Source organism: Oryza sativa, chromosome 7, assembly GCF_034140825.1.
Source record: "Oryza sativa Japonica Group chromosome 7, ASM3414082v1".
NCBI lineage: Eukaryota > Viridiplantae > Streptophyta > Magnoliopsida > Poales > Poaceae > Oryza > Oryza sativa.
Window position 1 is genome coordinate 7,439,610 of NC_089041.1, and position 71,629 is coordinate 7,511,238.

At 41.7% G+C, this 71,629-nt stretch overlaps 4 protein-coding genes, 2 long non-coding RNA genes and 2 pseudogenes across 7 annotated transcripts; 5 read left to right on the top strand and 3 right to left on the bottom strand.

The window, feature by feature from the left end:
- Positions 1 to 6,376: 6,376 nt before the first annotated feature.
- LOC112939644 (putative cysteine-rich receptor-like protein kinase 20) lies at positions 6,377 to 10,082 on the top strand. Its single transcript, XM_026027010.2, has 7 exons — positions 6,377 to 7,238; positions 8,065 to 8,166; positions 8,296 to 8,474; positions 8,732 to 8,945; positions 9,040 to 9,277; positions 9,482 to 9,635; positions 9,804 to 10,082. Exons 1-7 carry the CDS (start codon positions 6,377 to 6,379, stop codon positions 10,080 to 10,082), a joined length of 2,028 nt encoding a protein of 675 aa, XP_025882795.2.
- A 7,314-nt stretch (positions 10,083 to 17,396) lies between these two features.
- LOC136357474 (uncharacterized) lies at positions 17,397 to 17,968 on the top strand. Its single transcript, XR_010742782.1, has 2 exons — positions 17,397 to 17,511; positions 17,575 to 17,968. It is a non-coding gene; the product is annotated as an uncharacterized lncRNA (long non-coding RNA).
- Positions 17,969 to 31,557: 13,589 nt separating this feature from the next.
- LOC107281583 (protein ALP1-like) lies at positions 31,558 to 32,868 on the bottom strand (annotated as a pseudogene).
- Positions 32,869 to 34,475: 1,607 nt separating this feature from the next.
- On the top strand, positions 34,476 to 37,703 carry LOC4342782 (zinc transporter 8-like). Its single transcript, NM_001422069.1, has 3 exons — positions 34,476 to 35,230; positions 35,907 to 36,056; positions 37,130 to 37,703. Exons 1-3 carry the CDS (start codon positions 34,514 to 34,516, stop codon positions 37,433 to 37,435), a joined length of 1,173 nt encoding a protein of 390 aa, NP_001408998.1. The 5' UTR covers positions 34,476 to 34,513; the 3' UTR covers positions 37,436 to 37,703.
- A 7,832-nt stretch (positions 37,704 to 45,535) lies between these two features.
- On the bottom strand, positions 45,536 to 49,691 carry LOC4342783 (cadmium/zinc-transporting ATPase HMA3-like). Its single transcript, XM_015791882.3, has 7 exons — positions 49,255 to 49,691; positions 48,797 to 49,152; positions 48,453 to 48,708; positions 48,102 to 48,239; positions 47,675 to 48,005; positions 47,286 to 47,491; positions 45,536 to 47,173 (listed from the first exon to the last, which is right to left on the bottom strand). The coding sequence occupies exons 1-7, from the start codon at positions 49,541 to 49,543 to the stop codon at positions 45,735 to 45,737; spliced, it is 3,015 nt and encodes a 1,004-aa protein (XP_015647368.1). The 5' UTR covers positions 49,544 to 49,691; the 3' UTR covers positions 45,536 to 45,734.
- Positions 48,586 to 49,898, top strand: LOC136357239 (uncharacterized). Its single transcript, XR_010742436.1, has 2 exons — positions 48,586 to 48,724; positions 48,807 to 49,898. It is a non-coding gene; the product is annotated as an uncharacterized lncRNA (long non-coding RNA).
- Positions 49,899 to 54,564: 4,666 nt separating this feature from the next.
- Positions 54,565 to 58,049, bottom strand: LOC4342784 (PHD finger protein ALFIN-LIKE 2-like). 2 transcript variants are annotated; one of them, NM_001403036.1, is made up of 5 exons: positions 57,876 to 58,049; positions 57,725 to 57,757; positions 57,405 to 57,627; positions 55,265 to 55,388; positions 54,565 to 55,164 (listed from the first exon to the last, which is right to left on the bottom strand). In NM_001403036.1, the coding sequence occupies exons 1-5, from the start codon at positions 57,976 to 57,978 to the stop codon at positions 54,913 to 54,915; spliced, it is 735 nt and encodes a 244-aa protein (NP_001389965.1). In that variant the 5' UTR covers positions 57,979 to 58,049; the 3' UTR covers positions 54,565 to 54,912. The 2 variants fall into 2 exon arrangements, with proteins under 2 accessions (NP_001389965.1, NP_001389966.1); NM_001403037.1 differs by having other exon boundaries at positions 54,763 to 55,164; positions 55,265 to 55,914; positions 57,876 to 58,045.
- Positions 58,050 to 71,413: 13,364 nt separating this feature from the next.
- The window catches only part of LOC136357301 (uncharacterized), a 653-nt pseudogene continuing 437 nt past the window's right edge, over positions 71,414 to 71,629 (top strand).

The following is a 71,629-nucleotide window of genomic DNA, read 5'->3' on the forward strand; positions in this document are numbered from 1 at the left end:
TATAAGGCTGAGGTAGAAAACCAACTGGAAAGGAAAATCAAACGGTTGAGGTCTGGTAGGGGTGGAGAGTATTTTTCCAATGAATTTACTTCTTTCTGTGAAGAGTTTGGAATTATTCATGAAAGGACACCTCCCTATTCACCCCAGTTAAACGGGGTAGCCGAAAGAAAGAACTGCACTCTAACTGAGATGGTGAATGCCATGTTAGACACTACAGGACTTTCCAAGGAATGGTGGGGTGAGGCAATATTGACTGCGTGTCATGTCCTGAATAGAATTCCTACTAAGCATAAGGAAGTAACACCATTCGAGGAATGGGAAAGAAAGAAATTAAATCTCTCTCACCTGCGCACATGGGGCTGTTTGGCCAAGGTAAATATACCTATAGCCAAAAAGCATAAATTTGGACCAAAGACCGTAGATTGTGTGTTCCTTGGTTATGCTATCCACAGTGTGGGACATAGGTTCTTAATAGTAAATTCTGGAGTACCCGACATGCGTGTTGGTACAATTACTGAGTTCAGAGATGCCACATTTTTTGAGAATGAATTTCCTGTGAAAAATGCACATAGCACTTCTAGTCAAGAACCTATTTTATCCCCTGAGCACTTTATGCCGATAGAACACATTGATCAAACGCTTGAGGAAAATCCTGAGGAGGATAACATTGTGGCAACTCGAAAGAGTAAGAGACAAAGGACTGCAAAGTCTTTTGGAGATGACTATATTGTATATCTTGTGGATGATACTCCAAGAACCATTGAAGAGGCATATTCATCTCCTGATGTGACTATTGGAAAGGAAAGAAGCGGTACGCGGTGAGATGGACTCAATTATGTCTAATGGTACTTGGGAAGTTGTCGAGCGTCCATATGGGTACAAGCCTGTAGGATGCAAATGGGTTTTCAAGAAAAAGCTTAGGCCTGATGGTACAATTGAAAAGTACAAGGTAAGGCTTGTGGCCAAGGGTTATACCCAAAAGAAGGCGAGGATTTTTTTTCGACACTTATTCACCTGTTGCTCGCTTGACCACGATTCGAGTCCTACTCGCTCTGTCAGCCTCTCATGGTCTACTCGTCCATCAGATGGATGTTAAGACAGCTTTCCTCAATGGAGAGTTGGAGGAGGAGATCTATATGGATCAACCAGATGGGTATGTACTAGAAGGTCAGGAGGGAATGGTGTGCAAGCTGTTGAAGTCCTTATATGGTCTCAAACAAGCGCCTAAGCAATGGCATGAGAAGTTTGACAATACACTTACATCTGTTGGCTTTGTTGTGAAAGAAGCTGACAAATGTGTGTACTATCGCTATGGTGGGGGAGAGGGAGTGATCTTGTGTTTATATGTCGATGACATATTGATCTTTGGGAACAGCCTCAATGTGATTGAGGAGGTCAAGGACTTTCTGTCCAAAAGCTTTAAAATGAAGGATTTGGGAGTGGCTGATGTTATTCTTAACATTAAACTACTGAGAGGAGATGAGGGTGAGATTACACTTGTGCAATCTCACTATGTGGACAAAGTCTTGAGTCGCTTTGGTTATAGTGACTGCAAGGCAGCTCCTACTCCTTATGATCCTAGTGTGCTATTAAGGAAAAACCGAAGAATAGCAAGGGATCAATTGAGATACTCCCAGATCATTGGTTCATTGATGTACTTAGCTAGTGCAACGAGGCCTGACATCTCATTTGCTGTGAGCAAGTTGAGCCAGTTTGTTTCAAATCCGGGAGATGATCATTGGCATGCTCTTGAAAGAGTAATACACTATCTAAAAGGGACAATGAGCTATGGAATTCACTATGCCGGGTACCCAAAAGTGCTGGAGGGCTATAGTGATTCAAACTGGATATCTGATGCTGATAAGATAAAGGCCACAAGAGGGTATGTGTTCACACTTGGAGGTGGCGCTGTTTCCTGGAAGTCTTGCAAGCAGACCATCTTAACGAGGTCAACAATGGAAGCAGAGCTCACAGCTTTAGATACTGCCACAGTTGAGGCCGAACGGCTTCGTGAGCTCCTGATGGACTTGCTGGTGGTTGAAAAACCAGTACCGGCAATCCTGATGAACTGTGATAATCAAACAGTGATTATTAAAGTGAACAGTTCGAAGGACAACATGAAGTCATCCAGGCATGTTAAAAGAAGACTGAAGTCTGTCAGTAAGCAGAAAAACTCCGGAGTGATAGCATTGGACTATGTCCAGACGGCTAAAAATCTGGCAGATCAGTTTACCAAGGGGCTACCACGTAATGTGATAGACTGTGCATCGAGGGAGATGGGCTTGAGACCCACTTAGAGTTGCACAATGGTGGAAACCTGTCCATTGTGATCGCAGATCCCGTGAATTTGGATGGTGAAACAAACTATTGTGTAACTGAGAGAAGAGACCCTAAAATGGGCTTATCTTCATGATGCACTTCTCTTCTAATCTGTATGGTAGTATGGTATACACCTTAATGTGATCCGAGTGGCTTTTCATAAAGCAGAGATGTTGGCCTACATAACATCTTAGAAGGAACACACCTATATGAGTCCGACTGCTAGTCACAGTCTATGAGATCTGGGTGATATCTAGATACTCATGAAAAGGCCAGGAGTATGACTTATACGCTCCAAATAGAGGGGATGCAAACGGCAGCCTAGTACCAGTTAAGGGTTTGAGTGAAACCTGAATCGCATAAGACTGACAATTCAAGTCATAGTCCATTGTTTAGTTGTGATCTGGTGTAGCTCTTTTCCTAGGTGGAAGTTCAACTTAACAGTCTCCACCGAAACACTGGTATAACAAACAGGATCAGAACCGAGAGCATTTCCTGTGAGCCATGAAATTTGGTGGGGATTGTTAGATTAATGGGCTAGGCCCAATTAAATCCTAATAAATTCCATTGGCCCACATTAAGTGCTATGGGTAATAACACCACCTTGGAAATCTAAGTGAAGAGGTCTCAACTTAAATACAGAGCTAGTGGAGAGTCTCTGTAGACCGGTTGAGATGGTGCGCGGACAACCAGGCGGGGCGAGGCGAGGCGAGGCAGACAACAGCAGCTGCTGCGCTCTCTCGTTTTGTAACGGACGGTAATAAACATGGAGAATTGATTTCGTATCAATGAACGCGTCGGTTACGGAATTAAACGTCGTGAATTGATTCTGTCGGTTATGGAATTAAACGCCGTGAATTGATTCCGTATTAACGAGCGCGTCGGTTATGAAATTAAACACCGCGGTTGATGACTCTGAACGTTACTCTCGCGCTCGCATATATATACTCCGCAGCGACCAGAAGGACGGACGAAGTTCTTCACGACTATTGCACTTCGAGTTCCTCCTCCTCTGTTCCTGAGCTGCAGAATCATTCCCCGGTTCTGTTCACCTGCGCGCATAGGTGTACGGGACAAGCAGGTGCCTCCGGAACTCCGTCCGCTTGAGAACTTGCACGGGTAGGCGGGCGATCAAGTTTTTGGTAGCGCTTCAAGCGCGACTGCTCTTGTTCTTCGCGGCTACTGCTGCTGCATCGGCGCCTTCACCAAGATGTCAACGGAGATTGGAGACAAGAAGATGAACGACATCAACGGAGGCAATACTGCCTCAAAATCCAGCGGTGGGACGTTCTCGAGGTATACTTTCATTCTCCCGATTCTATTAGATGTTTCTTTGTTAATACTCTTCGCAATGGTAGCATTGCGTTACTATGTAAATGTTAATGCTTATTTCATATTAAGCATACTCAAGTTGTATACATTTATCACTGTCACTATATCTACTCATATTGCAAATGTCATGTTTATTGTCTTAATATTTTGGAGTAAAATATGCCGAATTATGACCAAATTTCCAACATTGGTCTCATTCCAACTACAGTCTAAAAATTAATTGATTCGAATGGTAGAGCTTTCGGCCTTCATCGACCTGTGAAAAAAAATTCAGATGAAGTTAGAAAAAAAGGTCATATGAAAGTTCCTTATATTCCAATCATCTCATGATAAGGTTAGTCAGTCTTGGTAGTCCATCTTTAAAAAGGATCCTCTGACTTAACATATACTCCCTCCGTCCATATAAAAAAGAGAAACCCTGAATTTCCGTGTTCAACATTTGACCGTCCGTCTTATTTGAAAAAAATATAAAAAAAATTAAAAAGACAAGTCACGTATAAAGTATTAATCATGTTTTATCATCTAACAATAATGAAAATACTAATTATAAAAAATTCATATAAGACGGACAGTCAAACATTGGACACGGAAATCCAGGGTTTGTTTTTTTTTTTAAGGGCGGAGGGAGTACGCGGTTGAGCCACTGTCACGTAGGCTGTAGCAAAGCGAGATTCATGTGTGTCAGTGAGTTAGCTGTACATGCAGTTAGGAGGATGAACTTTCTCCGTCTTTATACCTGTGAAGAAGAGCAGAGGAAGGAATCGAAATCAATACGATCTCACGGTCTCTCACTGTTGGCTACTTGTACAGTTCCAACTCCACTAACTCAACTGGTTAGAATATTTGACAGAATAACGCGTGGCTAAGTCGTCGATCGGATCTGGAAAACCAATGTCCGTAGGCCGGTAGTTCTACAACTAAAATTTTCAGTTCGGTCAGGTGACATCACTGTTAGCATAACAACGAAAATTCAATAGCATAACACAATGAAATTCAATAGCATATAACACAATGAAATCAAGTAGCATGTGCCTGAGCGCATGTTTGTCATTTGGAAGCCCTTAAGCCCTAGTGCAGCATTTACTGTACCACCTCCGTATCATAGTATATAACTACCTCTTCTATTGAATAGTTACATTGTGCGTCTTAATAGTAATGTTGAATTAAAAGCATAAGTTGGCAAAATTACTTCTGAAAACGATCGAGCAGGCCGCGCGAAATCGTTTAACGATTTTCGTACAACTTGGGAGAAATGGAAAATTCTGAGCAGGAAATGCGGATGCATATTTTTAAACAGATGGAAAGGTGCCAGTAGAAGTATTATGAATTTCGTCCCTCTGGGAAACTAGTTTAATATTCTTCGCATTTAATTTTGTTATAGGATATCATGACTTCGTGGAATCTAATATTTTATAACAGATTTGCTAGAAAACTACCACAAGTTTTTTTCTCCCAAAACTTTCAGATTTGTGACCATTGGATCGCCAAGAAATTTGTGCATGAAGGAAAAAAATGCTAAAAGTTTTTCCACAGATGTCATACGTAAGATCCTAGTGTGAACTAACCAAACCATAATTGAATGTAAGTTTTATATAAGTTATATCACAGTTACATTACAGTTACAATACCGTCATAATGCAATGTAGTTATAATGTAATTATACTTCAATTATGCTATATTTACATCTAAAAATTTTTGACTCAAAAAACCTACAGCAGTTTTTAGAGATACTCCCCTGTAATAATGAATGTAGTGTCCAACTGCAAATAACGATATTTTAAAAGTGTATTACCTCAAAGATTGATTTTTACCGGCTAAAATCGCGAAGTCGTAATGTCCTAAAACAAAGTTTGCCCAACATTAGCAAAAGAAAAATGGGAGAGGTATTAGCATAAAGTATTTAAGTACTACCATAACAACGAAATTCAATGGCATAACACAGTGAAATCAAGGCCTAAAGGGAAGAGATTAATTCGTAACAAAATATAACCAAAAGACATAATATTTACTCCTTTAAATGTTCCTTGGGGTGGTGGTGGACGTGGTGAGGCACTCACTGATATTTGGGCCCCACAAAACTAGCTCAGTAAACAAAAGTGTTCTATGGAATTTCACCGCATCTTCCTCCCTCTGTCTTTCGATTTGTACTGGTCCACTTAAATTACTGAGTCATTTTCGTTCTACTGAAACTGTCTCGTTTAGGGGGTGTAAAATTTTAGCGTGTCACATCAGGTATTATATAAGTTGTCGTATGAGGTGTTCGGCCACTAATAACAAAACTAATTACAAAATCCGTCAGTAAACTGCGAGACGAATTTATTAAGCCTATCTAATTCGTCATTAGCAAATGTTTACTGTAACACCATATTGTCAAATTATGGAGCAATTAGGTTATGCAATTAGTTACTTTTTTAGCCTATATTTAATACTTCTTGCAGGTGTTCCAACGCTCGATGTGACAGGGCCTTGGTACTATGCAAAAACATTGTCGTGACGAACGAGGCACCTACCAAACAGTATTTTCTCCGTTTCACAATGTAAGTCATTCTAGCATTTTCCATATATATATTAACATCAATATGTATGTGGGAAATGCTAGAATGATTTACATTGTGAAACGGAGGGAGTACTATTTAATAGCATTCATCCAGGCAATGCTCCATGCATCACAATTCACAAATTGAATGAGTTGATCACACCCATACTAGCACGCAACAACATGATGATGCCGCTCGTTGCCCTCCTCCTGATCTCTTCCCCAAAGCTGTTGGCAGCCCAACAGCAGCTACCCTTCTGCAGCAGCAGCAGCAGCAACGCGAACACCCTCGCCTACATGGCAGAGGGCACCTACAAGACCAACCTGCTCAACCTCGCCAAAGACCTGATCGCCAATGTCACCAAGACGGGGTCGCACTCGGCCGCCGGCGCCACGGCTGGGACGACAGGTCCCGACATCGTCTACGGCGCCGTACTCTGCCGGGGAGACTCCACCAACTGCAGCAGCCGCTTACAGAGAGTGCTCGACACAGCCAGCATCAGTAATAATGGATCTACCAGTAGTGAGAGTGACTCCCAGTCCCAGTCGCACAAGAGTACTGTAACCTTGTACGACCATGAGTTCCAGGCGCTGCTAAGCTTCTCTGACACGGACTTCATCTCCAGCTTCAGCAACGCGCCGGCGTGCATAGTGAGCAATTACCTGAACCCTGCTGTCCCTCAGAGGGATGCTGATCGCACGCGGTTCAGCGAGCTTTTCTCTGAGCTCATGGAGAGGATCTCCGACGCCATGGTGAGTAGTCGGGCCAGCTACTTGACGGGCAAGGGGAAGGGGTGGTTCGACGGCCAGGAGAGTCAGCCAGTAGTATACGGGCTGGCGCAGTGCATGGACGGCATGCCGCCGGAGCGTTGCCGGAGTTGCCTGGGCGGCATCACCGACCAAGGGAAGGAGATGGTCAGCAATGGCCTGACGGAAGGCATGGTGCTCGGGGTGCGCTGCAGTCTGTGGTACCACTACCAGACGGACGGAGAATTCTTCGCCGGCGAGCCAGGGGTGTTAGCGTTCCTAAACATGCCTTCTTCTAGAGACGGTACTATACATGCCTGCTGGTACTTAATTACCTTCACCTTCAATAATTTGTGTTTTGTTGATTTGGTTCAATTAACCCGTCTTTCGTCGTCAGTTTTCACCGTCTAAGAATTACTGCTCAACAGAGACATTGCTTTCATCTAATTCACTAGTTTCCATTAAACTAGCCGTGTTTAGATTCAAAATTTTTTCAACAAACTTTCAACTTTTCCGTCACATCAAATGTTTGGACACATGTATGGAGCATTAAATGTGGACGAAAAAAAACAATTGTACAGTTTGCATATAAATCACGAGACGAATCTTTTGAGCCTAATTACGTCATGATTTGACAATGTGATGCTACAGTAAACATTTGCTAACGACAGATTAATTAGACTTAATAAATTCGTTTCACAGTTTAAATGCGGAATCTGTAATTTGTTTTATTATTAGTCTACGTTTAATACTTCAAATGTGTGTCCGTATACTTAAAAAAAAATTTTGGCACACGAACTAAACACAGCCTAACTTTCATACCTTCAAAGTGTCATGTCATGTGGCCTCTTATTCAAAAAATAAAATAAAATAAAAAGTGTCACGTGGCCTTAGCTTATCCTTATCAGTCAAAATTCGAATTTTCAACCTTATATTTGAAACCAATTTTGGGTTTCTTCATCGAAGTTTATTTTTCAGCCTATGCTTTAAATCGCTAAGAACACATATATAAAAGTTTTATTCACAAATTATTTTTCGTTTACAAATATGCCGTTTGGCTAATTTCATGAATAAGCCAAACGATAGGGCCTAGTTTCCACTAGTTATAACTCATATCAATGGATGTGCAGAAAGCAAGTTCGGGCTCTGGGCTACAATTGGATCGTTCTTCCTCATGGTATCATTTTCATGTTTCTTTGTGTATATTTGGATCAAACAGGAGAGAAAAAGAGGTAAATATATAACTAAATATTAGACTCACAACGTTCCTCGTTTGTGTAAGGATATATGCATCTGATTCGATTATATAGCTACCAGCTACTGTGACAAGAATAGACTGTTTCACTGTTTTCTTTTTTCAGAAGCAAGATTTAAACTACGACTGATATCGATGGCAATACAAAATGTGATAAATCTTTGGAGGATTGAAGAAGGCAACTCAGGATTTTCATTGTATAATTTCTCTCAGATAAAAGAAGCTACACAAGACTTCTCAAGGGAAAACAAAATTGGGCAAGGTGGTTTTGGATCTGTTTATAAGGTAATTGACTAATTGTATACTTGCATTGGTATTCAACATTTTTAATATTTATATTGTATATTTTTCAAATGAACTTTGATTTTTTTAATCAGACTATTTCTGCTGTAATTCCTTTATCTTTTTTTTTCAAAAATATTTATGTTACATGCCAATGTGGCACTCAACATCGTAATTGTATAAATGTCAGTTTTTTAAAATTAAAAAACAAAAACTGTGTCCTCCACTTAATATATGACTCTAATGTTCTTTCTTTTCAGGGCCTATTACCTGGTGGTCTTGAAGTAGCAGTTAAAAGACTTTCAGCATGTTCTGTACAAGGTTTATTAGAGTTCAAAAACGAAATTCAGCTGATAGCAAGACTTCAACACAAAAACCTTGTTAAGTTGCTTGGCTGTTGTATCGAGGGAGAACAGGAAAAGATGCTCGTCTATGAATACTTGCAAAACAAAAGCCTGGACGTCTTCATATTTGGCATGTCTCCAATAAGACTAGATATTTCTACATACTACAGTTTGAAGTTACAAGTATTTTGGCAATTTTCAATAACCTCATTCATATTTTGCAGATTTTGTGAAAGGAGCACAATTAACCTGGTCAAAGCGTCTACATATAATTGATGGGATAGCTCAAGGGATTCTATATCTTCACAATTATTCACGATTATGTGTTGTTCATAGGGATTTAAAAGCAAGTAACATTCTCTTGGATAGCGATATGACTCCAAAAATTTCCGATTTCGGGATGGCCAGAATATTCTATTCAAATACAATTGAATCAAATACCACGAGAATAGTAGGCACGCTGTAAGTACAAATGAATATACACAGTTATATATGTTCTCCATTTTGCGTCTAATTATTAGTTCCTACAATTCCGTACATTGAGAAAATTAGAAATTTTCTCCTGGAGAAGCATGCATATAAGTTAATTATGAAATTTGTGTATAAAAATTCCTATACTTCATGTGCCTTGGTAATATATAACAATTCTACTTCTGTAATATTCAGTGGCTACATATCTCCTGAGTATATTTTTGATGGGGTTTGCTCGATCAAGTCGGACGTCTTCAGTTTTGGCGTCTTGGTCTTGGAAATCATAAGTGGAAAGAGGACTTCTGGATTCTATCCTTACGATGGCAAACTATACAATCTCATTTCATACGTGAGTAAAATGTACTACAGATTATCCTTTTTGAAATGGACAGTGGAACCGGGTTGGTCCGGATATACTCCAAATTGAGAATCATTTGCTTTCATAATATCATCATTCTTTTTTTTTATTGTTGTTTTTATTGACAGAAATACACATTCATATATTGTTTTCTAATAGGCTTGGCTACTTTGGAGATCTGGACAGGGGCATGAGCTGATCTGTTGCTGTATAGAAAACAATCATGAATCGATACAAAGGTGCATTCAGGTGGCACTTTTATGTGTTCAGGAGAGGGCAGATGACAGGCCTTGTATCGACCAGGTGGTCACTATGCTAAACAGCGAGGGAATGACCTTGCCCGGACCAAATCAGCCAGCCTACTTCTATGTCCGCTCTAGTGGCAGCTCAGATGTTTTATCATGTGACAGCAATATAAGCATCACATTAGAAAGATAGATTAATTGTCATCATCTCCATTCAATACAGAATGATATCCAAAACTATGCTGTATACACTATCTTTTTGTCTTCCTTCCGGAGTTTAATCGAATTGTGTTCAGAACTTAATTATTTTTTTTCTATTTAATAATGTAAATTAGTGTGACAAAACATTGTGCTCCTATATCTGATGATGTTCTCTTGTGATTATCATATTACAATAAATAGGATAAACCTGGATTGTAGAGTATTTGGCGCATCTGCATTTTTCGAAGGGTCTCATTGATTGGCTTATTCTTATGCTTATAAGTCAAAATTTAAATTTTAGAACTTGGTTTTGATTCTGATTTTTTTTTATTATAGTTTATTTTATAACATTTGCTTTTGAGTCGCTAGACACGTATAACAAATTTTACACACAAATATTTTTTATTTATTAATAAACGATTTGAATTTAACATATGAATAAGCGAAACAATAGGGCTGAAAATCTAAATAGGAAATCTAAATGCGAGCCGTCAGCCACCGAGTAGCATCGATTCCTAATTTCTTCAACATTTAACCAAAAACTTTCCAATCAGGTTCCAAAGCTTTCTGATGGGGGAAACAAGAGGAGCTTTCAAGTTTCGAGCAACAAATGGAGAAATTTGTTGGGAAACCCAATACTGGAATCCCTAAACTTTCATCACGGAAAACTAAAAGTTTTAGAATAATCTCACCTCAGATCCGAAGATGTTTTCAACTCCTCATTGCACGCCCGTACTCGAGAGCAGCGGCGGCCTCGCCGACGGCGGCGTTGGACGCGACGGGTAGCGTGGCGCGGCTACGATTCGCCGCACACGGGAGGAGAGAGAGGAAAGAGGATTCGCGCTCGCACCGCCCTTCGGAGTCGGGAGTTGGGCCGCGCCGCCGTGTGCTGTGGTGGGCCGTTTTGCTGGCTCGCGGAGTAACTGGCCCAGTTTTACTGTTGACCACCGTAGCAATATTTTAGGGATAGATGTAGGACTTCACCCAGCCCAATCCGGCACACGTTTCGCTCGAATTTTTTTTATTTACAATTTTTTTTATTAAAAGTTTTACAAAAATAATTTTCCATTTTGAAAATTGACGGAAGTAGTCGCCTACCGCCCTCTGGGAGGGCGATTTTTAAAAATCGCCCTCTCCGAGGGCGGCGAAAATGACGTGGCAGACGGCCGTTCGCTCTCGGGCGACGGCCGTCAACGAAATTTGCAGGCGGCCCCCTTGCCGCCCTCCGCTAGGGCGATTTTATACTGTGCGGGGGGCCGCCTGCAAATGGGCGGCGGGGGGGGGCATGGAATTTTGCAGGCGGCCCCCTTGCCGCCCTCCGCTAGGGCGATTTTGTACTGTGGGGGGGGCCGCCTGCAAATGGGCGGCGAGGGGGCATGGAATTTTGCAGGCGGCCCCCTTGCCGCCCTGGGGGAGGGCGATTTTTGCCTCCCCCTCTATAAAGCCCAGTCCCTCCTCTGTGAAATTTCATTATATTCACTAAAAATCCAAAAAAAACGAAAGAGAGAGAGGGGAGGGCAGCAGAAGGGGAGCGGCGAAGCCCTGCTGGTTCGCTCAATTCATCACAAGTATGCTCCCATACATCTTTTGCATTTGTACTAATATGTTATGTTTGAGTATATATGTTGCGTTTTAGTTTTAGTTCCATATATTTTAGCACATCTGTAGCACACAGCACATATGTGTAGATCCAGAGCATAGAATATAATAGTATGAATTGAGACATAGACAGTAGTGTTAATTGTAAGATGTAGTTTAGTTTGATCTGGAGAATGTAACGTAATTTTAGAAATTTAGAGAACAATATTGTAGAGAATGTAACTTAGGGCGTAGTACAGAAATGCGAGGTTAACGCAGTTATTGTTTTCATCAGGCACAATGTCAAGTAAGGTCACATTTCAGATAGTTCACGGTGAAGGAAATATTAGATTTGGTCCAGATGGTGTTGATCTGTCAGATTTTGTAATGACATCTAAGGGCATCGATAGGCCTGCGGAGAGAACATTTCAGTCAATTTATAGTTGGTTGTTGAGAGGATTTAGAATAGACCAAGAAGTATACACAATGTCAGTGTCAGTTGTAGTGAGTCGTGCAACAGAAGGTTATTTTTGGGAACTAATGCCGATGGACAGCACTGATGCTTGGAGACGGTATGTGGAAATGGCTTTTGAACGGTCATGGCCCCTCGTTATATTTGTGTCGGTAGAAGAGAAAGATATAAATGTTTCAATGCAAACCGAAGATGTAGAGGGTCCTATCAATGCAGGGGATGTTGTTGGACCATCGATGCAAAATGAGGAAAATCAACCAAGGGAGGAGCAGGCTATGGGCATGGCGGATGAGGGGGAGAGAGTCGGTATAATTGTTGATGAAATGGAGAGGGAAGATTCGGATAATGAGGAAGTGGACGACGACGCATCATCCGATGAGGAAGGTGATGTAATGGCCACTGATTGGGCAAATGAGGACTTCTCTGGACTTGTTATATCAGAGGGTGATCATGTACCCTGGGAGTATAAGGAGAACGAGGTAATTGAGGGTGCAAGGTATGCTCATAAGGATGAGATGAAGGAGGCGGTGAAGCATTGGGCAGTTTCCTTGCAGAGAGAGTTTAGGGTGGTCAAGTCAACAAATTATGTGTATGAAGTGAGGTGCATGAAGGAAGATTGTCCGTGGCGTGTCCATGCATATAAGGGTAAATGGAATGATTATTGGAAAGTTAGCATTGTGACCGAGCACAAGTGCTACTTACAAGGGGTGGAGAAGTATCACCGAAACATCACTTCAGCTTTTGTGGCAAGTGAGATGTACAGCAGTGTTGTTGGTAACATTGGCTTTGAACCAAAATCAATTATTAGGCACATCGAGAACAAATTCAAGTACACCATAAGCTATGCAAAGGCCTGGAGAGCCAAACAAAAGATCATTGAGATGAGGTATGGCACATTTGAAGCTTCTTATGATAATTTGCCTCGTTTGTTAGCCACCATTGCCCAGAGGAATAATAATACGTACTATGACCTACATACATTTACATCGGTTGATGATCGAACAAAGAGTGTGCTGCAAAGAGCCTTTTTCTCATTGGGTGCTTGCATCAATGCTTTTGTGCATTGTCGACCTGTTCTATGCATAGATGGAACTTTTATGACAGGTAAATACCGAGGTCAGATATTGACAGCAATTGGGTGTGATGGGAACAACCAGGTTCTACCTATGGCTTTTGCATTTGTAGAGAGTGAGAACACTGAAAGCTGGTACTGGTTCCTAGAGAGAGTGCACATTGCAGTGGTGCGTATGAGGCCCAACGTTTGCCTTATACATGATCGTCATGCGGGTATGTTGCGGGCTATTGACTACTTGCAGAATGGTTGGGATGAGAAGGGACTTCCAGCTAAGTGGCCTGATGTTCGGAGTCGGTGGTGCATGCGTCACATGGGTGCAAATTTCTACAAGCAATTCAAGAACAAGCATCTTATGGAGCTCTTTAAGAGGCTCTGTGCGCAGAACCAAGAGAAGAAATTTAATGAGTTGTGGGACAAGTTGGATGAGTTGACAACGAAGCAAACAGATGAGCAATCTCGCAGACCACTAGTTGAAGGTGACGAGCCTCCCATACCTCTTGGTGCATTACATGATGACCCACCAACAATGAGAAGGAGGTCAGGGTCGTCCATCAGAAATTTCACTCAGTGGATTGAGAATGAGCCTAAGGAGAAGTGGTCTCTATTGTTCGACACCGATGGATCTCGGTATGGCATAATGACAACCAATTTGGCAGAGGTGTACAACTGGGTAATGCGAGGAGTTCGGGTACTTCCATTGGTTGCTATTGTTGAATTCATCCTTCACGGCACGCAAGCGTACTTTAGGGATCGATACAAGAAAATTGGTCCGTCCATGGCCGATAACAACATAGTGTTTGGCAACGTAGTGACAAAGTACATGGAAGATAAAATCAAAAAGGCACGGAGACATCGAGTTGTTGCTCAAGGCACACAAGTGCATCGGTATGAAATAATGTGTGTTGATAGGAGCAGGCGTGGTATCTATCGCAAGCAAGCCGTGCAGGAATGTGTCTTGAAGGCGGATGGTGGATGTACCTGCAGTTGTATGAAGCCGAAGCTTCATCACGTTCCTTGCTCACACGTTCTTGCTGCTGCCGGTGATTGTGGCATATCTCCCAATGTGTACGTCTCAAATTATTTCAGGAAAGAAGCAATCTTTCATACATGGAGTGAGGAGATATATGAGTTCAGGATCTCAGGATCTTACACAACGCTGAGTGCCCAAGTTTTTTATATTCCAGATCCATCTAAGTTAAGGGTGAAAAAGGGTCGACGCCAAACTAGACGCATCAGAAATGATATGGATGAGTCAGAAGCAGGTGGGAGGACTTTACGCTGCAGCAAGTGTGATCTGCTCGGCCATACTTACAAGAAATGCCCGAAGAATGCAGAAGTTCCAAGCGGCGCAGATGCTAGTCCATCTGGACAGGCAAGTGATGGTAGGCGACCACCTGGTGAAGGAACAACAAGCAGGCGCGCAAGACCAAGGCGTCGTCGCGCAGCAGGCGATTCCATGGTGTAACAATGCTTTCGATTTAGGAAATAAAATGCTGTTGTGATGTAATGAGTGTTCGGACTAAATACTTCTATCGTGTAATTTCAATTCAATGTTGTTGTAATGAGTACCTCCGACTATTGTTGTACTAGTAGTATTGCGAATTATTCGGTGTTGTATCATAATGTTATCGTGATGAGTGTTCGGACTAAACACTTTTGTTTGTTTGTACTCTTGTTTAATATGTGTTAGTAATTTGCTTATGAACATTTATTACTTATGTTGAACTAATTATTTATATGTTTCTGATCAACCTATTTGATGCAGGTATGGCGTACGACACACCGGCGCTGTTGAACCGTGGGATTGACAGGAACCACCGCTCGTTCCTGTCAGCAGTCGAGGGTGCACAGCTCGGCACCTTCCGTCCACGCACGTCGCGCGAGTGGTTGCGTGTCGACCCCCGTCACGTTCCTTGGTACGCGTATGTTCACATTTCAACTCAACTTTGCTTTGTGTTGTACTTATGTTTGAAGTTTGCTCTATACAGGTTGCGTGCGGCAGGCCTTCTACCACTTTGTAGGCTTGTTGAGGCGGCGGCGGACGACCGTGACCCAGCGAAGCGGTGGGATGCAGACCGGTCACTCCTTGCCGCTCTTATAGACCGCTGGAGACCTGAGACGCACACGTTCCACCTTCCCTGTGGGGAGATGGCTCCGACACTGCAGGACGTGTCGTACCTGCTCGGGCTACCGCTGGCGGGAGCAGCAGTTGGTCCCGTGGACGGTGTTTTTGGGTGGAAGGAGGATATCACTGCGCGCTTCGAGCAGGTGATGCGCCTTCCACACCTAGGACCGACCACCACCCTTCCTCCGTACTCTATAGTCGGGCCTAGCAAGGCTTGGTTGCTCCAGTTCACTGTAAGTAAATAAGTTGTTATTATCATACGTGCTTATTTGCGACCGAATGAGTGTTTTGTACTAACATTTCATTCTTAATTGTAGGCGGACCTTCTGCACCCTGACGCTGATGATTACTCGGTCCGACGCTCCCTTGAGGCGTACCTGTTGTGGTTGTTCGGGTGGGTGATGTTCACTAGCACCCACGGGCACGCTGTGGACTTCCGGCTGGTCCACTACGCACGGTCCATCGCGGATGCTCAGCCACAGGACGTGCCGCAGTGGAGCTGGGGTTCTGCCGTGCTAGCAGCCACGTACCGTGCCCTCTGTGAGGCGTGCACGAAGATTGACGCGGGAGCGATCATCGCTGGCTGCCCTATGTTGCTTCAGCTTTGGGCAGCCGAGAGGTTTGCCATAGGTCGACCAGTGGTGGACAGCGCACCCTACGGGGTTGGTCGCAGCGCGCAGTGGCCAGAGGACGGTCCCACGATGGGGACTTACTGGTGTCGACGTGGGGTTAGTGCAACTTCGCTGCGTTATAAGTTTATCAGTCGTCTTTTTTTTTCTTCACATAACATGTCTAATTCCGATCATGTTTATTGCAGCGTCGTTACGCTCACGTCCAGGTGAGACGTGGTTACCCGGACTTCGTGTTCGAGTTTGACCGTCTCCAGCCGAGCGACGTCATCTGGGAGCCGTACACAGAAGAGGCCGTCGCTGCGAGAGCACCGCTAGGACTTTCGTCCTTGTGCACACGCGACCAGGCTTACTGGCTCACCATCCTGCCGATGGTGTTCGACATTTTCGTTGAGCCTCACTGCCCGCAGCGTGTGATGAGACAGTTCGGACTTAGGCAGGTGTTTCCGGGCAACGTGCAGCCGACCGTCCTCCCTGCCGACCACTCGTGAGTTCGGATTGTTCATTTCTAAATTTTTATGATAATTACTTCATCGAGCCATATAATTTACCTCTCTTCACAGGTTGACTCGACGGGGACAGCTAGCAGGCGCACTTTGGGCTCCACGTGTACAGCAGTACGTTGATGACTGGGTGTTAGCTACAGAGGAGGTGATCAACGAGCTCTTCCCACACACGGAGGAGAACTACCGTGACTACCTTCGCTGGTACCTTCCTCGCACTCGTGCGCGTGTGACCTTCACTCCAGACGCCCCAGAGCCGCACGTTGCCGCTGTCACGGACGCGTATCCCACGCACCGTGACCGAGACTACTTCGTGGCGGTACGTCCAATTTGTATTACTTCTTACAATTATTTCATTTATCTTGCATAATATAGGACAACTACTGAATTTGTTATTTCCATCTTGCATAGGCTGATGCCGCACGGGATATCAGTGCCGATATCACCGCAGTCCAAGTGAGGTTGAACAGAGGTTTGCACTTGACTGACGTTGAGTAGAGGGTGACCTTCGACCGGATGCAGGAGAAGATGCGTCCGGTCATGCGCGTCTTCTCCTGTCGCAGCGCCGTGGACGTCGTACCTCCAGCTGGTCCGGTACAACCACGGCCTCGCGCGCCTACCGTCGGAGCAGGACCTCGACCTACGGCACCTATTTCGCACGGTACTGCTCAGCCCAGAGGTTTCTTAAGTTTTGTTTCTGTTTTTGTACGAACACATCACCCCGTCGTAACTTGATGATCCATCCTCGCAGGACCTCGTTTGCCTTCGAGCGCCCCTAGCTTTGGATCAGTGCGACCTACAGCACCGGTTTCGCACGGTACAGTTCAGCCCAGATATTAGTTCATTTTTGTTTCAGCTTTTGCACGATTATGTCACCATGTTTTAACTGCACGTTTCCTCATCGCAGGACCTCGTCTGCCTTCAAGCGCGTTCGCAGGCACGACCGGCGCTTCCACGAGCTCCGCAGGGGCGTTCGCCACCTCTTCGGGCGCGTTCGCCAGCTCTTCCTCTCACGGAGCGTCGATCCCTCGCCCACACGGTACTTTACTTTTTATTAATACTGTTAAATACCTGTATGAAACTGATGGTCCTTGTCCAGCAGGATTTGCAGCCGGGATCTTCGGTACTGGGGCCTCTTCGTCTCACGCCGGTAGGACTGGTCCTACTAGCCAGTTCTACGACGACGACTTGCACGGTGCAGACCACCACGACGTACTAGGCTCCTCTCAGCTTGGAGGAGCTCCAGAGGCGCACACTCAGGAGCAGCCAGAGGTCACACCTGTACAGGCAGGACGGGTTGGCCGTGCCGTACCCCCGGACCGACTCACGTACTCCCACGGGCACATTAGGGCGCAGGGTAGGAGGGACAGGGGTAAGAGGCCTCGTCAGTAGTGTTCTACCTCTTCAGTCCTTATGTGACCGTTTCTTTTGGCTTACAAACTTGTAAAGCAGTACTACTTTTGCTATTACTACTGCAGTACTACTTGTGTTTGTCTCGTCTACATAGTTCTTTTCATTCATATGGTGCTAGAACAACTTATGCTCACGACAACACACTTTCGGCGCTGCACGGTAGTGTCAGATCCAGTAGCGCGCACAGTCCACAACAGCACACATGAAAAGCGGCAGCTCGAGTTATCACTATCAACTTTCGGCGCTGCCTGTTTACATAAAGTGAATCACGCCCACGCGTGATTGTCTTGTCACATCTAATGAATAATGTATCTCATTGAGTTCACATATATTGCAGTGAAAACGACGCTATATAATTGACAATCTGAAGGCAACCTCTTCATATTTTCTTTCCCACTAGCACACAACACACGAAAATGGAAGCCTATTCATTGGTAATACGTAATCTAGATTTGAGATTATGTAGAACATTCTTCACTACAATTTTACATTTTGGCAGCAAACCAAATATGATCAAATGCAATTTTACCTTACCAAATATTTGGTCGTGAAGAAAAATTTGGCACTAACAATCCAAATATGCCCTAAAAATTAATAAAATATTTGTACGGTAACAAAATATTTGTACGGTAACAATCCAAATATGCCCTAAAAAATAATAAAATTGTATTTTACCAGTCTTGGAGATTTTAATCTTGTATAGTTTTCAATATAAAAAGATTTGATAACTATTGATATTTATACAAAAATATAGAGCACAGTATAAAATCGCCCTAGCGGAGGGCGGCAAGGGGGCCGCCTGCAAAATTCCATGCCCCCTCGCCGCCCATTTGCAGGCGGCCCCCCGCACAGTACAAAATCGCCCTCGCGGAGGGCGGCAAGGGGGCCGCCTGCAAAATTCCATGCCCCCCTCGCCGCCCATTTGTAGGCGGCCCCCCGCACAGTACAAAATCGCCCTCGCGGAGGGCGGCAAGGGGGCCGCCTGCAAATTTCGTTGACGGCCGTCGCCCGAGAGCGAACGGCCGTCTGCCACGTCATTTTCGCCGCCCTCTGGGAGGGCGATTTTTAAAAATCGCCCTCCCAGAGGGCGGTAGGCGACTACTTCCGTCAATTTTCAAAATAGAAAATTATTTTTGTAAAACTTTTAATAAAAAAAATTAAAAATAAAAAAAATTCCGTTTCGCTCGACCGTTCTGCAGCCATGGTGGTACTCATTGGTTCTAAGAGCAAGGTTAATAGTATAGTACATTGCTAGCTCCAAATCATCTATAGTCAATATAATAACCAATTCATATAATAGTTGCTTACTATACTATTAATATCTGGTCCCACCTGTCATACACACATTACGTCTTGGAGTTCGTGCTGCAGCTGGTTATAGATCTATAGCCCGCTGCTCTTCTCTCTCTTCTTTTATCTCTTTAAAATATATTTATAGTTGGCTTATAGCCTGCTATTGCATCTGCTCTAAGTTCTAACCAGACTGGCACAGATTCTTCTATGCACAGATTCCTACAAAATCAATTTTACCCCGTATAAAGTTCAGATTCACTCAGATTATCCGTGATTTGATTATTTAATGCATTTGTTGGCTGCACCAATCCCATTCAACTATTAGACTTATTTTACTTTCTGTTTTTTTTTAAAAAAATAAGGTGGTCATATACTCATGTTTGTAACTTCCGTACATCAAGATTTAAATAAAGAGATAAATTAAATGATTGACCGAAACCTAAGTATTCATCTTAATATTTATTGATTGTATTTCACGTAGGATTAGTTAAATTCTTTTTAGTCTTGATGACAAAAGTAATATATCTAACACTTTTGAAAGAAGGGAGTATCAAATTTAGCTTTAATTTATTTATCTGATTGCTCCCACTTTCATGCAGGGCCTCATGACCAGAGATGCCAGAAATCAAAGAACCGGCTCCATCAGATTCTGATCTCGACTTTCAGAAATGAACACCGTCCATCCAATCTGCCTTTTGTTTGGGAGCTCCACTTCACTTGGCAGGAACAAATAAAGAGATGGCTCACGTTTATTGGATGGGGCCATACGCACGCTATTATCCTAGATGGAGGATTTTACATGCTTACAAGGGGCACTTTACAAAAGCATGCAACATAACCCTTTCAAGATAAAAAGCATCCAACATGCTCATCGATTATTTACTGATCAACTTGCTCGATTTGTGGTTAATGTTCCTAAGTAGTACAAAATGGAACTCTACCTCTACAGGCATCTCCATTAATTGATGCTTAGGCTAAGGCTCGCAAGGGATTTCTAATTTTATTTTTCAACTAAACAAGCAGTAGTAATGCTATTTGGGGACTATCTCAAAAAACTGTTGCAAGTTTTTTTTGAGGGAAAACTTTTAAATCAAACTATAGTACTCCCTCTATCTAAGGGATTTTGGTTACAAGTCACATCCAACCAAAATCACTTATATTTAGGGACGGAGAGAGTATAATTATAATATAATTCCCCTATAATTATAATATAACTTGTATATAAGTATTAAAATAATATTTACAACTTATATCTAACTTATATAGAGATTACAATGCACTTACAATATAATATAACTGTAGTGTAATTACATTTTAGTTACACTATAATTATATCATAGTTACATTTGAAATTTTTTTCCAAAAAAAAACTTGCAACAATTTTTAGCAATTCCATATCTAAAAACTAGTCATAGGCCTATGCATTACAATGGGACAAGATCTCATAAACGTGATTTATTTTTTCTCTCTTATCGCATATTTTTCTCTCGATTGGTTAGTTTTTTTTTATACAGGTTTTTTGAGTGGATTTTTTATACGTAGGATTGGGGAGAGGAGGAAAGGAGCATGACCGTGCTTTTAAGATACTGGTAGAGACGCCGAAACTTGCCTTGTCTGACAACTTCATTTCTTCAACAGTGTTCACTTCGCTTTGCAAAAAAAAAAAAAAAAAAAAAAAAAAAAACACCAATACTTTACCAAATAAATACAATAGATACAACTCTACCGTGAAAAAAAATACATTGGTAGTAAAAAAAAGTAGTCTATAATTCGGCACTACCAACAAATTGATAACTATAAAATGGCTCACACAAGTCGCACATATACGTGCTTAAATCTTAATAAAATCATATTTTAAGATAAAATTAAATTTTATTTCACAATGGACCAAATTATGTAATTTGCCCAATTTGTAACTAGTGTTTCTTGCAGAAATTTATAATATTTTTTAAAATTCAGATACATAACCCACGGATGCGATTGCATTTGAATTGTCCAAAATAGTTTATTTACCTAAAACAATTCAGAAATGTTTTTCAGTTGCCCATTTGTGTATACCAAAAGTAAATAAATTATGCACATTCCAAAGTAAAGATTCCAATCACAAAAACTGATCTTTAACCATATTATAAAACTATTTTGTGCAGCATATTACAAAACTGATCTTAAGTTCTTTACCATATAATAAAACTATTATTTATATAGTTCAAAAATAATATAGCTTGTACATGCCATGAAGAATAAGTGATACTTCTCCATCCCAAATATAAGATGCAACCACTTTTTTCCGATATTTCATTATATAAGACACGTATGCATACATACAATTAACTAGCACCTCCCCCACGTCCCCCTTTAGTTTGTTTTCTAAATCCTCCACTCAAGATTTTTTTTAGTTCATCTACTAATTTTTAAAATTCAAAATCTTTAAATCACAATGTCATATCATCTAAAACCGCTTAGTTTATTTACTGGTACGCATGAAAGAAAAAACTATGAGGGTCATATCCCTTGATCTTTCCTATCATCCAAATCCATTGATTTGTAGTGGTACACAAACATAAGAGTATCTCTAGGATTTTATTCTTATTTTGTAGAGTGGTACACGAAAGAATGAGGAGCTAAGCAAAATCCAGCTCAAGCCTTTATGTTAGCATATCGTTTTTCTGGCCTCTGCTGGCAAGCAAGAATAGCGTTCAAAGTATACTGTTCGCATGGACGTCCGGCAATGAGGGCGCTGGCTGGCTCACTGGCCAAAGTGAAGTGATGGATATTGATCATGTGATATATATTCGTATTCTAATTCTTTCATCTTTCTGTACATTAAATTTTTAGAGGTACTGTTTCTTGATAAAAATAAAAAAAAATAAGGACCATTGAAAAATCATAAAATTTTAAAAATATCATTAACTGTACGTATGTGTCATTAATATTGACCGGTAGACGGTAGACCTATTGAGCCCTACATGCCGTTCTCACATATATATACAATTTACGTTAGTTTTCTCATCTAAAAAATTACATTAGTTTTCTATTTTTTTCAATATAAGTACCATATATATTTCCACTATATTGGAGTAGCTCACTAATCGAGCACACGTTTAAATGCTAATGGGTGAAAGTGAAACTACTCCTCCTCGCTAGCCCATTTGCAAGATCCGAAATGTAACAACATAATTTGTTACATGCTGACTTTGAAGTTTCTAAATCTAATTTTCAAAAATATTTTATGTAGATATTTTACTTGTCTCTGGAGAAAGCCACATTCCTAACATGCTGTTCCAATCGGCGCTTTCCTGACGGTGGCCGTGACGGTAAAGTAGTCCTGACGGTTTTGTTTTAATCCTAACTGTTTTTGAACCGCTAGGGAAAAAACCCTTTTTTTAAGTAGTGTCCTTGCTCCTTAGGAGTAATGCAGAGGGGCAAGAAAGTAACAAAAAATACCCTCTAAATTTAATTAGAATCAAATCCTAAAATTTAATCAGCTTCAGCTCAACCAACCACTATACATTGTGCATGTTTTCATTGATTATTATTCATATGATAAGATGTGCATCCGTGTCTTTTTTTTCTCTAGTTTTGACAAAGGCATGTCTCAGTAGTCGGTACTCGATTCCCAAGTCCCAACGAGGGTTTACCAAACCGCGCAGTTACCACGCGGTTACCATGGTTACCACGCACGGTTATCTTTTTAGTTTTTGAAACTACGGTATGTCTCACGGTAACCGCCTTTACCGCGGGGTGCGGTAACCGCGCAAAAAAGGAAAAATGGTAAGGGGAACCCCAACTATTGGTCTGGTGGATCGGGATCCTCTGCCGTAAGCCTGCTGCTATGGCAGAGAGCACCGGTGCATGGCATTTCGAATGCTCTGGGTCGTTGGATGTGTGATGGATGGTTCATATTTATTGATACAGCAAAAGAGCTCAGTGCAAATTTGTCTCAAAAGTCGAGCGCGTGGATACAAAGGTCTGGTTTAGTTCCTAACCTTTTCTTCAAACTTCTAACTTTTTAATCACATCAAAACTTTCCTACACACATAAACTTTCAACTTTTTCGTCACATTGTTACAATTTCAATCAAACTTCCAATTTTGGCGTGAACTAAACACACCCATAGTGCTACTCCCTCCAATCCAGAATGGCATAAACAAGAACAGGACTTTGATTAATACTGCTCCAGTCTCGAAATATACTCCCTCCGTAAAAAAAAAATGAATCTAGAATTGGATGTGTCCAGATTCATTATACTAGGATGTGTCACATCCAGTACTAGATTGGTTTTTTATGGGACGGAGGGAGTAGTTATTTATAGCGTATTGACTTATTTTAAAATCAATCTATTCTTTCACATAATCATAACCATTCTTCATTTAATTTCTTCATCTACCTTTTCTTTTCTCAACCAATCACAATATTTCTCTAATAATTTTCATCTACTTCTTTAATATATGTGTCAACCTAAAAATAATTATATTTTATGACGAAAGAAGCAGTTGTCTTACTACTTTACCATTTATCTAGGTCATAAAAATTATAATAATAAACTATTTTAAATACAAACCTAATAAAATCAATTCTGTCATAAGAATTATATTTTATTAATTATGTCTTAACAAAATAAAATATATCTTATATACTTTTTAACAAGGGAGCGCTATCTAGCTATCGCATTTTATTTACTGTTCTACCATAACTAGAGTGTCCCTCCGTAATACTCCCTCAATCCAAAAACACTTTAATTTAGAGCCAATTGAAGAGAATTTAGCAGCGAGTGAGAAAAAAGACTAAAGTATAGCTCATCAAAAAAAATTATTGTTAGGAGGATAGATAAAGAGTATTAAAAGAATAATACTTATTTCATTTAATACTTATGGATCTGTGGACTAATTAATGATAGGTAAGAAGTTAGAAATCAACTCTTTTAAAGATAAACTTTAAACATTATACATTTTTATTTTTTGGACGGATGAAGTATAACAGAGGGGAGACCAGCTGCTTGCCAGTGACAGAAAGTGAGTCGTCTCATCCATGTTCTGACCACGAAGATCTTTACGCTCGAGTATGTTTATATATATGCTCCAGTCCAAAGATACTTGAGAAAATATGGGCAGCTCAAGATGTACCAATGTAAAATTAAACAAGCCAGGAACCACACGAAAACGAATCTCCGGACAGTTTGGTCAAGTTGCTTGTGACAGGACATGGGCTCCCAAAACCCCCTATGGGCAATAATTTAATCCTTCTACCGTGTACTTATCCACTAATAAGCATTGCGAAATCAGTAAATAGCTTTTATTAAACAATAATATTACAACCTGGTATTTGCTATGCATTGGTCCTCACCCGTCTCCCTTCGTGTTATTGGCTGCTGCTAAACTTTATATTATTATGGGTCTCACCTTATTGCTAATAAGACATTGTGAAACTTTTAAAAACATATGCCTAGCTACTTTTCTTGGGTCCAATATTGTTTACTGGTTCGTAAACATAATTGGTGTTGTCCTAATATGGGTATTTTAGTTTGTTTAATAAATATTAAGAGCCTCTTCGGTTCACAGGAGTTTTAAATTACAGGAATAAGAAAAATGAAAATTGCAAGAATAGCGTAGGAATGTATGTGCAAAACAAATGATTAGAACACATGATTTTTTGCTTCAATGAGCTTAACAAAAGAGGATGAAGTGGATGTTTTCATTCCCATGGAATCAATCCATTTTGGAGGACTGGCATAGGATTTACATATGAAATTTTTGATCGGAATCCTATGAACCGAATGCATGAATAGTGTTTATTCCAAAGGAATTAAGATTTCCTATACGAATCCATCAAACCAAAAATAGGCCTAACGTTAAGGTTGTGTTCCTTTGGACACTTTCTCAACTTCTGCTCTTTTATTTTTCGCGTGCACCGTTAAACAATATATTTTTTAAAAGGAAAAAAAGTACGAATTACCCCCCTAAACTATCGCGGTAATTCAGGGGGTAATTCATACTTTTTCCTTTTCTAAAAGATTTATATAGAAGAAATACTTTAAAATCAAATCAATCTATTTTTCAGTTTTTTTAATATTTAATTAATTATGCGCCAATCTACCGCCATGCTTTGCATATCGGGAAAGGGTTTCCAACCCTCACAAACGCAACCTTATAGAGAAATACTTTCTTTGAGTGATTTTATTGGTCAAAATTTGAATTGGTTAGATTCTTCAAGCACCTGATTAGCTGAAATGTTTGATTCCCATAAAAAATGTTGGATTCAGTGTTACAAAAATATTTATGTAGTGTGTACAAAATTTAAATCTTAAAAATACTTATACGTGGGAACAGAGAGAGTACTTGATCAAGACCAGCATGTTCCTACCTGCGTATAGGACGGCACAAAGTGGACGCACGCGTGAATTAGCCAACCGGTTCTGTCTACTTTCCGCCAAAAATTGTACGATCGAGATTGACACGGGCAACCACGCCACCACAAGTCTACGAGTCTACGATGACGTTAATCGAACAACCTTGCCCATGTCACCTCTTAGATGTAACATATGTCGTGCAAAAGACTTTCTCTAAGTTTTCTTTTTACAGCTCTTGAACTTAATCGTTGATTTTGGTTAAGCTATATGGCTGATAAGACATCTAACTCAACCAACCATGCGCTACCCTTTTTCTTTACCACACAGATCATTTAAAATTTTCAAGAATTTCTTTTAGATAACGACATAATGCAGGTGCGAACTTCGTAGATGACCGGTTAAAAGGAACTGCACATATGAGAATAAGTTTTCGTGTATTGCTAAGAAACCGTTCGTGAAAATGATGTACATTTCCGCCCACTTGTTTTTAGGCCTTCAGCCGCTTGCGAAAACTGTTTTCGTAGCAGTATCTAGTATTGGTGGCCGATCGTGCAACTGCGGTGAGTAATGACATAATATATATATATATATATATATAATGTAATCTAGAGCTTTAATTTGATTGATTCCTTGGAATATATAAATATTATTGGTGCGTTTGGTCTATGGTAGCTATAGGTCAACTTTCACTGCGGTCGCCTATGTTCGTGTACTGCAAGTCGTTGGCTGTGTAGTCTTTGTTGTTCATGTGACCACTGATCGTGCTAAGATTAGGACCAGCTGATACTTATCTCTGGCGACCAAAGATTTGCAACAGGAGAAGACTTTTGCAAGGTACAAAAATTGTCCGTCTTTTCATTCCACTGTTGATTCATATTTGTCGTGACGACCAATCCTTTGTCTCTGCATCAGTTTTTGGTGACGATTGAGCCATGGGGAGACTTGTGATTGAGACGAGGAAGACTCTCGTCGGTCGCTTCTTCTTAGAATTCGAGATAAGCATATAAACAGTAAAAACCTACTCTCTCCATTCAGAAGCACTTTTAGCTCCTGCTAAAGTAAAGATAGGATTTACCTATTATCTAAAAAATAAGCATTTGTAGCATTTGAAAGTTATATTAAAATATGTTTATAGTGTTGTTCTTAAGAGCAAGTATAATAGCAGGCTATAAGCCAGTTCCAAACATATTTTAAGGAGACAAATGAGGAAAGAGAAGAGCAGGGGGGCTACAGATTTATAGCCAGCTGTAGCACGGACTTCAAGACGCAGTGTGTGTATGACATGTGGGACCAGGTATTAATAGTGTAGTATGTAACTATTGTATGAATGATCTATTAGATTGACTATAGATGAATTGAAGCTAGTAATTAGCTATACTATTAAACTTGCTCTAAGTACTACTACTATTTATCTCATCGATTACTTCTCATTTAAATTTCTTCCTAGCTTATCACTGTCTCATCAATTACTTCTCATTTAAATTTAATCTCTACTAACAAGAAAAGATGCGTGTATTTTGTACTAAGAGAGTAGCATGGTGTGAATTGTTGTAGTGTGGTCCTGGTTGTCCTTCGCTTTGGCCATATTTTCTTTTCTTTGTTTTTTTTTTTCTGAAACAGCACGCTTTGGTCATATTTTCTACGGTTCCATTCGACTTATGTGTATCCTGGCCTCACCATCCAAAATAAAAGAATCTTTTCTAAGGTAATGTTCGAAACAAATTATTGATAGGATTATTGTCGTGGATTATCTAGCTAGCTGAATATGTACGTGAATTAAATAGTTTGAAACATAAACTTAATAAATATTGTACAAGTAGTCTAATCCAAACAATATAGTAGAAGACTTTTTTTTAAAAAAAAAGTATATTTAGAAAGGTGGAGCAAATAATCCATGATAATAATCCGGTACGGTGAACCAACTGAAATATGTTTCTATTAAACGATGTGTGACTTTTTTTGGGCGTTGAATCAGGCCAGCATTATGAGCTTTAATGTCTCCATGACTTCATCTCCGTGACTAATTGATATTTGAATGGTACCGGTGGAATAGTTTCGTAAAATAGAATAATTTCCTAGGACTATATTTTTGCTTGGTTTCACAAATATATCATACTAGAGATTAATAAAGTCAACAGGGTTGTTTTCACAAACATACCACATTATTTATGTTCCTTTTAGATGCGAAACTCCTAATGGGCGATCGATCACCCCTAGCGATCGGGTCGCCCCTCTCTCCTTCACGTGGTTTCCTTTTTTGGCACTATATTACTTTCCTATTTTAGTAAATTTATGCACCAAAAGTTTGTACACCTCAAGTTTACACATCTAAAGTTTAGAGACCCAAAGTTTATAAATCAAAAGTTTTTATATCCGATTCAAATTGAATTTGAATTTAAATATTTTTTATATATAGTATTTCTATACATCTGAAGTTTATACACCTAAAGTTTATAGACCCAAAGTTTATAAGTCAAAAGTTTACATACCCATTTCAAATTTGAATTTGAATCAAATATTTTTTATATATATTATTTCTATACATAATTTTTTTTAACTTTATTTTTTTTTATTTTTTAAAAATTTATAGTGTAGTAGGAAGAGAAGAAGGGGAGGAGGAAGGAGGAAGGAGGAAGGGGGAAGGGGAGTGTATAGGGGGGATGGGGATCGATCGCAAGCGAGCGATCACCCATTAGCCACGCCATTTTAGATGCCGTTTACAACATCGAAAGGAATCTAAAACATGGGTTTAATAATCACTTTTCTAATTATACATTACTAAAAACATCAAAATATAATAATTGCATCAATTTTTTTCACAAGTCTAATAATGTCATTTTCATATATTAAATCCTAATAATTTTATAACAATAGTTAACATTAATTTTGAGCTCAGATTGTAACGTATTTGACAACGGATCGAAGAGATTACTAGTAGTGTCAAGTATACACATAGGCGCGATATCCATAGAATTTTCAACGAGATCAAAGTTTGCCTCTCACTTATGCTCTATCCATTTCATATCATAAGTCATTTGATTTTTTTCTTAATCAAACTTCTTTAAATTTAATCAAGTTTGTAGAAAAAATATACTAACATTTTCAATGCGATACAAACATATTATTTATATATATTCAATGTTAAATTTAATGAAACTAATTTGATATTATACATGTTGCTAATTTTTTTTTATAAACTTGATCAAATCTAAAGAAATTTGACTAAGAAAAAAGTCAAACAACTTATAATATGAAACGAAGAGAGTATCGTTTAATTTAAGATATGTGTGCATCTTCACTGTAATTGGGAAAATAAAGCAAAGTGGGTCACACTCGCAGTAACCAACAGGATAACGCACCACCCGAAAGCACATAGGCTCTTGCAAAAGGTGAAACCGAGGAAACAAACAATGAAGAAGATCAGCAAGAGTAAAAAAGTCATTCAGCCGTGGAAAAGATTCGAGGAGATTGAGGTTAACGTGCAGAAAAATCTCCATATATATAGCTCGTACACAGCGCTGGTGACGAGATTCCCCATCTGGCTTTCATCTTGCGTTCAATTGTTTGAATATCCATACGTTTTTTCCTCAAGAAAAAAAAAAAGCTATACGTTTCTGCAATAACATAACCGTTGTTCATTTCGAAATTCTGTGAAGGTTTGAAACCCGATCTTTGGGAGTCCTCAATAATCCCTAATAGGAGAGATGTTTGCGGTTGTGATGACCCATGGCATGAAATTTTGGAACTGTATGCATTTACAAGGATGTTTCTTTAAGAAATTTCGTGACTTTAGGGATTTATCTCTTCAGTTTAAGGAAGAGACATAAAAAAACAATATAATGACACATAGACGGGTCTAGTTAAAAAAGTTTTTGGCAGCTACGGATGTTTTAAGAATCGGACCGTGCTGTCCTAATCTACTCATTGTCGGCATTAATGCTCGGAGCAATTCGAAGGCAAGAGAAGAAGAATTACTCGAGATGATCGACAAGCTTGGATCTGTTTGGGCTATACGAAGACAAAGCACTTGTTTGCTACCCTCCTATAGTCATTCTTCTACTCGAAGACAAAGGTTGAGATAGCCGAATCGAGGAGAAGAGGATGGTGGCGAAAATACTTCTCTTGGAACGTCCGATCAGATAAAAATCATCGGACACCTACGACCAGCTCACTTCTTATTTACTAATTTCTTCTCTCTCTGTCGACGTCAGGAAAATACTACAAATCAGCAGCCTGGTGGATTGGACGAACCATGTTACCGTAACATGCATGTCTATCTGTTTCTTTTCATTCTTTCCTCCTCTCTTTAAATTTTTTTCTCCTAAATTACTTATCCGATCTACGAACCTATCACATCGTTTGTATTCGTTGCAATTAAATCTTTACAACAAAATATCACATGATTATATTATGTCAAAAGAAAAACATGTGTTTCAAACTGTTAAAACAAAATGTTTCATACGTGATAGTGATATGTTTTAATATGTGTCTTCAGTGTGTTTCACAAAATCCCTGAAACTACCTGCTACTACTCTCTCTCTCCACCTCATGCATGCATAGATGCATGTATTTTAGCAAGCTTCAAAATTTTATCTTAAATTACTTATTCAATCTATGATCCGATCGCACCGTTATATTCGTTGTAATTAAATCTTTACAATAAGATATCGCTTAATTATATTTTCATAAAAGAAAAACATATGTTTCAGTCCATTAATACTTATTGTTTTATATGTGATAGCGACATGTTTCAACGTGTATCTTCACCATATTTCATAAAATATTTAAATGCTTCAGTTGCTGATTTTTTTTCACCATATATAACTTAAAGTTTCACTTGTTGGTCAACTGCAATATTTGACCGTCTGATTTTTTTTTTCAATTTCAAATGAGTTATTTTCATTTAAAATGTTTCATCTAGTGTACTCGTGATGTTTTACTATATATGGATCAAATGTTGCAGTGAATTGAAACATCATTTCGCTATTCGCTGAAACATAATTTTCAAATAAGGCGTTCGATGAAACATTTTTGATCTACTTAGTGAAACAATTCTGATATACTTGGTGCAACAGCGTGCAACATTTAAAAATAATTCAATAATAAGCTAATTTTTTTTCATCTGGTTATATTCATGTGTGGTCTTGTTTTAAAGATTTAATTGTAATGGATTTAATAGTGTAATTGGATCATGATTTTGATAAATATTTTAAGAGAAAAAAATAGTTTAAAGTTTGCTTGATTCATTTATGATGGATCGGACGGTCGTGCGAGGCGTCCGATTATTCGTCTCGCGCCGTACGTCTGACGCGTGGCGCTCTCCGGATGGTGGCCGAAGAAGAAGAAAAGAGGCATGTGAAAAATTAAAATCATCTGCACTACTACACACTTCCTCCGTCCCAAAATATTTAACGCGGTTAACTCTTTTAAAACATGTTTGACCGTTCGTCTTATTGAAAAAATTTAAGTAATTATTAATTCTTTTCATATCATTTGATTTATTGTTAAATATACTTTTATGTATACATATAGTTTTACATATTTCACAAAAATTTTTGAATAAGACGAACGGTTAAACATGTTTAGAAAAGTCAACGGTGTGAAATATTTAGGGACAGAGGTAGTATATAATACTATTACTCCCTTCCATTTTTTTGTTTGACGTTCCAATTCATACCTAAGAGCATCTCCAGTAGTAGGCCCTACTTTAGAGTCCCTAAAGTTTAAATGGGGGCTGTCCCCAATGCTTTAGGACCCTAAATATGCCTTTATGTCTAGCAGTAGCCTCCATATCTTAGCCCCTATTCCTTTTTCTCTTTTATTTTAGTATAGAATTTATATTTATATTTAGTTTAACACACAATAATTCAAACATAGATAACTCTAGCGCGTGGAATTCAACCATATTCAAATTTGCAATTTCAAATACCACGATTCAAATTTGAATTCAAAATTTTCAAACATGAAAATGATATATCCTACGAGCAAATATTGAACATAACCCATACATGATAGAAAATGCAATGAAACAAACTATCGAGCACCATGAAGCGCCCACAACTGTTCCACAACATCATCTCGAAGTTGCTCATGTACCTGTCGGTCTTCAATTTCTTTATGTATCTTTAGAAACTTCTCTAACACAGGTTTATTACGCCATTGGTATTCCTCCTTTCTCAACACCTCACTGTCCTCCCGATCATAGTCATAGTCTACATCTTCATCTCGCTCATTGTCAATGATCATGTTGTGCATGATTACACAAGCTGTCATTATGTACCATAGGGTCTCTGTATCCCAAAATCTAGCAGGACCCCTCACCATTGCAAAGCGGGCTTGTAGAACACCAAATGCTCTTTCAACATCCTTTCTCACTCCTTCTTGAACTTTTGCATAATGTATTCTCTTGTTACCTTGTGGATTGGAAATGGTCTTCACAAAAGTGGCCCAAGAAGGGTATATGCCATCAGCAAGATAGTAACCCATAGTGTATTTCTTTCCATTCACTATAAACTCCAGCTCAGGAGCTGTCCTTGATGTAAGCCTTTGAAAGAGTGGTGATCTCTGTAGTACATTGATATCATTAAGAGAACCTGGTAGTCCAAAGAAGGAATGCCAAATCCATAAATCTTTCGATGCAACAGCTTCAAGAATCATGGTTGGCCCATCCACATGCCCTGAGTATTGTCCTTTCTAGCCTGTTGGGCAATTCTTCCACCTCCAATGCATACAGCCAATACAACCTAACATCCCTGGGAACCCCCTTGGAGTGTTTATAGCCATCAACCTTGCAGTGTCCTCAGCAGTTGGTGCCCTCAAGTATTGATCAGCAAGCACATCTACCACAGCCTTGACAAAGTGCTTGAAAGCTTCTATCATGGTGCTCTCTGAAATCCTCACAACTTCATCAAGACTATCGGTTGGAATATCATATGCAAGCATGCGAATTGCACCATACACCTTCTGCAATGCAGTAGCACCGAGAAGACCCACTGCATTCGGTCTCCACCTGAAGTAGTCATCATGAGCCTCCACACTAGCCACGATGCGCAAGAAGAGCTCCCTTGACATTCTGAACCTTCTCCTAAATAATTTTGCATTATATACAGGAGGATCTGCAAAATAATCAGCCACTATGCGCAAATTGCCAGCAAACCTATCCCTATAAATTATCTCACGACCTGGGACTGAACCACGACGCTTTCTTTTGGTCCTCTTATGCTCTATGTCCGTAAGAAGAGCAGCTGCAATGTAGTAGTCATCATCGTCAAACAACTCCTCTTGATCCCACCATTCGGTAATAAGATCGTCGTCGTCGTCGTCGTCACCGTCGTAGAAGTCCATGTAAAAAACACTGCCATCACAAGATCATAAAATTAATAAGAAAATTTAGAGCATATACACACACGTATCCAACTACACATATACAGTACGCAACATTCAATCTATGAAAAGCAGTGCATATATATATGGTTATAATCGATCCATTGCAACAATTGTACAGTGCTACACAATGCAGTGCTACTATAAGTACAGTGATATATACTAGTTGAGAATTTAGATTGTCCTGGCCGACAGTCCACTACAATTCTTCAAAAAAATATTAAAAACAAATCATTCACCACCATAACCATCTGTCACCACGTCCACAGGTAGTCAAGAACGAGTTTATTCAGAAAAATTGACTGGTACTCTACTACTGAGATCTCCTCTACTACTCAACCACCACACCACATGACCAACTTCAAGTTTTTTCCAGAAAAATCAATGGGGCAGCGGCGGTGTACAGGCTCCGGCCAGTGAAATCTGAAAATATGATCGGGCAGAGGCCAGCGTGGGGGCAAACACCATGCAAGTGGGTGATGTGCGTGCGGGCAGTCTCAGAGGGCACGCGACGGCCGGCGTATGGCCAGGCGGATGGGGGGAGGTCGGTGACCAGGCGTACGCATGGACCACCGCCGCCGGCCTTGTGGACGACGGGCGAACAAATGTGTGGAAAAGTCTTACCTTTTGGGGCAGGCTTGGCGGAGATGCTGGGAGTTCGCCGGTGGTCGCCGGAGAAGATCCCTCGTCGCAGCCGCGCAGGAATAACACGAAAAAGCGCGAAGCAAAATTGTTATCCACGCCAAAAAAAAAGAATGATGGGGCCGTGCTCGGAGCCCCTAGGACTGAGGCCTTAGGGGAGGATTTGAGGGCCTTCTTATTTTGGGGCTGTAATAGGGTCCCTGCTGGATCTAGTTTTTTTATCTTAACTCTCAAAAATTGAATAGGGGCTGGATTTAAGGTTCCTGCTGGAGATGCTCTGAAGGCGTTTTTTTTTTTTTGACGCTTGCAGTTCAGACGCCCTCCTCCCATACGAGAATTTCCACCCTTGCCCTTTTCACCCCTGTATGGACGAAACGCATTAGTGCAAAGGGGCAAGAGTGAAGGGCAAACAAGTTAATTCACAGCTTCCTTAGTTTAATCGGGCCTGTGGGAAGCGTAAAAAAAAAAATAAAAATGGAGGGGAGTACTTAACGATACATAAGACTCCTCGAACCCATTTGTCATTGAATAGATCGAGTACCTTCATCCATGTGGAATGGGAGAAGACGGCGACGGCGGTGGAATGCTACACTTCCGGTCGTTACGCGTTTCATGGCCTGAAATTCTCACACGCGTACCCTCGAATGCTACACTTCTCTCTCCTACTCAGCATGTCAACACTTCGTGACAAATAGTGTCGTCATCCTTGCGTAATTAGTAATTCTACGCCGTAATTACTTGCCAAAACAAAAACTAAAATATCTCCCTCAACCAAAAATTTCACCCCGAGTTACTGTCAAGTGTCGTCACTCTGTGTTACTACTACCATTCACCTTTTAATCCCCCCATTTAAACCGAGCGACTAATCCAAGGTGATTAAAACCCTAATTACTCCCTTCACCTTCACCATCCGAATCTATAAAACCCGCGAATCCGCGATAGCAGCAGGAGCAGAAGAGCGGCCATGAGGACGAACACCACCGCCACCGTGCTCCTCGCCGCGGCCGTGGCGCTGCTGCTCGCCACGGCGGCGCGCGGCGACGGCGGCGACGGCGGGTGCGGGAAGGAGGATGCGGCGGCGGGGCGGGACCGGGCGCGGGCGAGGGGGCTCAAGATCGCGGCCTTCTTCTCCATCCTGGTGTGCGGCGCGCTGGGGTGCGGCCTCCCCTCGCTGGGGCGCCACGTCCCTGCGCTGCGCCCCGACGGCGACGTGTTCTTCCTCGTCAAGGCGTTCGCGGCGGGCGTCATCCTCGCCACGGGGTTCATCCACATCCTCCCCGACGCGTTCGACAACCTCACCGACGACTGCCTCCCCGCCGGCGGGCCGTGGAAGGAGTTCCCCTTCGCCGGCTTCGGCGCCATGGTCGGCGCCATCGGCACGCTCGTCGTCGACACCCTCGCCACCGGCTACTTCACGCGTGCGCTGTCCAAGAAGGACGCCGCCACCGCCGCCGCCGTCGCGGACGAGGAGAAGCAGAGCGCCGCCGCGACGCAGCAGCACAACCACCACCACAATCACCACGTCGTCGGCGATGGCGGCGGCGGCGGCGAGGAGCACGAGGGACAGGTGCACGTGCACACCCACGCGACGCACGGCCACGCGCACGGCTCGTCGGCGCTCGTCGCGGCCGTCGGCGAGGACGACAAGGAGACAACTCTCCGGCATCGTGTCATCTCTCAGGTGAGAGGCCACCTCCTTTAATTAACGTAACACCTAGCTAATTACCATGCATTCATTCATGACGCCAGCCTGGTTTAATTAACCCATAGGTAAGAAACAGCAGTCTCAGTAACCTTCTGTTTTTTTTACTGTCATTTTCCACACTTTCATTACTACTCTCTCTCTCCGTCCTTAAATATAAGAGATTTTGGTTGAATGTGATACATTCTAAGACAGCGAATCTAGATATAAATCATGTCCAAGTTCATTGTACTAGGATAAGTCACATCTAATCAAAATCCCTTATATTTAGGGATAGAGGGAGTAGTATGTACGTTTCAAATAAATATTGCAGAATTAAAATGGAATTTAAGTGTATTCATTTCTTTTGCACATATATTTTTTTTATAAGAGATCCCACCATATATTATAAATTGGCGTTCTCGAAAATAGCATTTATACCAAAGATCAAATTTTCGGCGTATTATGGAGTGATAGAAGAAAGAGCCGAATCGCGGAAAAACGAGGGCACATGCGCCCAAAGGTTTCAAATTCAATGTGTGTCGTACATATATCATTTTCGGTGATGTAAAATGCAAAGAAAAATGCGTGCAGAATTTAACAAACGAGTGCAATATTCAGAATAATATATATTGTGTATCATTATTGACTTATACAATTGATTGATTTTAATTAGGTTCTAGAGCTAGGGATCGTGGTGCACTCGGTGATCATTGGCATCTCCCTCGGCGCGTCACAGAATCCGGAAACCATCAAGCCGCTGGTGGTCGCCCTCAGCTTCCACCAAATGTTCGAGGGCATGGGACTCGGTGGCTGCATCGTGCAGGTATATTTCTACTCTCTTTTTCTTTTACTACATGGTGTTTTTTTTTTACCCAAAATTCATATATGTAAAAATGGTATCTTGCACGGCATCTTAAAAGATATAGCCTTGTTGGCTCAAATCATTCATGTAGTTCAGCTGTTTCACCGGATTATTGTCATAAATTATTTCCTCAGCGTCTTCAAAATATGTTTTTTCTAAAAAAAATCTTCTAGTACTATATTATTTACACCACTTGTTTTTAGAAGTATTTATTTTTTTATATTTTAAAATATTTAATTTATTTGTACTATAAAGTAGATAATCCGATGAATGAAACTTATTTACACTAAACTTGTCGTAGCATGATTTAGTGTTTTCGTGCTAATCTTTTATGTTTCGCGCACTGGAAGCTGGAAATTTGGTCTTGTATTGTATGGTCTCCATCAAAAGAGGCAAAAAAAAGACTAAGCTACTAATCCACTTGCTTGATTCTATGGAAAAGATAGGGCACTTTATTCTTGAAAAACAATATATATGTAAAGAGGGAAAAGGGAGCTATATTACTTTGATGATTTGACCAAGGAAGGCTATGTGACTAACTGGCTCGAGATTGAGTCAAAGTAGTGATCATCTAAAGCATTGAAACTTTACATGATTTGATAGTATTTCGGACTGGTATATGTATAAGACAAAGAACAGAAAAGCTGAAATGTAACCTGATGAATAGGGCTTAAGGGCCTGTTTCAAATCAGAGATCGGTTAATTAATTAGTTACTTCTCGATTTCTGTTATCACATTTTTTAAACTACAAACGATATGTTTCGTACGAAAACTTTTTATATAGAATGTGCTTATGCAATCAAATAAATTTATTTTTTAAAATTTTTAATAATTAATACTTAATTATATATACAATGCGGCTAATCAGCGGTTTCCAACCTCTGTTTAGAACGGCCCGAAGAAGTATACAAATGGAATGGCTTAATTTACAAGTTGCCTAGTTCCGGCAATATCAACCTTTTGCATACTACTCCTGAAAAATGTATTTAATAACACAGCATGAGTTAATTTAATTCTCCTGAAAATGTATGCAGGCGAAGTTCAAGGTGAGGTCGATCGTGACGATGGTCCTCTTCTTCTGCCTGACGACGCCGGTGGGGATCGCCGTCGGCGTGGGCATCTCGTCGGTGTACAACGAGAGCAGCCCGACGGCGCTGGTGGTGGAGGGCATCCTCAACTCCGTCGCGGCGGGGATCCTCATCTACATGGCCCTCGTCGACCTCCTCGCCGAGGACTTCATGAACCCCAGGGTGCAGAGCAAAGGCAAGCTCCAGCTCGGCATCAACCTCGCCATGCTCGCCGGCGCCGGCCTCATGTCCATGCTCGCCAAATGGGCCTAGACAAGCGTCACTCAGGGACTAATGTAGAGGAAATTAAATTATAGGTCGAGAAGAAAAAATGGAAGTGAATGTACTCGCCGTCGCAATTTTGTAGTATTTGTAGCATTCTAATTGAACTTATATATTGTTAATGTGTAGAGGTGTGTGTAGTTTTTTTTTTCTTTTTTTGTTGTTGTGTGACTAAAACTGGGGGTACTGATTGTGATCGAGGGTGCACCTGCCTACCTTTGTGGGTTTGAAACGAGATAGCAGACTCTGTTGAATCTGGAACTCTGAAAGTCTGAAGAATGTGTGCATGGTTATCAAGCAATGTCGACATTGTGTCGCCATGCTTTGCAGTCCACGAGATCCGCGCCTGCTGAATCTGATGGAGATGTATATCTTTTGACCCGTCCAGGAAGCAACAGAAAGATGGAAGATCCTGCAACAGGACAGTGATGAGAAATTCATGGACGACATGGCTGCTAAGATTCAGAGCTTGACTCTGACCAAAGGAGATGTGTAAGATTCAGAGTGCAGAGCCTTGTTGGGCCTTCTGTTCTGGACTTTGTTTTCGTATCTGGGCTGAGTTGATGTAGCAGTGTTGGCCTGTTGGGGTTTGCTAATGAGCCCATTAAGGTATTGTTTGGATGGGCCTGAATAACAGCCCATCCACGTGGGATTGTTTGGAATTTCAGTTCAATATCCATTTTGAGCATGGATCCCAAGGAGAATCTCATAACCGGTAAATCAACTGATGACATGCCGAAAATCCGTTGTAAATAAACATGGAACCTATTCCCACAATGAAATCTTGTTTGTTTTCCCCTTCGGGATTGCTAAAACTATGGGCATGTCCACTTTGATGTAAAAAAATCCTTACCAAATTTTGACAACTTATCAAAATTTTGGCAGGATCTCCTATATAGTTACCAAAATTTGGTAGCAAACTAAATGTAGCCACTTTTTTGGCAACTTTACTAAAATTTGGTAAGGTTGAAAATGACATCAAAGTGGACAAGCCCTAAAATTTGATTCACTTATTTTTCACTTAATTTGAGTCCTTTTTTTCTATGTGATTTTCTCTTCTACATAATAAGTATATGTCTATATTTTCTATGTACTCTTTTAAGTACATAATAAATTATTTTTAATCCTATTCTTTTTACTCTATGTATTAGAAAATTACAATGTAAAAATTGAAACTTGTAATGTAAGTTTTTAAATTTACAATATAGTTAATGTAAGTGTAGGTAATTTATGGAGTTAAAAAATATAATTGTTTTGGTGAAAAATATATGTTATAAATATAGCACCTTTTTACCCTTTCCCTTTGTACTCTATGTGTTTGCATTAATCGTGTGTCATGCATTTGTCATATGACTTGTACTTTTCTAATATGTGTCTTTGCTGTGTCATGTACTTGTCATATGCCTTGTTCTTTTCGGGGCCTATTATTATTGATTATTTTCTCTATTTATCTAAAATATGTTTTACTAAAAAAATCACTCTATTATTTAGACCGCTTATAAGTTATTTGCTTGGCTTATTTTTAAAATATTTAATCTATTCATATTATCCCTTCTTTCTATAAAGTTAATATCCACTAAACATCTAAAGTTCAACATGCAAACTTAGTATTTATTGACACTTCTAAAACATACATGCAAGCTGCCACATCAACCCATTAAACACACAAAACACAACATGCAAGCATATAGTAATTATATCTATAATTTATTTCATTCTTAAACTAAACATAAACATGCTAAATCATATTCATAATATTTCAAACCAAATCATTGTATCATTTCTCCAACTAGGAAGGTAGCCCCCGCGAATGCGCGGGCATGTATTATAGTTTGTGTTTCCAAAACATAAATCGGAAAGGAATTTCGTACAGATGCACGGGCATCTTATTTGTTATTAAAAAATGCTAAAAGGAATTATACATCACTATATATGTATATACTGTAAGAGAATTTAGATTATCCTACAATAGAAAAAGAAATATATTTACCGTAAAATAGATGATAGATTTTAGTATACTACTAATGTGATAAGAATATCTCTTACATTTAAAAAAAAAAGTCCCTTTGTCCTGGTAATATATAAACCGATCGTTTGTCACCACTACTTACTATCATTGTTATTGTTTTAAGATCGAGTTAGGTGCACTTTTTAATAAATGAAACTGTATTAGTATCACTAAAACAAATGACACATTATTAATATACTAAAAAAATTCATCTACCTACATAACCCGGTGTTCATAACTTATTTTCACATCTATGTATAAATAGTCTAAATATACCTTATATATCTACCGAATAATGCGATAACACCGTTAAAATAAACATGAATGCCTCTTTAATGGATGAAGTCGACTGTATCTGCCAACCAACGCTTTCGTATGTAATGCCTTGAAACATATGGGTCCCGCGTCGATGTAGCCATACCCCTAAAAACCATCCTAGAGTACAATTTTAACACTTAGTTCAATATCGGTACAATCACAAATGATTATATGGTAATTATGTCACTTTAGTTACATTGCCTATGGTGGCCTTTCATGGACACCACCTTAACACAACCATGTACATGCCCATGCAATATTTACAATGGTATAGCAAGTACTGCACCCTGCATTGAAGGATAAAGAGGGACATAAAGGAGGTGATAAAAATGGTTTTTTTTTAAGTTTTGAGTCGATTTGTGGTAGAGAATAGGCAAAATGTGTATATGAAGTTAGTAATAAGTACTTCTTAAATTATAATAGAATACATACAATATTATGTTTTTCAAATGAGTGGGGTTAATCATTCAACAGTACTTAATAAAAACTATAGCTAAAGAGACCATGAAAATCTGCAAAACACCTTATCATTAATTATATTTCGATAAAGATTTATACTTTAGCGGTAGATTTGTTTCCATCATATGTTGTTTTCAACTATATGAGACTCATTTACTAATTCTAAGAATGTACTTATTTTCACAAACTTATTTACACCAACTAATTCTCTAGAGTGCACTTACAGTTAGGTTTAGTGGTGTATAGCATTTGTCCATCAATTATACCCGGTATATTAGAATTTTTATCAACCATAAAAAATATAACATAAGTAGTTTTATGCTTATTTTATTGTATTATTCATGTTTTGCCAATGCTACTTGGCAAATACGTAATTCTCGTGATGAATTAAGGGTTGTATTGTAGCAAAATAACTATCTAAAATCTTATTTATTTATTAAAAAAATCCTTATATGCCATTGAATGTTCACCAGTTTCCTCATATTCCATTGAAAATTTGCTATTCCCGTATATCCCACTAAATGATTTTTTTTTCAATTCCTCATATGTTATCCACGTCATCTGACTATTTTAGGTGGCATTGAAAGTAAGAAATTACCCTTAGCTTTCTTTTCCTTTCTTTTGTCTTAGTTTTCTTACCACGAATTAAAAAAGGTGATGCATATTTTGATGTTATTCAACTGATGTCGGTATCATGAAGTTACTTACTTCCATGGTGAGACTAAATTAAGCACTTAACCTTTTTAGTTGAGCATAACTATTTTTGTGAACAAATTAGGCACACAATCAGTTTGCTAAGCCGAGAGATTTTTTTTTCTAAACTGAATGCTTACATCCAGTTAGATACATTAAATTAGGACTAATTAAATTATTGTTCTTAGTGCCATTTAAAAAAGAATACAAACTATTTCTTTCTATAATCTATAAATAAACTATAAAAATGGAAGAGAAATAAAACTTTGCATCCAGTCATTGGTAAATTGGTTGTGTGTTGAATCAATAATGATTGCTAAAGTTATAGTCATAGTTTTAAATGCAACACATCCTGATTTGTTTGGTAAATTGGTTGTGTGTTGAATCAATAATGATTGCTAAAGTTATAGTCATAGTTTTAACTGCAACACATCCTGATTTGTTCTTTACATAGCAGGAAAGGGAGTCCAGGGGCAATTTTGTCATTTTTCAAAAAAACTAACACTATTTCTACTCTTGGGTGACGTGGATGGCATATAGGTGAGCGAAAATTTCGTTTGATGGCATATACGGGAATAGCTAATTTACGATGGCATATAAGGAAACCGGTGAACTTTTAGTGGCATATAAGAAATATCTATCTATCATGTATGCATCTCACTCCTCAAATAGCAATAAAAAAGTTTTGAAAAATTTCAGATACTTTTAGAATCTCAATCTCACCCAAAATAAACTTAAAAAGATCCACTTAAAAATTAACCAAATCTAAATTCTGTTATTTTATTATCACTGGATAAACTTTAATTTATTTTCTCATAAATCTATTAATTGTGCTTCTCACAGCTCAAATAAGAAAAATTTTGAAAATTCCAAATACTTTGAGAATCTCATTCTCTCCCAAAATTAAATAAACCTGAATAGATCGATGTACTTAAAAAACAATGCTAGGTTTTGTTATTTTGATTTTTACATATGTAGATTCAAATTAACGGTGTATATTTGTCAAGTGATATTTGACACCATAAAATTTGATATGAAATTATTTGAAACATTATGATCTCATTTGCTATTACATGTTGGCGTCATTTGTCATGATATATTTATCACTACAATAAGTTTACGATTAAGTTTAACTATGCATATCTATATAGTATTATTTTTAATAAAATCATAGATTAAAGGTTGTTGACCACAAATCAGTGCTGGCACTGATGATTTTTCCTTATTAGTATTTTTTTCCCATTCTATTATATACGTGTAGGGGTGAAAATGGCGTGGGTATGTCCCACTCACCCGCCCGGTCACATTACTTTCGGGACAAATTCAAGTACCTGAGACTTTTTTGGCGGATATGAGATCGGGTTCGGGAATATAGTATCCGACGGATACAGATTATCCGGTAAAAAATCCGGGTGTTACCCGGATAATTATACGGATATTACACGTATTACGTTTTTGTGAGGTACTTTTTGGTACTATGTATTGGTTATACTATGATGTATTGTACCCTATTTATTTCCTAAGGTCCTAATGACCTAATATAATCTTATTATATGATATATGAAATTGTTAAATAGTGATTGCCTATATGATATATAAGATTGTTGCTTCGACTTGATATCGGAATAAATATCCGTAACCGATAGTGTACATATCTATTTTGGTATGTATAAGTTCCGTATTTTTGCCCGACATTATCCGAGTTTCTATCCGTATTCGGCACTATCCGTGTCCGACCCGATTCCAATTATAAAATATGGGTTAGGATGTGGGAAGGGTGACATTCGATCGAACCCGACCCGTTTTCACCCCTATATATGTGTGCATGTTTTTTTTTATTTTTTGGCTTTATCTTTTTCTCGATCGTATATGGTGTAGGTATTTAAGTTTTTTTTTCAGGTGGGAGACGATCGTACGACGTAAGCAAGTTATGTTTTTTTTTGGATAGATATTAGCAGCATGGGAATTCTAAGAGCTCTAATCCAATGTTTAAAATAACGGATCCACTAATTTAATAGAAAATTAAAGGTTGGATGCTTTTCTTTTTTTACTCTAAATTTCTAGGATTTCTCTATCATTATTAGAGCGTCACGTGACAATGTAGGAGCGTTTACAGGACATTTAACAGATTTTTAGTATATAATAGATTTCTAAGATTTCTGTAATTTATGTAAGAGCCACGTAGCGGTGTAAAGGCGTGTGTACAAAGTTTAATATACTTTTAGTATATAATATATAGATTTGGAAGAAAATTCATTGAATATTTATTATACATGTTAATTTAACTAAACATATTTATATTTATGAAGTAATATATTTTATCTTTATATTGTAGAAAATCATATTTTAAAGACCATTGATTTTTATGAATGTATGTTTTTCCTGTCTTTAATGTACATGTGTATTTTTTTTTCTTCAAGTGAAGATTAGGAAAGCTTTATCGTTTTGTTTTCACAATCATGTACGTTTGTACGTATGGAAAGAACAACAGTAACATTTGCATCGTACAAATATGTACGGACAGTAGTAGCGCTTGTACGTTATAAACACGAGGTAGTTACTACCTCCGTTTTTTAATAGATGACTGTTGACGAAAAAATCGAACACATCGGCCTGGGAGATCTGCTTAGCTCCTGTGCAGGTCCAAATCTTGATGAGATGCGGGCGTGCCAGTCAGTTTGATCCTGCAACTGACAAAATATGTAAACAGCAGATAAAACAGCTGATCGGCTGACAAGCCGATGGAGTAGTTCCAGCCGATAGCCGATAATAGCCGATGCCGATACCAGCCGATAACGATAGAGTTTAAGCAATCGGCTATACATCCAATGTAGATTCTAACACTTTAGTAAATAATGATATATAGGCAATCGGCTACTGATAATAAAATATAACAATAATATAGTCTAGTATAAACCAATCGGCTAGCATTGATATGATAGAATAAGCATTGATCCGAAGATTAAAGCACACATCGGCTGGTGGTCCGATGTCATGAAATCCACGAGATTAGATTAAACAGTGAAACCTTTGTTGTCATCAGCTAAATCCAACTTATATGTATATGCAATCCTTATGAGCCGAACATATTTTTACAAATGTATAAAGTCTAGAAGAGGGCGGGGGAACATACACAACGTCCAGATAACTCACCGGCTGAAACCTCGATGAAACCCTTATTGGCAGTCAAAAAGCATGCTAGAGATTACGGTTCTAAGCACGACTTAGTAGATCAAACTTAACTGATGCAGCACTAAGTATGAAAAGAAACACAATATCCAGACAATCAAACCGTTGACTGATTTTCAGGGTGGTAGATGTCTAAGCTAATCTAATCTAGCAACGCGATTTAGCCGATATCGGTAGAAACCCTAAAACGAGAAGCAACCGATAGAGCTAAATTGATATGCTAAGACTAGATTAACAGAGACATATGATAAATGGGTAGGCAAATATATCATTCAAACCAGAGCAATCCAAGAGGTTGAATGTACTGATGCAGCCTTGAACGACGCCGACGTAGACGATACAATTGCCTGAACCGACGGAACATTGGACTTATCCCTTCGCCGGAGATCGAACACTGATGCAGCCCTGCGTCAGGTGCCAAGTCCCGCCGGACGATAAAATAAAGTAGAAAAGGTAAAAGGTGGCGATGCGCCGAATTGTATTAATCGTGAGGATAGATTACATAGACCCCGGGTGTACATATTTATACCCATGGGTTGATACAAGTCCTTGTCGGACAAGACAGAAACTTTCCTAAAGATAAAAGGAAAAGATAAAGTCCTTATAGGACACTAAACACACTTTCCTAAAGATAAAAGGAAACTAACAAACTATTCCTAATTAATAGATAACTTGCCATGCCGTATCCTATTTGAACTTGGTCTCTTCTGGACAAGCTTCCTTAATCAATTCCCTTAACCGAATATAGCAAGAATCCGACAACTGACATCTTGACAACTCTCATCGGCTAATCTCAGGACTTCGAAGCCGATGTTGACTCTAAGCCGATGATTACTCCGGGCTTACCAAATTTCACTGTTAACAATGACGCCGTCAACTTTTTCTCATATGCTTGACCATTTGTCTTATTAAAAAAATTTACGTAATTATAATATATTTTGTTATGAGTTGTTTTATCACTCATATTACTTTAAGTGTAATTTATATCTTATGCATTTGCATAAAATTTTTTAATAAGACGAATGGTCAAACATGTGAGAAAAAGTCAACGGCGTCATCTAATAAAAAATGGAGGAAGTATTTGTCAATAATAGATCTAATCTAATGGTGTAAAATAATGGGTCCACCAACTTTAGTAAAAATCGACGGTGAGATTAGATTGTGCCACGTGGCGACTTAGGAGCGTTTGTAGGAGTGCCACGTGGTGGCTTAGGAGCGTTTGTAGGAAGTTTAATGGACTTTTAGTATATAATAGAATAGAATAGAATAGATAGATAATAGATATCTAACATATATCCCGTAGCAAGACGCGGGACATCATCTAGTAAATTAGATACTCCAAACCAATAATTCTGTCAATAATCTATCTCAAATGGGACACGCTTGTGGCTATTGAGTGCGATGTACATGTACGAGGGTTGGTATGCAATCGTGAACTACGTATCAACATTGAAAAAAAGGATTTCGAATGTTACATGTTATTTGGCAGTTTTCAATGATACTAGTACTGTACAACAATCATTGATGCATTACAAGATGATTTCAGCCCAAGGAAAATGACACAATAATGATCAGTTAAAACTTAACATTTCGTAGAGTGAATTACTGGTCAATCTTGCAACATCATCCTTTCACTTCACCGGAGTTCATCGTCTTCGCGCAACACCTCCCATTTCTGCAGTCTTTCGCCGTCTCCGGCGAAGAATCGGACACCTCCGCCGCTCCCATGTCGCAACAGGTTGGCCTCTTCACGCTCGTGCAGCAACGACCAACACCATTGGTACCGCCTTCACCGCCGCTGCAGCTTCCCTCAGCCGGCGGCGACCTCTTGGAGGCACCACATCCGGTGCCCTCGCCGCCATCGCCACCGCAACATTTGGCAACGACGGCCGCCGTTGCCGGCTTCTTGGACGCGGCGCACCTGGTGCCCTCGCCGCCGCCGCCGCAACATTTGGCAACAACGGCCGTTGCAGTTGGCTTCTTGGAGGCTCCGCAGCCGATGCCCTCGCCGCCGCCTCCGCTGCAACATTTGGCAACGACGGCCGCCGTTGCCGGATTCTTGGACGCGCCGCACCTGGTGCCCTCGCCGCCGCCGCCGCCCCCGCAACATTTGGCAACAACGACCGTTGCAGTTGGCTTCTTGGAGGCTCCGCAGCGGATGCCCTCGCCGCCGCCTCCGCCGCAACATTTGGCAACGACGGCCGCCTCGGCCGGCCGCTCTTCTTGACGCTCGCCGTCGGCTCGGATGTCGATGACAACCGAGTGCTCGGGCGACATGCCCGGCTTCGGACAGCAACGGCAGCCGTTCGTTTGCTCACGGCCGGCGGCGCCAGCGTCTGCGGCGTTGGGTGCTTGGGAGTCGGCGGCGAGCTGGGACCTCATCACCAGCGACCTCGCCGTGGCGCGGCACGCGCCGTCCTCCTTGGCGCCGCCCTTCCACTCCTCCCTGAGCAGCGTCATGCTGTTGAGCACGACGAGGAGGCACGTCCCGACGTCGGCGAGCACGGCGGCCCAGAGCACGGGGCGCCACGCCGCGGCCAGCGCGAGCACGGCGGCCTTCACGGCCACCGAGCCGGCCACGTTGACGGCGATGGTCCGGCGGGCGCACCGGCCGAGCCTGACGGCCTCGGGGACCCTGAGCACGTCGCTCGACATGAGCGTCGCGTGGCTGGTCTCCATCGCCGCCGCCGACCCGGAGATGCCCATGGACACGCCCACGTCCGCCGCCGCCAGCGCCGCCGCGTCGTTCATCCCGTCCCCGACCATCATCGTCGGGCCGAACCTCGCCTTGAGGCCGCTGACGAGCCGGACCTTGTCCTCCGGGAGGAGCTCGGAGTGGAGCTCCTCCATGACGCCGCCGAGCTGGCCCTGCGCGTGCGTCGCCGCCGCGCTGCTGTCCCCGGTCAGCATAACCGACTTGATGCCCAGCGATCCAAGCTCCCGGATCGCCTCCGCCGCGCCGGTCCGGCAGTCGTCGGAGAGCGAGAAGACGCCGGCGAGCTCGCCGTCGCAGATCACGTAGCCGATCGACACGCCCTTGATCATCTCACCCATTTCTTGAGCTGTAAACGTCACAGATTTCAGTTCAGTCAGCTCAGCTTCAGCTGATCAGCTAATTCTGAAGCTTAATTGTCAGGAACTGTACTACTACTACAAATGATGTGTTTTGCTCACTTGACTGAGGTGATGACGCTCTTGCCAATGTCCTTCTGTTCCCAATGTAGATGTGCTTTCCATGGATCTCTCCATAGATCCCCTCCCCGGGATATATCCGAAAATCGCCCACATTTTCCGGGTTTGGTTGGATGGATTTGGATTGAGCATACTCCACAAGTGCAGCTGCCATTGGGTGGCTTGACTTGCTCTCAATGCTTGCAATCCTGCAATAACCAAAGACATAATTTGTGCCAAGCATTTCACTGTTCAAGTCAATTCAAACCATCACAAGTACTAAGGATTTTTCGACAAGTCGTAAACCGACAACAGTTGAAAATCTGTCAAATTTGTTCAGTGTAGCAGCTGCATTCCAAGAGCTGAAATGAAATCTTCTTTCTCAGTCTTACCAGTAAAGAAGATGATCCATCTCAACCTTGTGATCCCCAACCAGATGGAACGAGTCGATGCTGAACTCTCCTCTGGTGATCGTCCCGGTCTTGTCGAACGCGACGGCCCTGATCTCCCCAAGTGATTCAAGAACATCTCCACCCTTGATGAAGATCCCCATCCTCGCAGCGCGCAGCATTGCGCAGAAGGATGCCACCGGTGTCGACAGCACTAATGCGCAGGGGCACGCGCTCACAAGCATCACCAGAGCCAGCTTCCACCATTGCTCAAGGCCATCTGCTCCGAGCAGAGCCGGGATCAGGGCCACTCCTGCTGCAACAACCACCACGGCTGCAACGCACCAAGAACAGAAATGTCTTTGTTACTGATGAATTTTGTGTTGTAAAATTGGAGATGTTGAGAGTTTAGGCGATGCCGATTGCGCACCCGGCGTGTAGTACTTTGCGCACGAATCGATCAGCCGCTGCGTCTTCGACCTGCTGTTCTGCGCCGCCTCCACCAGCCTCTCCATCTTCGCCACCGTCGAGTTCTCGGCGAGAGCCGTAGTTCTCACAGCAATGTAACCTGAAACGTGACAGCCTCTCAATCCCATTGATCATGACATGAACAAATGTGTGCTATTGTGACTATTGAGTTGGATGCGTCAATCAGTTTACCAGAACTTAAGCTGATGAGAAAAGACGGACAATTCAACGACACGGACGTTTCAGAGTTCCGTACATTTGGGAACTCTGAAACTAAGAGATGAGAGATTTTTTTGATTGTTTGTTTGTTTACCGTCAAAGTTCATTGTGCCGGCCCAGACCTCGGAGTGCGGCTGCTTCGGCACCGGGAAGGACTCGCCGGTGAGGCTCCTCTCGTCGACCTCGCTCTGGCCGTCGACCACCACGCCGTCGACGGGGACGATCTCGCCGGCCCTGACCGCGACGACGTCGCCCACGCGGACGTCGCGCACGCTGACAACCTCGCCCGTCGTCGCGATGACCGCCTTCACCGGCAGCATGCCCATCAACGACGACATCCCGGCGCTCGCCTGCACACCTCGCAACGTGAGTGTTCGTCCGGGTTCGTGCCAAGATCGCCATGGATTTGGTGAAGAGGACATTGACATGTACTCCTACCTTTGTGCAGGCCAGCGTCTCGAGCCATTCTGCGGTGGTGAAGAGGAAGACGATGGCGCCGGCCTCCGTGTAGTCGCCGAGGCAGAGCGCGCCGGCGACGGCGATGAGCATGAGGACGTTGATGTCGAGCGACAGCCGGCTCGCCGCGGCGAACCCACGGCGCACCATCGGCGGCGCGCCGGCGACGACGGCCGCCACGGCCAGGCACTGCAGGGGAGGGAAGAGCCACTCGAAGAAGGACGCCGTGAGGAGGACGCCGGAGGCGACGATGTACGGGCTCGGCCACCGGCTGACCACGCCGCTGCTGCCGTAGGCTCGCACCGACGCCTCGAGGCCGGCCTTGTTCAGCGCCTTCACTGCACTCCAAGACAAAGACGACGACGACGACTCGATTCAGTGAGAATCTCGCGCGAGAATCGCGTGGAGGATTAATGGCGCGCGCGCGCGCGGTGGCTTACCGATGGCGGACTCCGGGGCGGCGGCGGGGTCGTGCTCGACGACGACGGTGCGGGACGCCACGACGACGGACACCACGCGGACGCCGTCGAGCGGCGCGAGCAGCCGCTCCACCAGCGCGACCTCCGCGGAGCAGCACACGCCAAGGACATCAAGGTACGTCTTCTTCCGCTTCCTCCCGCCGCCGCCGCCGTCGCCGCCGCCACACCTCGTCGGCTCCTCCGCCGCCGCCTCAGGCGGCAGCAGCAGCAGCCTCGCCTCGAGCCCTTCCGCCTCATCCTTTCCGGCCATCGCCGTCGTCTCGTCCACCGCGCCTCCGGGGCGATGCAAGTGGGGATCAAGGAGAGGGCGATCTGGAGATGACGAGGACGGCGGCGGCGGTGGTGTCGTCGGCGACAGCGACGGCGGCGCCAAAAGATTTGGGATTTTTGTAATCGATGGACAGCTAATCCGGCAATGGTTGTGTATGGCAGTGAGGGACTTTCCTCTAATCCGACAAGGTGGGCCCACCTGGCAGTGAGTGGGGAGCTAGTCGTCTTGATTTAATTGATGCTTAATCACTCATCTTAATCAGCAACCTAGCAGTAGGGGACCAGTTTGGATTATTTATTAATTCCTCATCTAAGGTAGTAGTTGTTTTTGCTCTGATAGTGGCTATAATAATAGTATTGTTGCTCCAAATTGCATTTGTTTGAAGTTAGGTTCGTCAAAAACAACTGCAAATGGTTGGCGTACTGAAATTTGGTCACCTGAATTGGCAACAAACGGGTCGGATCATGAATTCCAAAGTTCATACCAAACCAAATGTTCCCTAAAATTCGGCTGAGTTTAGTTCCAAACTTTTTTCAACAAACTTCCAACTTTTTTATCACATCAAAACTTTCCTAAACACACAAACTTTTAACTTTTCTGTCACATTGTTCCAATTTCAACCAAACTTCTAATTTTAACGTGAACTAAACACACCCTTCATATATGCTGCTTAAAGTTCATGAGTAAAATAGTAAGCTTTTACAAAATTGGAATGTATCATGAATGCACAAACTTTACACCAATTAACAGATATCAATAAAAATTATATTTGTTTTTACAAGTAACATGCATCTAAGTCTCATCTTGAAATTTATCGTAATAGAAAGAAAAAAGATAAAATTATGATAGATTTATACTCTTAAAATTGTTAAATTTAAATTTGAGGTTTTACACGCGTATAATATTATCTCCATCCCAAAATAATTTTAATTCTAGGTTGTTTAATATATATTAAGGTTTAATAATATATATAGGTAGGACTGGGAGGATGAATGATGGTAAAATAGTGAAAATTTTGAATGAGAGTGATTGATGGGATAATTACTACTCTATTGTAATAACTATTTTAGAATTAATTTGAATCTTACAGTTATAATTATTATGGGACGGATGTAACAATAATATTTACTTTTTTTCATAGAATTTTTTATGGGTGTAACAGGGGAGTGCTCTCTCTGCTGTTGACAGCTCAACCCCCATGCTATTTACATGTTATTTTTCGAAGAGTGGATATTAAAATTTCCATTTTCACATGTCTTTTCTGTTGGCTGTTTGCTTAAAATATGACTAAACTGCATTTTAGAAAAATCTAACTATGATTTTTCAGCCATTCATGTCGCAATGCTAAGGGTACACTCCACACCATAAAACGGGTTAAACAATTATGAAACTTGGCTCACCGGATGGCCACTTTGTCCTCTAAAATATTCCCATATTATCCGTAACGAAAGCAAAACGAGAAACAGATGGAGGCCAAAGGGTAGAATATGACAAGCATCTCTGACCGTATGAAAGCGATTGCAAATAACAAATGCCAACCTACAGCAGTAAAATTATAAATGCCATTTTAAAGTTTAAACCATGGAGGGATTCAGTTTTGACTTGCATGCCTACTGAACTTGAGATACAAATATGCATTTTGTGTGTGTGTGTGAACTTGCAGGTAAAACACGTGAAGCAAGCATTGACTTAGAGGTTGTTCAGATTAACTATATCAATTTGTAATAAAGTTACCAAAAATATGCAACTATTTATTTTTTTTACCAAACTTTGGTAAACACGTAAGAAATCCTGCCAAAACTTAGTAATATTATCAAACTTTTGGTAATGACAAAATTTGGTAAACTTTATTTTGGCTATAATCTAAACAGCCCTTTATTAAGCTTAATACCTAATGATAAACTATTCGCAATCTGCAAGAGAGTAGACCATACCACGTATCTACAGCTGCCACTAGTCATCTTATGGATAAAATTTAATTGATTTCGCAAATAACACAAATTGATGAAAGATTATTGTTCATGCATGTCAGCATGTGGGTTCGCATGTCCACGGCTCTATTCTTTTATGCTGAATGACCGAATAGTCGAATGATTTATTATAATTATTTGAGGATATAAATGAATTAAACGTTATGAAGATAGAAAATAGATTTAAAACAATATTCTTAGAAATTAATGTATAGAAAGTTTTTTAAACACTGTTTATAAATTCAGGGAGCGTACGAATTAATCCATTATTTCATTATTTGAAAAAAAGGGGATAAATTTGCACAATCTAGCAACATGCGCTAAAGGTACCCCCGACAAATTGGGTCATTTGGTCATTTTATTTTGGTGGGATATGCAAAAATACTATTCCTATGTACACATTCCGTCTCTAGATATTTGACGCAGTTGACTTTTTTAAACATGTTTGACCGTTCGTCTTATCAAAAGAATTAAGTAATTACTAATTCTTTTCCTATCATTTGATTCATTGTTAAATATTATACTACTACTACTCAAGTTTTTGAATAATATTCACATAAGTTTTTTTGAATAAGATGAACGGTCAAACATGTTTAAAAAAGTCAACGACGTCAAATATTTAAGAATGGAGGGAGTATCATTTTAAGCTATACGTAGAGACAACTCAACTTAATTTAAATATTTTATTGCCATAAGATAAACTATATTTAAGATAAACTATATTTTCCTTGACCATCGTAATTTTTTTAAAGTTCTTACAGCATCACTAATGGTCCTCCTATTTCATCTCCAAAACCAATTTTCAGGTATTTTAGTGAAAAAAAAAGCACTCCAACAGATCCCCTACTCCCCTACATGATTTTTGGAGTTATGTTGATATGTCAGAGAAAACGGCGCCCTTGCCCACTCCCAATATCGTCGCTCCCACCTTGTACTTCCTCCTCTCCTTCCCACGTGTGGGCGAACGGCATGGCTTTAGGGGGGAGCGCTTTTCCCGCACGTGGGAGATCGGCGCGGCTTTAGGCAATCACCAATGTAGTGCTTCGGTCCGTCTCCCTAGCGCTGTCCATTAGGCTTTTCGTCTGCGTCGTCCCCTGGGATGAAACGCGCGCCCTAGCTGGGGGACGCGTCGCTCGCTCGCTTTTTCCAGGGGGACGGGGCGAAGAAACCCATTGCGTAGGTAGGTTCTTGAGGCGACGCACCCCAGAGCTTTGATTTCCTCTTCCACCCTTCTCCCCTATGTCACCGGCCCGCGCGTCAAGGGCGAGGCGAAGGTGCCGCTTGCCGCCGGAGAGAAGAAGGGAGGGCGAGGAGCGAGGTGGCGAGCGCGGTGAAGAAGGCGACGGCGCCATCATCGATGCAGCCACCGCTGATGCCACCACCGTCTGCTCGATGCGGCTGCTCGCTGTCAGAGAGAAGAAGGGAGGGTGAGGAGGGGGCGGCGTCGGCGAGTGCGGTGAAGAATGACGGTGCCATCGTCGATGCGGCCACCACCGGCACCACCACCGTCTCGATGCGGCGCGGCCGGCGCCACTCCATCCGCCGGGGGGCCAGATCCGGCCACGGCGGCGCCGGATCTGCCGCCTCCGGGGTCGCCGCCGCCACCTTCCACGGGAGAGAGAGAGAGGGAGAGAGCGGCCAGATCTGCCGCCTCCGGCCACCGGACGATGACGACTGCCACCTCCGCCCCGTGCGCCGCTCGCCGTCGGTCGCCTCCGCCCCGGATCTGCTGCTCCAGCTACCAGACGATGACGATGATGACTGCCGCCTCCGTCCCATGAGCTCGATTCGGGGGCGGCGGCGGGAGACGGTGGTGGTAGTGAGAGAGAGAGAGAGAGAGAAAGGGAGAGGGAGACGAGCGGAGGTGGCAGGCGGCGGCGGGAGCAGCGGCGGGAGAGAGGGAAGCAGGCTGTGAGTGGAACAACGGGTGGAGGGAGAGAGGAATGCGCATGCGGTCGTGCGGAGGGAGAGAGAGAGAGGGAAGAGAGGGGTAGAATAGGAAAGAGAGGAGGATGAGAGAAATGGGCTATTTTGGGTTGGGACACTCATTGGGCTACCAGACATGGCCTGCATTGTAGATGTGAGTACACCTAGAGTACCCTCAGTTAGTGATTGTAGATGCCCTTAGGGGGAGTGCTAGGAGGTAGTGCGCTGACGGAGGAAAACGGAAATCATGTTGGTAGTTTAACATAATGGTCCACTTTTAATTTTTGAGGATAAAATTTAGGCTTTTAATAAGTTATTTTGCTTCATATTTTCAGTTTAGAAAACCAAAACAAATTTTTGGGAAAGATTATACGTTCAGTTACTTTGCTTCATATTTTCAGTTTAGGAAACCAAAAACATTTTTTTGGGAAAGATTATATGTATTCGCTTGACGCTTGCTGATGCATATGTTGATGACATTTTTATTTTTTTTTATTAAACATCTTTGGACTTATAACTGTCATATTGGGTCTGTTGTTACGAACTTACTATTAAGCTAGCCTGTTTCCCTCTGCAACGTGGCGCACATCCATATGTTGAAAAATCCGAGTGAGATGAATGAAAAAATCATTCGAATGATTGCTAGGCACTCCCATTCATTTTTCATCCATCCCACACATACTAATACTAATATATAATACAAAACTAAAAAGACTATACCCCTACTTTATCAAATGCTAATGTAACTATTCTTCAATTTAACTACTCTCGATACAATTATATTTCAATACAATTATATTCCCAACGTTCATAAACTCCGATATAATATTGCTCTAAAAATGAACTTATAACAAATGGAAAAGCTAAAAGTGAACTTATTATGAGATTATCAGGAGGGAGTATCAGATTGGGAATAGCATTCCCGTGATCTTGATAATTGCTTCTGCTCTGAAAACGAGCATATCCCTGCCTGCAGATTCCCTCCAAAAACTAGAAACCCTGAATCCCTCCCTGATGCACCACAGAGTAGACGAACCAAGGACCAAATATCCCAGCAGACAGGACTGTTCCACAGTACACACCGAGACAAACCACAGTATATATGCACAGTGACAGACAGAAACTTGTAGAGAGAAATCAATGTCATGCAGCAAGGGAAGGACATACCAAATTAGAAACAAGGCATGAACAAATTTCCTCTAAAGGCTACAATGTAACAGTATCCATATCTCAAATGAACAACCACAACAGTAACCGACCAGTTTATGAAACAAACTATCCTGTAAAGTTTCTTCTTTTTTGTTTTCCAGCATCTACCACAACAGTGCGCAATGTTCTAGAGCAAATTCTTCACATCTGCCGCCAACTTGGGACTGGAAGAGGGATGGCAAGTATCATTTGATTGATCAGCTTAGTCAGCAGTAGAGAGCCACAGCAGCAGCTCCATGGTTTTTATTGCCTACTCTTCTTGGAGCTGCTGCAATCAGGGCACTTGTAGTGCTTTATGTGTTCCGCTTTCGCTGGTGTTATCCTAACGCATTTGCCGTGGAACCACCGCTCGCAAATGTCGCACCCAATCCAAAACTCGTTGGCGTTGTAGCGGCCACCGCAGGTTCCACATAGGGTTTCACTGTGTTCTTCTTCATCGTACCCATCGTCAACAACTGCTGGCCTCGAGGTTTTTGTCTGCACGTCATTTGCTCGCTGCATAACAAAGCCAGCTTTCAGTTCGTAAAAACTCAAATGGGCACAGTTCAGAAATGGTTCATGATGAAAATAAAAACTAAGAGCACTGGTACGGCACCTTTCCTGAGTGCCTGGATTTGCTGCCATTGTCGGCACCAGATTTATTATCCCTTCCATGCTTCCTATCAGACAGTGCTTCAAGCACGGTTGGATGGTCATTGATCAAGCTGAATAAGCGCTTCCTGACAATCAAGAGAGCAACACATTGGATCCAGGAAAAGGATTTTGTTAACCATGATATGATACTTTGGGTTCTTAACAGAGATAATGGTTGATGCAAAGGGATGTTCAAATCAGAATATGAATCCAAGACACCAATACACATGGCACAAGTTTTATGTTTCAACAGGTTAGCCCTGGGCAGGATAGACAAAAATATGGAAACAAGATATCCATGAAGTAATGCAACAAATAAAATAGAATTTGTACATAAAGAAAGAAAACACTTGTGAGGCATGACCCAATATTTCCTTGGGAGTTAAAAAATAATCCAGCGTACAATATGAATCCTTCGAAAGACAACAGATAAGCAACGAAACACTATAAACAAACATGAAAGCAACATAAACAAACAGATAAGGAACAGATAATGCTTCCCATTACATAATGATAATACAAATTTTGTGACTGATTTAGCTCCTTGTGCAACACAAACGAAGCACATGAAAGAACAGATGGCAGCACTTCACAGTTTAGCACTCTACTGCCCTGATACAGTAACAGATAGTAAGATGAAACAGAAGAAAAATAAATTCAAATAGAAGTGGAAAGTGTGCAGGAAAATAGATACTAGAGTACAATGAAAGCAGGCAGAATTACTATGCCAAAATGATAGAAACTTAAGCTCACAAAGCGTCAAAGCCTCATCTCAGGGAGAAAAGAGAAGAGAAAAATGGCTGGAATAGAAATGCAAAGTTCAACCAGGAAACTAGCAAGATTAACTGAACCAAAAAAAAAATCAAACTGAAAAACAGAATAAACAAGATAACTTTTGCTAAGAAAAAAATTGCAATATCACAGAATTACGACTTATGGTTTGCATGGCAGTCAAGTACTCAAGTAGACCAAAGCAAAAAACACAAAACTTCCTGCATAAAACATTAAAAAAGGACCAGAGGCCAATTAATGATTCAACCTAACAGTACTAATAATTTAGGCACATAAAACTTCATCTACCCTTTGGTTATCCATCAAAAGACTCCATATGACACATTGCATTTTAGGAATTAAAATGTAGCGAGAAAAATATTCAACGAGTATTTGCAGAACTTGAAAATTAAGGACACAAAGCAAATTGTAATCCCAAAGTTTCTTAAGGAAGAACGAAGGAACAGAGCAAACACAACTGAAGCTCAATAGAAAGAAAGAATTCAATTTATGGCATGTTAAGTTGAATAAGAATGGTACTTGCCCATTTGATTGTTTATTAGTTGTATCCTAATTTGCGAACACTTTTACTGCCATGGTCCATAAAATAGGTACTCTTGAAAAACATGAATTAAGGTATCCAAAACCCAAATGACTAAAAAGCATTATGATGAAAGGTCATCCATATAGCACAACACTCGAATTGTAACACGAAACAAAAATTTGTGCAGACACTGAGACCTTTCAAAGTTTCAATGTACTGTGAAGTACACAGAGCCTATCACCGTCAGCCCCCCAACTTCTGACAAGGATGTGAAAACTGAAAAGAAATCTGTCAAAACATGTTCCAAGTGAAAGATCAAATTTTCAGACAGCCCGGGAACTTATTTCAAAGGCAATTACTACTGGTAGGAGTAATAATCATCACCAAGTACACACAGCACTGTTTTGCAATTTTATGGCAAAAAATAAAATCAATTCAGCAAACGAAGAAAAGAAAGAGAGAAAATAAAGCAAACACAGTGAGAAACATGGCCCCCATTCACAGCAAAGAGAAAAAAGAATGGTGAAATAAAGCACAATAAACATGTGCAACACAGCACAAGCGCACACATGGACCAGTTGAGCTGAAATAAAATATGCAAATCCATAAACCCCCACGGGGCAAGCACAAGAACGGCATTACACTGCACCCACAACCCACAAGGCAAGAACAGAGTTCGATTGCACTTGCACCCATCGAATTATACGCTCCAAGTAAGTGATCTTTTCTTCTTCATAGATGGTCAATTTTCACGAGATCTAATGGAGGAAAAGCGTGTGGCTGGTACCTCTCGTTGCCGTTGAGGCGCGCGCCGAAGAAGAAGGCGACGGAGAGCAGCCACGAGTCGGAGTGGACGGCGACGAGCGAGAGCCAGTCGCGGCGGTGCATCCCGTCCCTGGCGAAGTTGATCCCGAGCGCCGGCTCCGGCAGCTCCGGCGGCACCTCCTCCGCCGGCAGCGCCACCTCCCACCGCCCGTTCGGGTGCCCGTACAGGCACAAATTCTCCTTCTCTGCTCACATCCCCAAAACCCCAAATCAAACCCCACACACAAAACCACCACCCGAACTCTCTCTACCCTCATCAGATCCGATCCGGTTCGGTCTTACCTGGGTCGCAGAATCCGTAGAACTCATCCACATCTGCGCGGCACAAACAAAAACCCCCCGCACGGGCGGCGAGCTCGTTAGATCCAGAAGAGGAGACAACCGAAGAGAGATAGAGAGAGAGGCGGGCGAGGTGTTCGTCGTTATTACTTACCGACGGTGAGGGCGCGGACGAGGCCGGCGCGGCGGCCGGAGAAGTCCTTGAAGATGTCCTCGACGGTGCGCGGCGCGGGGGAGACGGGGGCGGCCATCTCCATCGGCGTCGGCGGCGGCGAGGTCAGCGGCTGTGTCGGCGGCGGCGGCGGCGGCGATGGGAGAGAGGGGGTTCGGAGCGGCTCTGACACAAGCCGAGATTTAAGGCTGCGGGTTACCCGTCCACGGGTGCAGTGGACCGACAGTTGGGTGGGGCCCAGCTATCAGTGACGTGGGGCACTGAATCACGTGGAAGACAGGGTCTAGGAACGTAGTCGGGGTGGGGGCTGCGTGGTGGATGGGGCCGTGGGAGGCTGACCTGGCAATTGGAGATCTTCTGCGCATGGGTCATGTCTCTGTCTCCTGCGAGCTGGTTAGTATTTTTTGGAGAAATTTAGAATCGGAATTATTAAAAAACTGTCACAAGTTTTTTGATAAAAAAAACCTTTCAAATATAAATATAGTAATAGTTATAGTGTAACTACAATGCAATTATATAGTATAGTTATATTATAACTACCACGTAACTACACTATAACTATATTGTTATCTTTATATAAGTTAGATATAAAGTTGTATATATTATTATAACACTTATATATAAGTCATATTACAATTATAGTGGAATTATATTACAATTATACTATAATACTATAGTTAGATTGAAAAGGTTTTTCCTTAAAAAAACTTGCAGCAGTTTTTTTAAGATAATCCTATTTAGAATTACGCCACATAAAAAATGGCAAAATTTGCTACGGGGCATCCAAAAAAAACTTGTAATTAGCTAGTGGACACCGGAAAAACACGAATTTGCTGTCAGGCACGAAAAAAAACTGGTAATTAGCTATCGGACACTCGCGGCCTTATTTTATTATTTTCGGAGAAAATGGAGAGAGAAACAATCGAAAAAGACTAGATTGCCCTATGTGGTCAAGGATGTCAGCCTCTCCCCTATTTTCTTTTCTTGTCCTCTTCCAGCCTGTGCTTCCTCACCGCGCCGCACGCCAGCGAGTGCAGCGCCTGTCGCCGCCGCCGTTTAGATTACATGTCCAAGGAGATGTGCCGCAACTGAAGGAGATATGCAGCAGCCTTGCCACGTCCAAGGAGCTCGTCAAGGCTCTTGTCGGCATCTGGGGCCCTGACGATGGCCTAAACCCGTCGACGGCGTCGCTGCTCTCCGCGCTGTGCGCCGAGCTCGACCTGGCACGCGCTCACGTACGGCACCTCGCCACGGAGGACCGGCGGCACGGCGACGAGACGGCACGGATGAGGACGCAGCTCGTCGAGGAGGCGCGGGAGTGGAGGAGCCAGCAGAGGGAGAAGGTCGCGGCGATGGTGCGCGTGGCGGCGGCGGAGCTCGACGGTGAGCAGAGGTCGAGGCGACGCGCCGAGAGGGTGAACGCCAAGCTCGGGAAGGCGCTGGCCGACGCGGAGAGGGAGCTGGCGGCGTCCCGGAGGGAGCTGGAGAGGGAGAGGAGGTCGAGGGAGCGGCTGGAGAAGGTCTGCGACAAGCTCGTCAGGGGCGGCCTCGCCTGCGGCGTGGACGACGTCAGGGGAGGCGAGGAGGAGGTGAGGCGGGAGGCCCAGAGGGGCGCAGGAGGAGCTGGAGAAAGAGAGGGAGATGCCGCACCTCGCCGACGAGCTCCGCAGGCCTTCCGGTGCGCCGCCACCAAGGCCTTCCCACCCGCGGCGCCGCTCACCGCCACACCATCCTCGCGCTCACGGCCTCGGTGCTGCCACCTCCGCCGCCACGGAGGGACTGCCGACCAGCTTCGGTGAGGGCGGCGATGGATTGTGACGACCAGCTTCAGCGAAGTAGCACAGGGGCAGAATCGTACTCTCACCTCAGTTTCTCTCTCCGTTTTCCCCGAAAATAATAAAATAAGGCCATAAGTGTCCGAGAGCTAATTACCAGTTTTTTTTGCCCGACAGCAATTTCGTGTTTTTGTGGTGTCCACCAGCTAATTACAGGGTTTTTTGGATGCCCTGTGGCAAATTTTGCCTAGAAAAATTGAGTTTCACGTAAATATCATTCCATAAATAGAGTTGGATAAAATGTTAGTATTAACAACCTAAACGGCTAGACATCTACGCTAGAAAGCCATTTCTTTCCAATTAAAATGGTTTTTCAACTAGGTCTAAGCTCCCCGGCAGAGCTTGAGTATGAGCTTCGGGAGGGAGGCATGAGCTCGCCATGGGCTTATATCATTGTCATCAAGGTCAAAACATGTGGAAATCTTGTGAGGATGCCACATAAACGTGGGCCGTCCCATTCCTATTGCCCCTTCATCATGGTCAATTTTTTTATGGGACCTCCAAGCAGATCATTTTCTAGGTTTGTGACGCAATGACATCAACTGAGACCGCAAGACCTTGTACGTAGTGAAGCTAGGAACCGCGTACCTCTGCCTTGTACCAACAAGCTCATCGGACGTGACCGTTGATCACATTCTCCTTCAGCTTCACCACCACCGTACCGGTAACCCCAACAACCTTAATGCTGACACTACTTAATTTGTAGTCGCAAACCCTAACCCTAGCTCCTTATCAGACTTGTCATCTGATGATTTTAAGCCTCATATGGAAGAAGCCGAGGAGTGACGGATTGACAAGCTCAACCTACTGCAGGATGATGTGCTCGTCTACATTCTGCACGAGCTAGTTGCTGAGTGGTGGCGGCGACTCAGCATTGGCGCTGCTACGTGGCGTCAATAGTCTAGCTTATTTCTCGGCCACAATGAGAGTAAACAATAGATAGGGAGAGAGGGGCACTTTTGTCAGTTCTCATGTAAAAAAAAAGCAAAATCATTTTATTAATTTGTATGAAATGGTGGAATGGTGGTGAAATCACCCTGTTCACAACATTTTATCCAATCCTATTTGCAGGATGGCATTTTGGCAAAGCCTATTTTTTACGTTGGCATAATCTCAATTTTCTTATTTTTGGAGATCAGTTCTTCTATGTATTTTGATCTCCGGGGGATTCTTTGTCTATTTATGGTTTACTTTTATCCTTCAAATCAAATCTTTATAATTAAGATTTTATTTCACATCTACAACTTACTTTTAACTTTAGTGCCATGGCCACGGTACGCTCAAAGTTATTTTAGGAGCCTAAAATTTATAAAATTTCCTTCATTCGTTTAAAGAATTTGGCCACCCAAATGGTTATGCATTACAATTGCAGTGAAAAGTATTGATAACCAATAGGAATTCGCTTTTGGCGGCTAGCTTTTATGGGTTTTGGTTGTGCTTGTAGGAGCACGTCCTTTGTCATAATGATAAGGTGTCTTTGAGGCACTAACATATATGAGCAGGTATCACCTTCCGTTATACTTTCCCCGTTCTAAAATATAAGGGATTTTGATTGGAGGTAACAATTCCTAGTACTACGAATCTGGATATGCGTCATGTCTAGATTTGTAATACTAGAATATGTCACATCCGACCAAAATTTGTTATATTTGGGACGGAAGGAGTACTCCCTCTCTAGGTGTCCCTCTCTAGTCGGGGGCTCTATGCGTAGGCTTTGCCACTAAACAAAGGAGAGACATATGCACCCATCTATTGCTAGGGCCTCTATATTCCTGGCTATGCCATTCGATGAAAGAGAGGCATGTGGGAACCTAGAAGGACAATAGGGGGCAATTCAGTGGAGAGGAGCCGGAAAGAGCTGTAGAATGCGTTTAGGAATCACCTAAATGGTAGGAGGCTGGCACTCATTGTTTTGTCAATAAATATTAGTAACAAATGATGAAATATAAATTAATTGTTCTAGAGTAACTTTGATTTTTTTAACGTGCAAAAAGCTTGCGTGTCGACATATTAGAAGGAAGCAAATACTCCCTCTGTTTCAAAATGTTTGACACCGTTAACTTTTTAGTACGTGTTTGACGATTCGTCTTATTCAAAAAATTTAAGTAATTATTTATTCTTTTCATATCATTTGATTCATTGTTAAATATATACTTTCATGTACCATTTTTTTTAACAAGACGAATGGTCAAATATGTGCTAAAAAGTCAACGGTGTCAAACATTTTGAAACAGAGGGAGTACTAGTTTACAACCAGCCAGCTGCCGGCTAAAAAAAAAAAGAGGAACGAATACACACGGTGCGTGGCTGCGTGCGAAGACGAAGAGAGCTACTGAGGAAAAACACAAACTCCAGGGAAGCTAACGAGGAAGCAAGCAACTCAAGCAACATTAGCCTGGGTGGCCTAGGTCCAGCAGGCAGCAGGGTGCTAAAATGGTGGGCCCCTGAGAGCAATTTTGATCTGAGGAATAAGGATCCATAATGGTGTTTTTCTATGCAAATTTTTGTTCCTTTTGACTGGATCACTGCTACAAATTAATTGACACTAAAATGACTCTTCAAATAAGGCATACACGTATGGCCATTAGGGTTCAATCTCTGGTTTTCGGCATATGTATTGTGGGTGCCGATATCGTGAAATTTCAAAAATTTTGATCAGAAATTGTTTGATTTTTTATAAAAAAATTAGTTAAATTTGAATAAATATCGCCAAATTAAAAAAAATATTTTTTTGTCCATTATAATATCATATCAGGGATCCAATAGACCGAAATTTCGTTTCGGAATTTTGAACCCTCAGATTCACCATGAGCTACTAAATTCTTTAGTGAACTGTCGTAGGCTCGTAGCTGTCCGTTATATCCAGAACGCTCGTATGGGAGTTCATCTCATACTTGGAGAATTTGTAGCAGCCAGCGAGCCGGCGATCAGTGGCGGTGAGCTCGCCGTCGCCGTCGTACGCCACCTGCAACGTGGTCAGGCGTAGGATTGCAAATTCCAGAACAAAATTTTAGAAATTTCGGTCATTTCGGATCCCTCCGTTACGATATTATTTTGGCCATATTTTTTTTGTTTGAATTTTGGTAATATTATTTCAAATTCAACTAAATTTTGTTTTAAATTTCAGCATTTTTGTGAGCACCGATCAAATCGGCTAAACCGATATGTTTAACCCTGGTCAGGTGGAGCACGCACTTGTCCCCGTCGCACAGGCACTTTTCCTCGTCGTCGCCCTCGGGGCGCAGCCACGCAACGAGGCAGTACTCGCTTACCCATGTACACGAGCTCGGCCTCTTCGTGCACCCAGCCTGCAGGGACCTGGACGAACACCTTATCCTTCCCGACCTTCACCTCTGGCGCCGGCTCGCCGCTCGCTTCGGCGGAGGCGGACACGACGTGGCAGGCGCAGAGGCGCCCGTCGGTGCGTAGCCTGTTGGTGTCGGAGTAGTGTGGAGGCCGACCCACGAGCCGAGCTCGCCGTCGTAGTGGCCGTGGCCTCTGAACGGCAGCAGCCAGTCGCCGCGGCGCGTCCAGCAGACGTCGCTGTCCTTGCTGTAGAAGAAGGTGACCTCGACGTCGACGCCGCCCGACCGAAACTGGTTCATCGCGGAGAGGAAGAAGCTAGGCGCGTCCCCCGGGGTGCACGTACGGCGTGCTTTTCTCGCACGGGACTCCATGACATCTGCGTGTTCGGCTCTGAGCTCCGCCAACACCATGGGTCGACGGCGTCGCCGCCGTCGTAGAGATGTCCTGTTGTACGCGTTCTTCCGGTCATCGATCGCCAGGTACAGGTGCTTCTTCGCCGCGATCTCGCCGGCGGCGCCGTTTGTGGCATCCGAGGAGTTGCCTGATCGTGGGCCTATGATCAGGTGGCGGGGACGAAGAAATGCTGGGACGTCGGTGGCGTCGTGGCGGCGGACGGGGCGCCGGAGATGGGAGAGGAGAGGGCTGCGCAGGCCGGCGAAGGATCGGCCGCGACATTGTCCGCGACCGCGCCGGCGCTTAGGGTTACGTACACCATGCGTGACACCATTCGATCTCATGGCTATGTTTTTGTGGCCTCCTCTATGATTGATGGGCTTTGGTCTACCTCTCGGCCTTTCCCTCTGGCCCAAGATGGCCCAGCCCAATTGTTGTTATTAGTTACTAAATGGCAAATTCACGTACGGAGTAATATTTTTATGTCGCAAAATCTAAATCGAGAGCACTCTCGATTTAGTCATAACGAGTGACCCCTATTTAGATATGTGCTAACTTGAAGAATCTTACTTTACTATAGCACTAATCCATGAAGTAAGTTGAGAAAATATTCCTATCATCTAAGCTTCAAATAAAATTTTCTCTTAAATTACTCATCCGATTACACCATTATGTTCGTAATAATTAAAATCTTTACAACAAGATCTCACATGATTATATTTTGATGAAAAATCACAAATTAATTTTATGATTTGTCTAAATTACATTTAGATTTCACTAAGTTACTTCTTAGAAATATAAAAGTAAATTCAGTAAAGCCTAAACGTAATTTACATATATTATAGAACTAACTTATAACAAAAAGAAAGTAACTTTAATTAATTCCTTTTTTCATTGAACAAATTATCATATATATAATTATCATATATATAGGTTACTTTTGATTAAAATACTTCCTATATATTCATAATGCTCTGAGGTGATTACTTTTATTATTGTTTTTAGTTAATTCCATAATTTGTGCTGATTAATTCAATTTCTAGATAGAGTCATGTTTTTATCTCTCCAACAGATTTACTTTAAATGACATGGCAAAGTTACCTTCGTTTTGTTCTAAGTTACTTATATAATATATGTAAATTACTTTTAGGCTTTACTGAATTTACTTTTATATATCTAAGAAGTAACTTAGTAAAATCTAAAAGTAATTTAGACATATTATAAAAGTAATTTATGATTTTTCATCAAAATATAATCATGTAAGATCTTGTTGTAAAGATTTAATTGTTACAAACACAACGGTGTAGTCGGATCGTAGATCGGATGAGTAGTTTAAGAGAAAATTGTATTTGAAGTACATGTGGATGGTGTCTCTATAGATAGAGTGGTAGCTGGTTTAGACAAACTTAGTGGTAGCTGTGTAGTTACGTCCTTTATATGTACGTATCAAAATTTAAATTATTATTGGTAGAGTCATATAACAACGACTTCGCCAAGAATTGAACTCTTACCGGTAGAGTCATATATCAACGACTTCCCCAAATTTTATTGGTTAACATCATCTTCTTTGCCCAAATTGACGCAAAAGAAAAATCGAACTAATGCATGCAGCAAAAACGTCTCGAGACATGCAATGGGGGAGCAAGGATTTATATACGAGACTAGGTAGAAAAGGTTGTTATTTCGATCACAAGGGGCTAATATGGCATTCCAAAATTTCAGATTCGGGGAAATGTCAATCGGCAACTAAATAGAAGAGGCGAATACATATTGTATTGTATGAACAATTTTAGTGAACGGCTGGAGTTAGTACTTCAAATTCAAAACCGATATGTTATCGTTATATTGGGATAGATTGTTTGTGTTTCAAATAAATTTTTTTGGGAAAATCCGAAATTATTATACCATTTATATGTGCAATCTATGAACATTATTATTCTAGTTAATTTATTATTATTATAGTAGCACATCCGACCGAGCCAGCCTCATTTAACAGGCAACTAGCGTTGCAACAAAGGCAGAATACAAATAGCTACTCCCTACACCCAATCATATAAAGCACACACACATTTTAAGTCTCAACTTTTTAAAATATTTAACCAACAACTATCATAATATGAATTGAATTTTGTTTGCTGAAAATAATATCATTGAATTGACATTTTACTTTCATATGGTTATAATTTTGTTGCTACAAAACTTATAGCATAAGCAATTTTATCATCATTAAGAAATTACCCAAAAATACTACATTTTTTACTGTGAAATTTGGTAGATATCATAATGTTTAGTGAAAAATTTAGATACCACGAGGTATTCTAGATATGTGTTATGTTTGTATGAGATTTAATATACTATACAATAGTAATTGCTTGTGGGTGATGATGTGACATACTTGTATGTTATACCACGGGATACCGTCTCGAGCGAGTGGGATGGTATCGCCTCCTCCCGCACCATCTCCTTGAGCCATGTCTTCTCCTCCGCGTGCGCCACTGCTGATGCTGTGCCTCCTGTTGTTGCTTTGCTTCGGTGAGAGCTGTTGATGATGCATGACTCCTGTTGTTGCTGCTGCTCTGCTCCGGCAAGACGATGAAGAGCGTCGACGATGCCCAGCGGGGCGAGACGGCAAGAGAATGAGTATGCGCATGGCGAGTCGGTGACAAGACGATATGATGATGGCTTCATGGTCGCGGTTGTGGCTTGCTCGTCGCTACCGCCTATGACCGTGCTGATGCGAACACTCGATGATGTGGGGTGTGTACGGCGGAGGATGCAGCCTCAGCGACGAGCTCCGGCGTGGGGCATGGACAGCGGAGGACGCGGCCACCGGCGACGAGCCTGGCATGGAGCGTGGTGGAGGAGGACGCGGCTGCTGGTGACGAGCTCTGGCGTGGAATGTGGATGGCGGAGGATGTGGCTGCACCGGTGATGATCTCGGTCATGGGATGTAGGGCCGCCACCACCGAGCTCCAGCATGTGGAGTGACGGTGAAGGACATGCTCAAACGCGGAGGACACGGCCACTGACGATGATGCCTACCTAGTAGAAATCACCTGATATCTGGTAGGTATCGCTCTACTATTGATGAGTATCCGATGGTATCAGCGGGAATCAGCCAATACCTATAAGTATCACATGATATCTTGTAAGTATCACATAGTACCTTATAGGAATCGTTTGATACCTCACAAGTATCATTTGATATGTAGTAGAAATCGCCTGATATCTAATAGGTATCACCTGATACCGGTTAGATATCAGGACACATGATACCTCAGAAGTATCATGTCCTGATACCTAACCGGTATAATCCCGTTCAAACAGGATTCCATTGTATAGCATCCCCATAACATTGACATCATCATTGATGTGGTAGATATAGTGTGTCACACCTGGTAGTCGGGTATCATGTTCGGTACCAATAAATATCATACATGATACCACATAAGTATAGAGTGACGTCAGTTTTGACATGAATATGACGCCATTACTTAAAGTATCCGTCTGAACGGGGTACCGTTTTCGAGCCGTTCTATTTTTTAAAGGATAGAGTTATTACGCAGTAATGATGCAATATTGAAATATTTTACGTCAAATATAAAATGATAAAAAATATAATTTAATTTAAAATTAAGCTCTAAATTCCCTAATTATTTTTTTTGCCAAGTGCCAATGTGATTTTCTAAGTTCCGTAACAACTTTTTTACTAGTCTAGACAAAGAGTAAATTGCGTTGATGGTACAATAACTTGGCAGGTGGGTGCGATTAGGTGCAAAAACTTGAAAACCGAGCGTAGCGGTACAATAACATGGATAGGTGGGTGCGCTCATGGTGCAAAAGTTGCCACGCCATTGTTCCACCTCAGCGAAAGTGCCACATTAGCATTGACACGAAAGACCTATCTCATTTTATAGAAAACCCCATAATATGATTTCTTGACGTACAAATATCTCCCTTCATCTTTCTTAAGTGATCCTGATTGAGAGGTGGTTGTGCTGGTGGCGACGCAACGGCGGCGGCGGCGACAACGACGAGGGAAACCGTGCAACTACGTCGCGGCGGCGACGAGGGCTCTGTGTGCCACACTAATTCAAGCCCTAAACCATAACCAAACCAATTCAAGTCCACAAACTACTGCTGTCGACGTGATTGCCGCAATCTTTGGGATGGCTCTGACTCGGCGAGTTCTTTGAGCTTCTGCTCCTTGTTATGGTAAATCACTTGCTGATGGTTGTAGATTTCTATTTTTTGTTCAATTGATGGATGATTGCAAAGTTAAGGTCTCATTGATTTGTACGATGGCTGCATTATTTTGGTCTTTCACTTGAATATCCTGTTATTTGTTATTTGTTAGTGATATACCCTAAAGGCAATCATAGAGATGATTGTATCACATACTATGTTTACATATTTGTCCGACATTGTTCCTTGAAATAGATAACTCCTTATTGGTTAATGAATATGTGATTCTTTCATGAGACTCTTTATGTTGTTTGTTGCTATTTCTAAAGGATCCCTGATCAAATATCATATGTGGAACAAATATGTTTAGATGATCAGCACATGTATTAATTGATGATCATGTCTCATGGATCATGATATAGAGATACCAAATTAATAATGTGGACACATCTTAGTGAACATGTTGTTGGATAGACCCAACATGAGACACTGCAAGAGCCATATGTGTTGTGTCATCAGTGATCTCATTTAGTGTTGGTGTTAAATCCTTAGACCTGAGATTATCATGGTTCCTAACATGTGTAGTAACTTATTTAGGGACTGCTAAACGCTACTCTGTAATTGGGTAGTTATAAAAGTAGTTTTCGGTTATGCTATGAAATATGTAGTGGGATATGAATAATCAAGATGGGATTTGCCCCTCCTATGGAGAGATATCTCTGAGCCCCTCGATGTTGTAGATTATGGAAGTGCATGGCCATGCCAAAGGTGATTGAGGAGTCAATCACAAGTTATATAATCTATCAACAGGTTCGAGTGAATGATTGAGCTATTAGAGGATGGCACATATCTAGCCTTGAGCTTAATCGATATCGTGGGGCAAAGGGGTTCTTACAAGTATACACTAGAGGTTCAGCCGATATGATCTTTATGTATGCCCGGTGGGTCAATACGTTCTGCAAGGGGCCGCTGTTGACGCGTGGACCGAAAAGGAGTTTTCGGGTTACAGCCGAGTATATATGAACCTACAGGGTCGCACACTTAATGGGCCGGAATAAGAGGATTGGATGGAGATCCAATATGAGCTTAATTCGGATAGGGATCCAAATAGGAATCCTACGGGCCTTGGAGGCCCGAGTGATGGATCCTATATATTCGTGAGGGGTGTGACCGGCGGAGGCATTGCATCACGTGAGAAATCCTAGCCATCACTTCCTCCCGAGCAAAACCCTAGCCGCGCGCGGGTGCTTGCACATCTGCGCGTGGTGTTCCGTCCCTGTACGTGTGGATACCGGTAGAGGCGCCGCTGGTTTGCGGTGCTGATCGGCGTGGGAGTACGGTGAGGAGAACGCACGAGGAGGAGAAGGTCGAGCCGGTGCGATCGACTACTTCCTCTACATCGACGTGCGCTACTTCGCGAGAGTTCCTTCGACTTCTCAGCGTCTTCTTCCGCTGTGCAGCGCGTCGAGTGGTAACGATCTATGATCTAATACTTGCATGGTTCCTGGTTTACGCGATAGAAAATTTTGTTTTATGCTATCGTAGCCTACGCGTATCCCAACATTATTACAATGCAATGAAGTGATATAATGGTACTAGCCACGAGATTGGTTGTACTGTAATTATTGGTGTTTCCTGTAGCTGTATACGATATAAGAGTAACATTGGCAATGATAAATTCTTGCTATATGTATTTTGTACCCTTATGAGCATAATATAATTAGTTCAATAATCTGCAAATAATCTTAGTGTATTATTTTCCTTATGCGGGTATAACACATCACCAATTATTTTGTATTGCAGGCCATGAGGAGGAAGAATTCACAATTGAACTGCATCATGGTGGGTTTTTTTGTGGAGTTGGCAGTAGCAGAATTTATTTGGATGAGAAGGTGGACTGGTTTGATCATTGCGACACTGACACATGGTCTTCCTTATGGCTTGATGATTTTATTGAGCAACTAGGATATGATAATTCTGAGAGGAAGGTTAAGGTTTATTGGTTATTGCCTGGGAAAACATTTAGTGATGGGCTAAGGAGAATAAATTCTGATGCAAGCACTAACAGCATGGTTGCATTAGTACCAAGGTTCAGATCATTGCTTTTGTACATACACGGATCATCAGGATATTGTGGAATCGATTAATTGGGATGATGTAGCTCTTTCAGCCCCAACTACTTTACCTATTGTGGCTAGTCCCAGGAGAGTCGCAATGAGTCAGAAGGTTTGTGATGATCAAGTTGCAAAAGGTGATAAAATTGATGATGAGGATGACAGTGAATTAGATCCAGACTTTATTGATAGTGATTATGAGGCTGACAAGGGGGATGATGATGTTTTTGACAATTGTGTTGACCAAACCGAAAATGCTGAGGCTAGCAAGCTAGTAGTTGAGCTTCCTGGATGTGATCCAGATGATGAAGGTTTGTTGCTACCAGAGTCATCTGATGAAGATGATGGGGCATCAAGTTGAAATTTAAGAACTTTGTGGCTGATGTGGACATGGAGTCACCTATCTTTAAGGTTGGGATGTTGTTTAATGATGCTATTGAAGTTAGGCGGGCAATAAAACAATATAGTGTGAAAAATAGAGTTGCAATCAAATTTGCAAGAAACACCAAGAAACGAATAGAGGCCAAATGTGCTGAAGAATGCCCATGGATGTTAAATGCCTCTGAGGACAGCAGGACAAAATGTTTTATGATAAAACAATATGTGGATGGTCACAAATGTCAAAAAGAGTGGGAGCTGAATTATGTAACTGCTAGATATCTTGCAAATAGGTACATTGAAAGCTTTAGAGATAATGATAAGATGACACTCAAGAGTTTTGCTAAAGTAGTTCAAAAAGACCTAAATGTAACACCATCAAGATACAAACTAGGACGAGCGAGAAGGTTAGCTATGGAGGCTATACACGGTGATGAAATAGCTCAGTATGATATGTTATGGGATTATGGACAAGAGCTTAGGACATCTAATTCAGGTAGCAAATTTTTCTTGAATCTACAGAATATGTGCTTCCATACATGCAATGTATCATTTGATGCTTGCAAAAGAGGCTTCTTAAGTGGTTGTAGACCTATCATTTTTCTTGATGGATGCCACATCAAAACCAAGTTTGGGGGACATTTATTGACTGCAGTAGGCATTGACCCCAATGACTGCATCTATCCTATAGCCATGGCAATTGTTGAAGTGGAGAGTTGCATCTATCCTATAGCCATGGCAATTGTTGAAGTGGAGAGTAGAGCTAGTTGGGGTTGGTTCTTGAATACTTTGAAAGAAGATCTCCTTATTGACAACACGACACCGTATACTATTATGACAGATAGGCAAAATGTATTCCTTACATCTCTATTTCATCATATTTTATTTTATTTTTAAACTTGATGATGGACTAGAATTCACCTTATTTTTAATTAAATTGTAGGGATTGGTGCCAGCTGTGAGGGATAAATTTCCAGATTCAAAACAAAGATTTTGTGTTAGGCATCTATACCAAAACTTCCATGTTTTGCATAAAGGGGAGACTCTAAAGAACCAATTGTGGGCAATTGCAAGGTCCAGTTCAATACCGGAATGGGAATCCAACATGGAAAAGATGAAGTATCTTAGTACTGATGCTTATGGATACTTGGAGGAAATACCACCAAATCAGTGGTGCAGAGCATTCTTTAGTGGTTTTCCCAAGTGTGATATTTTGCTGAACAACAATTCTGAGGTGTTCAACAAGTATATTCTTGAAGCTAGAGAGCTTCCAATCTTGTCCATGCTTGAGAAGATTAGGAGCCAGATCATGAATAGGATACATAATAAGCAGGAGGAGTGCGCAAAGAAGTGGTCGGGAAATATATGCCCAAAAATAAAGAAAAAGGTTGAGAAAAATGCAGAAATAGCAAATACATGCTATGTCTTGCCTGCTGGTAAAGGGGTGTTCCATGTTACTGAGAAAGAACACCAATATATTGTTGACATCATAGCAAAACATTGTGAATGTAGGAGATGGCAACTA

Bases quoted from the DNA above. Each gene is read 5' to 3' on its own strand.
- LOC4342784 (NM_001403036.1), bottom strand. From the start codon at position 57,978: ATGGAGATGGCCGCCCCCGTCTCCCCCGCGCCGCGCACCGTCGAGGAC. The intron at 55,389-57,404 runs GTACCAGCCACA...CTTGATTGTCAG, and splicing joins CGCCTCAACGGCAACGAGAG to GAAGCGCTTATTCAGCTTGA. The intron at 55,165-55,264 runs GTGCCGTACCAG...TTTGTTATGCAG, and splicing joins AATCCAGGCACTCAGGAAAG to CGAGCAAATGACGTGCAGAC.
- LOC4342783 (XM_015791882.3), bottom strand. From the start codon at position 49,543: ATGGCCGGAAAGGATGAGGCGGAAGGGCTCGAGGCGAGGCTGCTGCTG. The intron at 48,006-48,101 runs GTGCGCAATCGG...GGTGCGTTGCAG, and splicing joins CGCAAAGTACTACACGCCGG to CCGTGGTGGTTGTTGCAGCA. The intron at 47,492-47,674 runs GTAAGACTGAGA...TGGTTATTGCAG, and splicing joins ATGGATCATCTTCTTTACTG to GATTGCAAGCATTGAGAGCA.
- LOC4342782 (NM_001422069.1), top strand. From the start codon at position 34,514: ATGAGGACGAACACCACCGCCACCGTGCTCCTCGCCGCGGCCGTGGCG. The intron at 35,231-35,906 runs GTGAGAGGCCAC...GATTTTAATTAG, and splicing joins GGCATCGTGTCATCTCTCAG to GTTCTAGAGCTAGGGATCGT. The intron at 36,057-37,129 runs GTATATTTCTAC...AAATGTATGCAG, and splicing joins TCGGTGGCTGCATCGTGCAG to GCGAAGTTCAAGGTGAGGTC.
- LOC112939644 (XM_026027010.2), top strand. From the start codon at position 6,377: ATGCCGCTCGTTGCCCTCCTCCTGATCTCTTCCCCAAAGCTGTTGGCA. The intron at 7,239-8,064 runs GTACTATACATG...ATGGATGTGCAG, and splicing joins CATGCCTTCTTCTAGAGACG to AAAGCAAGTTCGGGCTCTGG. The intron at 9,636-9,803 runs GTGAGTAAAATG...GTTTTCTAATAG, and splicing joins TATACAATCTCATTTCATAC to GCTTGGCTACTTTGGAGATC.